The sequence below is a fragment of the Neoarius graeffei genome, chromosome 2 (assembly GCF_027579695.1).
Source record: "Neoarius graeffei isolate fNeoGra1 chromosome 2, fNeoGra1.pri, whole genome shotgun sequence".
Lineage (NCBI taxonomy): Eukaryota > Metazoa > Chordata > Actinopteri > Siluriformes > Ariidae > Neoarius > Neoarius graeffei.
The window spans coordinates 42,106,697-42,178,785 of NC_083570.1; the positions used below are offsets into that span (position 1 = coordinate 42,106,697).

At 44.2% G+C, this 72,089-nt stretch overlaps 1 pseudogene; it reads left to right on the top strand.

The window, feature by feature from the left end:
- The first annotated feature begins 19,806 nt into the window (after positions 1 to 19,806).
- Positions 19,807 to 45,143, top strand: LOC132881600 (death domain-containing protein CRADD-like; annotated as a pseudogene).
- Positions 45,144 to 72,089: the final 26,946 nt, after the last annotated feature.

The window sequence follows — 72,089 nt, forward strand, 5'->3', positions numbered from 1 at the left end:
TGCAGGTCATCAAAACTTCCCTGTACTGATCTCTGTCGATGCAGTAAGTGTACAAATCAGTCAGATATGTGTGTCCGATTCACACAGTGATTATACTGACATGGAATCATTTTTCCTCCTGGTATGGGATGCCAACGTTGTTGTTTCTCAGGCTATTTATATCAAAATTATTGTGAATTCTCAGGCAGTATATCAATATCATGATTAATTTGAAGAAAATATCTCAGGGGATGTTTGTGAAATATAAAATGTAATATGGTGACTTGTGTTATTCAATCTATTGTGCATGCATAATCCTGGCTATAGTATAATTTATATAACTAAAGTCCCAAAGATTTATGAAAAAAAAACTGTTTGAAATGCTTCTGTTTATTAATACTAAGGAACTTATATGAGATATCAGGTAATTCCCTAAAATAATGACTTTCAGTATCAGTATGGTGACCCTTGTATCAGATTTTTCATATTTTACAAATCATGTTTATTGGACAGTGTGGTGGTGTAGTGGTTAGTACTGTCGCCTCACAGCAAGAAGGTTCTGGGTTCGAGCCCAGCGGCCGACGGGGGCCTTTCTGTGTGGAGTCTGCATATTCTCCCTGTGTCTGCATGGGTTTCCTCTGGGCGATCCAGTTTCCCCCCACAGTTTAAAGACATGTGGCGGCCTTGGGCTGAAGTGCCTTGAAGGGCACCTATCCCCCAACTGCTCCTCAGGTGCTGTAGCATAGCTGCCCACTGCCCTATGTGTGTGTTCACTGCTTCAGATGGGTTAAATGCACAGGATGAATTTCACTGTGCATGTGACAAAGGCTTCTTTTTATTCTGTAACTATTCATTCAGATATTATAACTCAACTTTCATAGACTATATATCTGGAGACATTTCATTGGGGTGAATAAATATCAGTGTACGTCAATGTGACAGTTCGTAAGGGTGGGTGGAGCACAGAAGGACGGCAGGCCAGAACTGAGTTCACAAAACTCTTTTTTTTATTGTGACACTTTTCAGCGTACACTTCTCCCAGACACTCAGACACACGCACACACATTAGTCGTCTGGTTGGGGAGAGAGCTCCCTCTGCTCTTGCTCTCTCTCCTTAAATAGGGCGCGGTCACTGGGGAAGACACACAAGCACATTAGTTAATATCAGGTGCAATGATTCTGCCACTTACCTTCCCTGACTCCGCCCTCCGGTCACAGACCGATGCTTGACCACGCCCCCGCTGCCACATACCCCCACCGCCCGACTCAGGCCAGGCGGCTGTCCGGCCTGCAGCCGACTCCCCCCCCCCCCCCCCTTGACGGGAGAGGAAGTCTGCCACGACCATCTGCGCCCCCGGCCTGTGGATCACCTTGAAGTTAAAGGGTTGGAATGCCAGATACCAACGGGTGATCCGCACGTTGGCATCTTTCATGCAGTGGAGCCACTGGAGGGGCGCGTGGTCCGAACAAAGGGTGAAAGGGCATCCCAGCAGGTAGTAATGAAGGGCGAGGACCACCCAATTGATCGCCAGGCACTCTTTCTCAATGGTGCTGTAGCGCCCCTCACGCACCGACAGCTTCCTACTGATATACAGTACTGGGCGATCCTCCCCCTCCACCTCCTGGGACAAAACGGCCCCCAGCCCTCTGTCCGATACATCCGTCTGTAACAAAAAGGGGAGAGAAAAGTCAGGGGAGTGTAAAAGTGGCCCCCCACACAGTGCAGCCTTTACCTCAGAAAAAGCCCGCTGGCATTGCTCCGTCCACTGGACCAGATCTGGTGCCCCCGTTTTAGTCAGATCAGTTAGCGGGCTGGTGACGTCCGAATAATTAGGTATAAACCTACGATAATAGCCAGCCAGCCCCAGGAACTGTCTCACCCCATTTTTGGACTTGGGCCTCGGGCAGGCCGCAATTGCTGCTGTCTTGTTAATTTGGGGACGCACCTGCCCGTTGCCCAAGTGGAAGCACAGATACTGTACTTCCACCCGCCCAATCGCACACTTCTTCGGGTTGGCTGTGAGACCCACTCGCCTCAGTGACCTAAGGACGGCCCTCAGATGTTGGAGGTGTCTCGGCCAGTCATTACTATAGATAATGATGTCGTCGAGGTAGGTGGCCGCATAGGTGGCATGGGGGCGGAGGACCCTATCTATCAGCCGCTGAAATGTAGCGGGCGCCCCAAACAGCCCAAAAGGAAGTGTGACAAATTGGTGTAAGCCGAACGGTGTGGAAAAGGCTGTTTTTTCTCAGGATAATGGAGTCAAGGGAATCTGCCAATAACCCTTTGTTAAATCCAGTGTCGAGTAAAAACGAGCCGTGCCTAGCCGTTCGAGCAACTCATCAATACGAGGCATTGGGTACGCGTCGAATTTAGACACCGCGTTGACTTTTCTATAGTCCACACAGAACCGGACCAACCCGTCAGCCTTGGGTACCAAGACCACCGGGCTGCTCCAGTCACTGTGGGACTCCTCGATGATGCCCATTTCGAGCATGGCCTCGAGTTCTTCCTGAACCACTTTTTTCTTGTGCTCGGGTAACCTGTAAGGGCGGCTACGCACTACCACCCCCGGGGGCATCTCAATGTGGTGCTCTATGAGGTTGGTGCGGTCAGGCAGGGGCGAGAACACGTCCAAAAACTCGATCTGCAACTGGGCAACCTCCGCGAGTTGGGTCAGGGAGAGGTGGTCTCCACAGGGGACCGGAGAGGTACGTGATGACAATGTTCCCATTTGAACCTCTGGCCCCAGCTCCGCCTTCTCTGGAACCACCAACACCAACGCCACGGGGACCTCCTCGTTCCAGAGTTTGAGTAGATTGAGGTGGTAAATCTGTAGCACCCCACCCCTATCCGTTCGCCTCACCTCATAGTCAACGTCCCCGACTCGCCGTGTGACCTCAAAGGGTCCTTGCCACTTGGTGACCAATTTGGAGCTCAATGTGGGCAACAGTACGAGTACTTTATCTCCCGGTGCGAACTCCCTAAGGCGCGTACCCTTGTCGTACAGGCGGGTTTGTCGTTCTTGGGCCTGCCACAAATTCTCCTGAGTTAGGTGTGTGAGTGTGTGGAGTTTTGCGTGCAGATCAATAACGCATTGGATTTCATTTTTACTTGGTGAAGGTCCCTCCTCCCAATTTTCCCGCAGCACATCTAGAATGCCGTGTGGCTTACACCCGTATAACAATTCAAACGGGGAGAACCCCGTGGAGGCTTGGGGGACCTCTCGCACTGCAAATAGCAAGGATTCGAGCCATTTATCCCAATTACGTGCGTCCTCACTTATGAATTTTTTAATTATATTCTTGAGGGTGCGATTGAACCATTCAACTAAACCGTCTGTTTGTGGGTGATACACGCTGGTGTGGATCGGCTTAATACCCAACAACCCATACAGTTAGTTCAGTGTACGTGACATAAATGAGGTGCCTTGTTCAGTCAGAATCTCTTTCGGGATTCCAACTCGGGAGATAACGCGGAAGAGTGCTTCTGCAATACTGCGTGCTGAGATACTGCAAAGAGGCACTGCTTCCAGGTATCGCGTTGCATAGTCCACCAGACCTAATATAAAGTGGTACCCTCGTGCTGACCGATCTAATGGCCCGACGAGATCCATCCCAATTCTTTCGAACGGGGTCTCGATTAACGGTAGAGGGCGCAAAGGCGCTTTTGAAATGGCCGCTGGATTTACTGGATTTACACCACTTACGGACATCACTGCGAATCCCTGGCCAATAGAACCGGGCCATTATTCGGGCTAGTGTTTTATCCTGCCCTAAGTGTCCAGCCATGGGATTAAAGTGAGCCGCCTGGAATACCAATTCCCAGCGGCTCTTCGGAATCAAAAGCTGCATGACTCGCTCTTTAGTTTGAGTGTCCAGCGTCACTCGGTATAATCTATCCTTCATAATCGCGAAGTAGGGGAAGGACAGGGTGGCGTTTGTCTGGAGCGTTTGACCATCGATTACTCTCACTTGGTCAAACGCATGCCGCAGAGTCTCGTCTCGCGACTGCTCTAATGGAAAATCCGCGAGGGATTCCCCAATAGAGAGAGGAGGGGCTGGCGGTTCCTCACTCTGACGCGGAGATGACGTAGACGGCTCTGTGACAGCTGCTCCCGCCAAAGCGACACCGGGACCTCCCCCTGTTAAACTATGGCAGGACCCACTCTTCATTAGATGACTCATTAACTCCCCAAATCCTGGCCAATCAGTCCCCAAAATTATCGAGTGGGTAAGGCGAGGATTAACCGCCACCTTCACTATAAATTTTTCCCCTCGAAAAAGAATGTGGACCGACACTAGAGGGTAGATGTGAACATCCCCGTGCACACACAACACCTTCACCAATTGTGCTCCCCCCAATGCCTCGTCTTGCACCAGGCTTTGGTGGATTGAGGTCTGATTACAACCAGAATCCACCAACGCCTGATATGTATCCCCTTGGACACTCACCGGTATGCGATACACTCCGGCCTGATCGAGGGCAGCTCCTGGCGCGTCGGGGATCCGAACCACCGCGCCCACCTCCATCACTGAGCACTGCTGTTGGAGGTGGCCCGGCTCTGAGGTGCTCTGGGGCTGACTCACCTGAGGGGGGGGGGGGGGGGGGAGACAGACACAGAAAGGAGAAATGGGAGGGCACCGCGGGTGCGGTGGGCCGGCTGGGGTGGCGCCGGCACCCGCCTCCGTGGTAGGGGAATGGGGCAAGGAGGAGACACAGGAGGGGGAGAGAGAGAGAGGAGAGGAGAGAAGAGGTTGTCTGTTGTCCTGCCGTCGGGACAGCCGCCAAATGGTTCTCTGCCAGCTCGATTGCCTGATCCAGCGATGCCGGGTGGTGGCACTGGACCCACTCTGCGGTTCCTGCTGGTAAACGCGCGATGAACTGCTCCAGTACCACCTGGTCGATGATCCCCGCGGCATCGCGGTTGTCAGCCCTCAACCACTGCCAGCAGGCGTCCCGGAGTTGCTGCCCAAACGCGAACGGTTGGCCAACTTCCTCCAAGTGCAAAGCGCGGAAGCGCTGCCATTGTTACTCGGGGGTGCGCCCCACATGCTGGAGGACGGCCCGGTGAAGGTCCGCGTAGGCCAGCCGGCGGTCGGCAGGGAGCTGTAATGCGGCCAGCTGCGCCTCTCCCGTTAGCAGGGGGAGGAGGTGCGCCATGTGCTGTTCCACCGGCCACCCCGAGGTCTCTGCTACCTGCTCAAAGAGCGTGAGGAAGGCTTTGGGGTCGTCCTGCAGGCCCATCTTCGTTAGGGTGAGGGGGGAAGGGCCCGTGGCGGTGGAGTTGGTGGACCCTACCGACGCGAGGAGGTGCCGGAACGCCCGGTGATCTTCCTGTTGCGCCAGCACCAGGGCCTCGAACCATTGTTCTTGCTCCTTTTGGAGGGTGAGCAGCACCTGGTGCTGGCTCTGTTGGGCCGTGGTGAGGGCGTGGATCAGGTCTGCGAAGGGGGAGGACTCCATGGGGCTGTTCTCTTCTGTGCTCGTTCTGGGTCTCAGCACCACTGTGACAGTTCGTAAGGGTGGGTGGAGCACAGAAGGACAGCAGGCCAGAACTGAGTTCACAAAACTCTTTTTTATTGTGACACTTTTCAGCGTACACTTCTCCCAGACACTCAGACACATGCACACACATTAGTTGTCTGGTTGGGGAGAGAGCTCCCTCTGCTCTTGCTCTCTCTCCTTAAATAGGGCGCGGTCACTGGGGAAGACACACAAACACATTAATTAACATCAGGTGCAGTGATTCTGCCACTTACCTTCCCTGACTCCGCCCTCTGGTCACAGACCAACGCTTGACCACGCCCCCGCTGCCACAGTCAAGTATTCTTTTATATCTGGTCAAAGTAGTGCTCAGATGCTAAAACGTCCATTTTGAGCATTTTTGTCAACTTAAAAGTCGTATATCTCAAACTGCAGGAAGTTTTTTTGGATTTCAGTTATAGTGTTCTTTATAACTTTATGATACAATAAATAGTTTTGTGTGGGAGATATTGTTCCAAAATGTTGGAACGAAATCCATTGTAAAGCCCTCCCCTCTGTTTGAGCAGAAAGCCTACATGCATTTAACAAGCCATGTGGTTCTGCTTGGCGTTAGCCCAGATGGTGGTTTGTATTGCTTTAAAAAATAAATAAATAAATAAATAAATAAACTCACTGCACCCGCAACCCCTTTTCCATTTTTTTTTGTTGCCTTGTCCCAACTTTTTCTGAAACATTTTCCTAGCATTATAATTCAAAAATGTTTAAAATAAATGTATATATTTCTCCGCTTCAATATTTGATATGTTGCCTTTGTACCATTTTCAATGAAATATTTCCATGACTTGTAAAATCACAGTCTGTTTTTATTTGCATTTTACACAGCGTCCCAACTTTTTTTGGAAACGGGGTCTGTTTATATCTTTATACACACTTTTGGTCAGACCTTTACATACTAGTGCATCTCAAAAAAATTTGAATATTGTGAAAAAGTTCAATATTTTCCATCAGTTATTTAAGAAAGTGAAAATGTTGTATATTATTGACTCATTACACATAAACTAAAATGTTTCAAGCATTTTTCTATTTTAATTAGTATGGCATACAGTACAAAAACATAAAAAAAAATCTCAAAATATGAGAATATTTCATTTCGAGTTTGAGTAAAACAGTATGAACACAGTGTATCTCTCGGTCTAGTTCAGTACACACAACCACAATCATGGGGAAGACTGCTGACTTGACTGTTGTCCAGAAGATGATCACTGATGCCCTCCACAAGGAGGGTAAGCCACAAAAGGTCATTGCTGAAAAGGGTGGCTGGAAAAGGTGCACAAGCAACAGGGATGGCCGCAGTCTTGAGAGGACTGTCAAGAAGAAAAGTTGATTCAAGAACTTGCGAGAGCTTCAAAAGGAGTGGACTGAGGCTGGTGTCAGTGTATCAAGACCCATCACGAACAGACATCTTCAAGAAAGGGGATACAATTTTCGCATTCCTAATATCAAGCTACTCCTGAGCCAGAGACAATGTCAGAAGTGTCTTATCTGGGCTAAGGAGAGAAAGAAATGGACTGTTGCTCAGTGGTCCAAAGTCCTCTTTTCAGATGAAAGTACATTTTGCATTTAATTTGGAAATCACGTTTCGAGTCTGGAGGAAGAGTGGAGAGGCACAGAATCCAAGGTGTTTGAAGCCCAGTGTGAAGTTTCCACAGTCTGTGATGATTTGGGGTGCCATGTCATCTGCTGGTGTTGGTCCACTGTATTTTATCAAGTCCAAAGTCAACACAGCCATCTACCAGGAGATTTTAGAGCACTTCATGCTTCCATCTGCTGACGAGCTTTTTGGAGATGCCGATTTCCTTTTCCAGCAGGACTTAGCACCTACCCACAGTGCCAAAATTACTACCAAATGGTTTGCTGACCATGATATTACTGTGTTTGATTGGCCAGCCAACTTGCCTGACCTGAACCCCATAGAGAATCTATGGGGTATTGTCAAGAGGAAGATGAGAAACATCCGACCCAAAAATACAGATACGCTGAAGGCCACTATCAAAGCAACCTGGGCTTCAATAACACCTCAGCAGTGCCACAGACTGATCACCTCCATGCCACACCGCATTGATACAGTAATTAATGCTAAAGGAGCCCCAACCAAGTATTGAGTGCATAAATTAATATACTTTTCAGAAGTTGGACATTTCTGTATTGTAAATCCTTTTTTTTTATTGATCTTAGGGAATATTCTAATAATTTGAGATACTGGATTTCTGATTTTCATGAGCTATAAGCCATAATCATCAAAATTAAAACAAAAAAAGGCTTGAAATATTTCACTTTACATGTAATGAATATAGAATATATGAAAGTTTACCTTTTTGAATTAAATTATGAAAAAAAGGAACTTTTTCATGGTATTCAAATTTTTTGAGATGCACTAGTATACAGACATGAATGTCATGGCAATATTGGGCTTTCAATGATTTCTCTGAACTGTTCTTTTTCAGTGACTGTATGACTGATGTACAATCTTTAATAGAATTTTTTTTAAATATATATTTTGGCTTTTCTGAAAGAAACACATGGTCGGGGAAAAAAAAATGCAGCACATCTAATATTTGGTTAAATATCCCTTAGAAAGTTTGACCTTGACCAGATGCTTTTGGTCACCATCAGTAAGCTTCTGGCAGAATTCTGGTAGGATATTTGAAACAGGCCAAAACAATGGAAACAAAGACAAAGCAAATACTAATACTTCGTTTACACGTAGCCGGGTATTTATGAAAACGGGTATCTAATCCTCCCCGTACGAGAAAATAATTCCGTTTACACAATGCTCAAAAACAGCCAGGGAAGACTGTCAAAAACATGTCAAACAAATAGAAAGCCAACCAGAGATCTGAAAGCCAAGGAGGAGGGACCGTCAGATCACAATGCTAAAACTCCATTTTCCCCATAACATGGAGAAAGCATTAATTTTACAGCATGGATAGTGATAACGACAGTGTTCACAGCGAAAGCGAGTTTTACTACCCTGAGGAAGAAGAAATAAAAGAAAACATTTCAGGAGAAAGCTAAAAACCTCTAACTTGCTAACGCCGAGTAAAAGCATGGCTGAATCCTGAATGACTCCTATTTGTATAAATAGGGGACTACATAGGCAGCAAAATGTAGTTTTTTTCCTGCCATGGAAGTGCACTTGTATACCGAGGAGGAAGCAATTTGCATTACAGCCGTGAATGAAGATTCAAAATGGCGTCTCGGCTCGGTTTTCCCTTTCGGGTGCTCTCATTTTCTGTTAGAATTTGGTAAAGGAAAAAAATAAATATATTATTTACCAGCTTAAGGTCGGTCTGTATGGTGAAATACCGTGACCTCGGCCTTGAATACTGACCTCGGCCCAGAGGGCCTCGCTCAGTACTTTCAAAACCTCGGTCACGGTATTTCACCTTACGGACCTCCCAGCTGGTAAATAACATATATTTATTTATTACTATCAATTTAAACTCTCTAAATATAAAGATGTAAATAATTCGTGTTTCAAATGTTTTCATGCTTTCTGTCATAACAGTGAAACTCATTCACTTTTTTTAATTTTTTTTTTTAAACACAAGGATACATACAACGACAAACTCTTTACAATACATTTAACAAATTTATCAAAAACCAAAATCCCACCTCCTCTAATGAGTGGATTAAAGATATGTAAGACACAGAAAATAAATAAAAGAAAAAATATATAACAAGGGGTTAGTACAACTGATACGGCAATATACGTGAGCATAAGTTCTTAGCCTGGGCATTGTTAATTTTCTTGAGACATTTGTGAAATAAAGACAATTCCTGTTTAATTACAGACCATAATGGAGAGCACTTTCTAAATCGACATTTGTGTATGTAATATTTTGTAACTATAATAAGACTATTCACTAGAAACTCAATGCTCTTATTTTTCACAATCACACCCACCTGAATATTTTGTTAGGGAAAGAAATCTATACTTATGGATTTGGAAGATATCCAATTGTGAAGGGATTTCCATAAGTTCTGAACTGCATCACAAGCATAAAACAGGTGTTCTGTCGTTTCTATGTTTGTGGTACAAATATAGCAGTTTTCTACTTCGAATTGAAATCTTTTTTTATAAATTCATTGGAGGGATATCCATCCATCCATCCCTTATCTGTAGCCGCTTATCCTGTCCTACAGGGTCGCAGGCAAGCTGGAGCCTATCCCAGCTGACTATGGGCGAGAGGCGGGGTACACCCTGGACAAGTCGCCAGATCATCAGAGGGCTGACACAGAGACAAACAACCATTCACACTCACATTCACACCTACAGTCAATTTAGAGCCACCAATGCCGCTTTTCCACTACAAACGCGGCTGAGCCGTGCCGTGCTGAATTGGGCTGAGTCGAGCTGAGCGGGGCTGTTGGAGTTGCATTTCGACTACAACCGCGCTGAACCGTGCTGGCTGGAAGTGGGTGCACACATTGGGTGGAGTTAGCGAAAGTGGGTGGACGTCACGTGATGTCGTTAGGCGGCGCAAACAGTGACATCAGTGACCTTTTAAGTGGTAGTCTCACGACCCGAATAGTAAACAATAAACATGGAGGACATGGAGTCGTTAGTGTTGCTGGTCTTGGTTCTGTGGCTTGTTGTCACCGACAACGCCAACAGATACTGGCAAGAGCGTATAGATGAGGCGAGGCGCATAAGGCTTCAGAAATTCTCACAATTCGTAATTCTTCTTCTTCCGGGTTTACGGTGTTTACAGATCCCAGCGTGCTCGCGGGGCGTGTGTGGGCATGTGAGGACACTCCTCCTCACCAATCAGTGCACAGGGGAGTGTCTGCTCATGCCCCCAGCCTCACTCAGCTTGCTTTGGCTCGCTTCAGCCCCACTCCAAAACGGTGCGAGTTTTAGGGGCTAAGCAGGGCTGAGTCGTGCTGTTCTTTAGTAGTCGAAACGCGAGCCGTGTTGGGCTGAAGTGAGCTGAAGCGAGCTGAAAAAGGGTAGTGGAAAAGGGCCATAATTAACCTAACCTGCATGTCTCTGGACTGTTGGGGAAACTGGAACACCTGGAGGAAACCCATGAAGACACGGGGAGAACATGCAAACTCCACACAGAAAGGCCCTCGCTGGCCACAGGGCTTGATCCCAGAACTTCTTGCTGCGAGGCAACAGTGCTAACCACTACACCACCGTGCCGCCCCATTGGAGGGATATATATCGCTAATTGTTTTAAAATGTATTTCTTTATATTTGGGGGGATTGGAAATTTTAAGAAATTTGTTCTGATAGTTGAAATTTTAGATTTGTCATAATTTTGAAGACTAAATGTGCTCCTTGTTATACCTGGAAATAATGTTAACTAAATATTTTGTCAAAAACTTATTTGTTGCACTATTGTTGCACATCATCAATTTTAATATTGCGTAATCTCGGTGTCAGTATGTTTAATATATTATTTTTTATTGACTGAATAAGGGCTATTGGAATGTTCTGTGTCACTTTCTTATAAGTCTCGATGGAGCAATCCATATCATATTTAGTATTACATTCACTTAATTCAAGTGTATTGCCATTTCCATCCATAATGTATACAATAGACCATATCTGTTTTTCCCATCCATTCTTCCATAAATATAGATTTCCTCCGACTTAATATAGCTCTATTATTCCACAATGGGACATTATGAGGGCTGAAGTTCTGTTTAAAGATCAAGTGAAACTCATTCATGTGTGTGTTTATTTACAATAGGTCATTTGCAGGAATTGGTCACGTGTCAATTTTCCCCATAGCAACAAGCCCGTGGTGGGCAAGCTAACTTGACATTCCTTGACAACCATAAGAGTTTGACTGGCGATGTGAAGCAATCCATTTCTGTAATAGCTGTTTTTACCTTTTCTACTGTCTTTTTTTTTACCAAAATTTGTGTGTGTACTTGGAAAAAGTTTGTGGTTTTAACTTTGAAATTTCATAATCCTTTAGAATTTTCTATATTTCTGCATAAATATGACTTAAAACATCATCAGATTAATTCCAATAGCCCTTATTCAAAAACACGAGTTAAAGCGATCATTGGCCGTAAAAGAGAGTTTTTTTTTTTTAAATCTGCTTCTTATCGGCTAAAAACACATCTACAGATATATCTGTATTTATTTTCAAGAATCTTCACACAGTAAGCGAATTATAAAGGTAGAAAAGGAGAAATTATAAGTTATAAACATACCTGAGAAATCCGCCATTTCGCACGTGAATTTCTTTCGACGGCGACCAATTTGAGCCCAAAAAACACTCTTTTACAGCCAATGATTCACTTTAACTTACGACAGAAGTTAAAACCACAAACTTTTTTCCAAGTGTACACAAAAATATGTAATATTGGATCATTTTCCGCAATAAATAAATGACCAAGTATAATATTTTTGTCACATTTGTTTAACTGGGTTCTCTTTATCTACTTTTAGGACTTGTGCGAAAATCTGATGATGTTTTAAGTCATATTTATGCAGAAATATAGAAAATTCTAAAGGATTATGAAACTTTCAAGCACCACTGTATGTTCATGTGTGCTTCAAGTAAAATTAACTTGCTGAAAAGTGAAAGCAAGGAAATAAAATGCACCTTGAGTTGTCACAAGCCTGTTTCCCATTCCCTCATTTCCCCAGAACTGTGGAAATGTTACAACAGTATATTGGGAAAGGTGATTATGGAGTGGATAATGTCAATACATTCAAAATGCATGCACACCACAGTAACAGAGCAGAGGCTGAGAAAAGTGCAGAAAATGTCTTAGTTTCATTTGTTAATATGCATCTATTCCTTCATTTCAGGCCTGCAACGCATTCCAAAAAAAGTTTGGGCAGGGGCATTTAGGGCCAGTAATGAGATAAAATGATTAAATAATGATGTGGTTTGAAACAGGTGATGACAACAGGTGATGGTAATTATGATCTGGTACAAAATCAGTATCCAGGAAAGGCCTAGTTTTTGAGGAGTAAAGATGGGCTGAGGATCTCCAGTTTGTCAAAAAAAAAGCCAAAAAAAATTATTGAAATGTTCAAAAACAATGTTTCTCAAAGAAAGATACAAAAGGATTTGGATATTTCATCCTCTATGGTGCATGATATCATTAAACTTTTCAAGGAATCTGGAGGAATTTTGGTGCGTAAAGAGAAGGGGCATAAGCCTGAACATCCGTGATATCCGATCCCTCAGATGGCACTGCATCAAGAACCATCATTCATCAATAGCTGATATAACCATGGGCTTGGGATTACTTTGGCAAACCTTTGTCAAGCACAACAATATGGAGTTACATCTGCAAATGCCAGTTAAATCTTTACTCTGCAAAAAGTAAGCCTTATATTAACTGTGTCGAGAAGTGCTATCGACTTCTCTGGGCTCAGAGGCATCTGAGATGGACCATCACACAGTGGAAATGTGTATTGTGGTCAGACAAATCAGTATTCCAGGTCTTGTTTTGTAAGAAATTGACGCCATGTGCTCCAGAAAAAAATTAAAAGGACCATCCAGACTGTTACCAGCAACAAGTCCAAAAGCCAGGGTCTGTCATAGTATGGGGTTGTGTCAGTGTCTTTGGCAAAAATAACTTACACTTCTGTGATGACAGTATTAATGCAGAAAAGTACATCGAGATTTTAGAGCAGCATATACTGCCTTCAAGACAACATCTTTTCCAGGAATATTTAAACAAGATAATACAAAACCACATTTTGCAAACATTACAAACGTCTGTCCCTTCTGTCCCCAGTTGAGGATGTGTGGTGAATTTTGAAGCGAAAAAATAGGACAACGACAACCCTGTACTATTGCACACTTTAAGACCTGTTTGCAGGAAGAATGGGAAAAAAATTAACAACTGAAAAACTTCATCACTTGGTGTCTTCAGTCCCTAAACATTTTTAAAGTGTTCTGGGAAGGAATGGCAACATTATAAAGTGGTAAATGCTTTACCATCCAAACTTCTTTTGGAAATGTGTTGCAAGAATAACAAATGAAATAAGCATTTATTTAGAGAAAAAATCCATGAGGTAAAACAGCAAATAATGTGCTGTGGCATAATAATAATAATAATAATAATAATAATAATAATAATAATAATAATCCAGAAGCGTCAGTGTTTAAATAATAATTGGGAATACTACACAAAAGCAAAAGGATTTGGATGGAATATAAATCATATAGCAGAACAATATGGGATTAAAGAGTTAGAATTTAGGTCTGTGATAGCCCTGAGTAAAGTTCCTCCCTGACAGACGTGGACAGAGTACCCAACTTCATTAATTAAGTCAAAGTACAGATCCCACTGGTCAAATGTTACTCCAATACAAGTGAAAGTTGTACAGTCAATTTTTTACTTAAGTTAAAGTACTGAAGTACTTGCTTTTAAAAATACTTAAGTATTAAAAGCAGGGCTTTGAACCGGTTCAAGGAACGAAAACCGGGAACTTTTTCTATTTCACATGGAACAGAAACGAAACCAGAAACTTTATTATTTTTTATGTTCCGGAACAGAAACGCTTATTAAAAATAATGGTAACCGGTTAATACCGGTTTTTATTTCGTTCCTCAAAGTTTCTGTAGCCTACAAATAAAGTCATTCTTCTCCTGCGCAAGTTTCTATGACCCGCTGAGGTTCACTTCCTGTGTGACATTCGCTGATTGAATGGAGAGAGCAGGAAGGTGGACTACTATCATGTCTCCACGTGATAATAAGTGAGTAAGTGCATTACTGAGTGTCTGAGCAAAGGAGAGCCTGAACGTTGCAACCTCCCTATTGGCTGTTTGTAAAAATGTATCAATTGTTGCCCTTCCCACGGGGAATCATCGCGGGCTCGAGAGACGAGACCTGACGAGTTAGTTCGTTGGTAGCAGAACAAAATGTCTGGACACAAATCGGGTTTTCAGAAAAGGAAAGAAAATAAACGGAGGGTCGAAAATACAAAAAAGGAGGCAGAAAATGCAAAACGAGTTTTAAGGTAGGACAAATGGTTACTTTTTAAGGCAGCCCGCCGTGGCTGCAGGCTTTCAGTTGTGTCATTGAATGGTTACTTTTCTGAGGCAGCCCGCCGTGGCTGCCTGCAGCCTTATTATAGCCCATTTAGTTAAAATAGTTTATATAAAATGTTTATAGTTATGTGATGGTTGTCCTGATTTAGACTGGTTTTTTTTTTTTGGGGGGGGGGGGGGGGGGGTTTGCGTGATGTTGCACCCGGGTCCAGATTAGGGCAGAACCGGCCCTGGCTACATTTCAGGTGTAGTTTGTTTTATGTATGTATGTACTTGCATAGATGTGTATTTGGTCTTCCAATATGGCGCCTAACAATCTCGCAGCGCGGTGATGTCATGCGGTAGCCCTCTATAGGGCCTGACTAGCCTTTGGTAACACACTAAACGAATTATCTTTCATTTTTGGCACTTTTTCTGTTTGTGTAGATGAGAAGACATACTGAGAATCCAAATCGCCAACATTTGAAATAATAATTGTTTTGAATTATTTCTTGTCTTATTTAATGAAGGTTGTAATAGAATTAGCCTACATTTGGCTTAAGCTGGATGAGACAGAGACATAATTTTATAGCCATTTTGTTAAACAGCTGACAGGGAACGTAATTAACCGTTCCAGGAACGAAATTTTTTTGTTCTAACCGGTTCGGGAATGTCTATTTAATGGTGGAACCCAAAACCGGAAACGTTAAAATTCCGTTTCTGTTCGGAACGAACCAATAGGAAAAAAATTCTGGTTCAAAGCCCTGATTAAAAGTACATATTCTGTCAAGTGTAGTGGTTAGCGCTGTCGCCTCACAGCAAGAAGGTCCGAGTTCGAGCCCCGTGGCCGGTGAGGGCCTTTCTGTGCGGAGTTTGCATGTTCTCCCCATGTCCGCGTGGGTTTCCTCCGGGTGCTCCGGTTTCCCCCACAGTCCAAAGACATGCAGGTTAGGTTAACTGGTAACTCTAAATTGACCGTAGGTGTGAATGTGAGTGGTTGTCTGTGTCTATGTGTCAGCCCTGTGATGACCTGGCGACTTGTCCAGGGTGTACCCCGCCTTTCGCCCGTAGTCAGCTGGGATAGGCTCCAGCTTGCCTGCAACCCTGTAGAACAGGATAAAGCTGCTAGAGATAATGAGATGAGATGAGATGAGATGAGATGAGATGAGATGAGATGAGATGAGATATTCTGTCAACGCATCGTTGTATTATTGCCACAGTGCTTACAAAACCTAATGTTGTTACCAAAGACAGAAATGTGAATTCACAAATTGAACACATGCTGTGCCATCATGGTGGTTTAACGTTTAGCTAGCTAGTCAGTGATGCTCCACCTGACATGCTAGCAAACTCTTTTCAAACTCAAAATCATATTGGGTAGCTAACGCTACTAGAAAAGAAAGATTTCTACATTCTGTTTATTTGGCAAGATTATGCTAAAACATATTTCTGAAAGGACTTCAGATAAGTTAGCATTATTCATGTTAGCGTAACTCTGTTTTTACATGCTAACTAACAGTGTCCAAGTTAATTAGCTATGTGTAAATGTTAGCCGTGGACAAGGCTGTGGCAACTTGGCGGGCAAATCCATAGAAAGTAATTTGACTAACCAAACTGCATAGCTATTGCAACGTTATCGCTAGCTCTAAAATCACATAAAATTTCATTGCAAGCTTTCTCTGGGAACAAAACGTTTATATCCCTCAATATGCTTCCGCAGGTTAGATGGCGAGTTTTTGTAGGCTGTGATGTGGTTCGTTTTTGGCAAACAAAGCAAACATTTAGAACAAAACGCATCTTTAATCCTTTCAGAAAACTGAAACATGGATTCTAGGTAAAGCCACGAGTGCGTGCAATCTTCAGAAGAACCGCCTCCTTCCATTCTGCCATCAACTGATCATGTTCAAATAACGCTGCTGAGAAATCATTAAACTTGATTTTATACAGTCCATGGACATGACGTGACCCTAGTGATTACTGACAGGCTGTCTCAGTGTCACCTGCAAAAAAACCAATCACGTTTTAGAAAAGAAAAGAAAAAACATCCACTTTCAAAGCTGCTTCATAATAATGAGTAACGAGGACCTTGACAGAAATGTAGTGGAGTAAAAAGTATGATATTTGTCTTTCAAATGTAGTGAAGTTAAAGTCATAAGTTTAAAAAAACTACTCAAGGAAAGTACAGATACTCAAAAAGTGTCATTAAGTACAGTACTCAAGTAAATGTACTTCGTTACTGTCCACCTCTGCCGAGGTGCTCATTGACCGCTGGTATTTATTAGTTTGGTCCTGCGTTTCCTTTCCTTTGCAACATAATGCCTTTTCTTCTCACTTTCACGTTTCATTTGCATACTCACATTCTCCGTTTTCCTCTCATGTTTCAAATTTGTATCCCACAATGCCTTGCGTGAATGGGGAAAGCCCACCACGTCATGCATGACGTAGTATTTTGAATTGGATCATGATGAAGCAGGAAAAAAATAGCGGAGAATTTAGGGACACGTTCTAGTAATTGTTCTATTTAAGAAAAGGAATAAAATTGGAAGTCTGTGATTTGAATTCAGTAGCTTTTGGTCCACTAAACAAAGATAATGGGGTGTCAGGGAAAATTCTTTTTATGACCTACACTTGAAAAATCTGAAAGGCAGCATAGCTTTAAACATACTCTGTTGTCCTTCTCGGGCAGTGTAGTGGTTAGCACTGTTGCCTCACAGCAAGAAGGTTCGAGCCCAGTGGCTGGTGAAGGTCTTTCTGTGTGGAATTTGCATGTTCTCTCTTTGGGGGAAGACATGCAGTTTAGGTTAATTGGTAGCTCTAAATTGACCGTAGGTGTCTCTGTGTCAGCCCTGCGATGACCTGGCAACTTGTCCAGGGTGTACCCCACCTCTCACCCATAGTCAGCTGGGATAGGCTCCAGCTTGCCTGCGACCCTGTAGAACAGGATAAGCGGCTACAGATAATGGATGGATGGATGGATGTTGTCCTTCTCCACCTTCCTGTACAGTAGGTAGCAGTATGCACCAAACATTAGTTGCAATCTGCCAATAAAAGTAGTAGTAGAAGAAGAAGAAGAAGACTTCAGATATGCGCAGTGATGCGGAAACAGAGGGACTGAGTTCTCCAGACCTCCTGTTTAAATGAAATGATAATCAAACAGAAAAAACATAAATAGAAACAAAGGAGATAGTAAAATCTAGAGGCGTTTATCAGAATGTACAGCAGTGTTTAGAAATAATGTATGATGGTACAACACAGATATATAAGGATGCTTCAAAAGACGAAACTGGTAAAACAGGAGCAGCAGTACATATCCCCAGCTACAATGTTAATATCAAAAAAAGGACATCAGATCATCTGTCAATTTTCCCAGCAGAGATGATGGCTATCATACTGGCCCTGCAGTGGGTGGAGGAGGTGAAGCCTAGTAAAGCAGTTATCTGTTCAGATTCAATGTCTTCCTTAACCAGTATCCAAAGCTGAAAATCCACATGCTGACAAGACCTCTTAGATTAAATAAATCACCTCATATTTAATATAAATCAGCAAAAGCTACTTATTCAGTTCACATGGGTTCCAGCACATAAGGGGGTTGAGGGAAATGAAAGGGTGGACAGACTGGCTAAAGAAGCCACCAAGGCAAATGAGCTTGAACTTAAGGTTCCATTAAGTAAACCAGAAATTAAAGTAATAATTAAAGACAACATCAATAGAATATGTCAGGATAGACGGAGTACAGAGGAGAAAGGAAGACGTCTGTATAATTTACAAAAGGAGGTAATAACAAGAAGGAGTGGTGAACTGTGGGCGGCACAGTGGTGTAGTGGTTATCACGGTCACCTCACAGCAAGAAGGTTCTGGGTTTGAACCCAGCGGCCGGCAAGGGCCTTTCTGTGTGGAGTTTGCATCGTCTCTCCGGTTTCCCCCACAGTCCAAAGACATGCGGTTAGATTAATATGGGATGGCCTTGGGCTGAGGTGCCCTTGACTGAGGCTCCTGACTGTTCCCCAGTTAGCATGGCTGGCCACTGCTCTAGGTATGTGTGTGTGCTCATGTATGTATGTGTTCACTACTTCAGATGGGTTAAATGAAGAGAGGAAATTTCACAAGTGTGTGATGAATAAAGTTGTGCTTTCTTTCTTCTTTTTCTTTCTGAAACGGCAGGAGGAGGTATGGATGACTAGGCTGAGGACTGGGCACACAAGTCTAAATGGTAGGTTGTATCCCATAGGGGCCTGTGGGCACATGGAAAAAGTGGAGCATGTTCTTTTACACTGCAGACAGTCTCATCTCATCTCATTATCTCTAGCCGCTTTATCCTGTTCTACAGGGTCGCAGGCAAGCTGGAGCCCAGCCCAGCTGATGATGGGCAAAAGGCGGGATACACCCTGGACAAGTTGCCAGGTCATCACAGGGCTGACACATAGACACAGACAACCATTCACACTCACATTCACACCTACGGTCAATTTAGAGTCACCAGTTAACCTAACTTGCATGTTTTTGGACTGTGGGGGAAACCAGAGCACCCGGAGGAAACCCACGCGGACACGGGGAGAACATGCAAACTCCGCACAGAAAGGCCCTCGCCGGCCGCTGGGCTCGAACCCGGACCTTCTTGCTGTGAGGCGACAGCGCTAACCACTACACCACCACCCACTGCAGACAGTATTCTACTGAAAGAGAGAAGATGAGGAGGGCAATAAGGAAACCTGCAACTATGAATAATTTATTAAGTCAGCCTAATACACAACCAGAAATGACAGCTCTAATACAGTATTTAAGGGAAACACAATTAGCAAGAAGAATTTAGTGGTGTTGGTTTTTTTAATAACATATCTGTGATTGGCGGCACGGTGGTGTAGTGGTTAGCGCTGTCGCCTCACAGCAAGAAGGTCCGGGTTCGAGCCCTGTGGCCGGCGAGGGCCTTTCTGTGCGGAGTTTGCATGTTCTCCCCGTGTCCGCGTGGGTTTCCTCTGGGTGCTCCGGTTTCCCCCAAAGACATGCAGGTTAGGCTAACTGGTGACTCTAAATTGACTGTAGGTGTGAGTGTGAATGGTTGTCTGTGTCTATGTGTCAGCCCTGTGATGACCTGGCGACTTGTCCAGGGTGTACCCCGCCTTTCGCCCGTAGTCAGCTGGGATAGGCTCCAGCTTGCCTGCGACCCTGTAGAACAGGATAAAGCGGCTAGAGATAATGAATGAGAATAAGATGAGACATCTGTGATTTAATATCCCTTGGCTCACACCTCAGCCCAGTAGATGGCGGTAATACACACCGTTTGTAAACCGCCAATAAAAACCGACAGAAGAAGACTTCAGACATGCGCAGTGATGCGGAAACAGAGGGACTGAGTTCTCCAGACCACCTGTTTAAATAAAATAACAATCAAACAGAAAAAACATAAAGCTCTGCATGCCATATGTTAATTATAGTCAAACGCTTGTTTTGTCTGTAAGTTATTAGCTCCTTAGCATCACATAAGCCAAAATGACCTGCTTTGTAACCATTCATTTAACTCTATTAACTGTCTGTGTTATCATTTAAAAAGATGGAGCCAAAGCACAGAGAGCTCCTCCGAGCTCAGAGGCTCTATCTGTGTGAGCAGCTCATAGTGGATGATACGGTAGTCCAGTATTTGTATCAGGAGGACATTTTAACCGAGTGCCAAGTGGAGGAAATTCAGTCACAGAAGTCTAACAAAAACAAGACGTTAATGCTGCTTAGTGCTTTTAATGTGTTTGTAGAATCCCTCCAGCAGGACTTTCCCTGGATTAAAGAGAAGCTACTGCTTTTAGCTGAGAGTGATGATGATGGGGGAAGGGGAACAGAGCTGTCCAACACCACCGGTGAGTTTCACTCACACAGCAAACAGCACAGCAGGGACTTTAAAGTGCTGATGATACGAACATGACTCTATGCAATTTCTTAAATAAACTATACAACATGGCAAACATGTTAGATTTCTGTTATAATTACGTGAAAAGAAGCTGTTGTTACGCAAATATCCAACTTTTAATTGCACAGCGCAAGAAAACTGGGTCCGTGGCTCGCGGCCATGTTGTGACGTCAGCGGGAGAACACGCTGCGGTTCACTGGCTGTTCTACTCATAGTATTGGTGGGACATGGCGATTCATTTCCGCCAGTTCGTTCATGTCGGTCAGTTCAGCAAAGAAATTCGTTCGTTCAGTTCGTTCACTTGTTCATTTTGATGACGTCACACCAAAGCGGCACAACAATGGCTGTCGTCCGAAGTTTAGTTCATCTTGAGTGAACGAGAGGCGGCAGAGGTGCCATTCACAATAGATTTTCATACATTACAATGTGCTTGAGAAAAAGATGGAAGAAAAACATTATCCTAGCATTATCTGAAAAAGACTACATAAACAAAGCTCTGAAAGTTAATTAAATGTAGATGAGAATAAAGCTGTTTTTATATTTATTATATTTATTTTAGTAGAGCCATCGTCTGCCGGCTATGCAGTTGTTCTCTCAAACCCATTAAGCAAAAAAAAAAATTGCTTATTTAACAGCAACACTCATTTCAGAGAATAAACAACTTTACAAGTCATCGTATTCAGCGAACAGTAGCCTGCGATGTCTCTCTGCTGCATTCATGATCATTCATTGTTTGGCCTGGTCATGGACATGGAAACGGTTGTTATGCACGAACATTCGATTGACGTCACGTCTAGCGAGACCTTTTCCAGCTGTTCGAGCAAGAGACCGCCTTGCAGACTGTTTCATGCAGTTGTTCAAACCCATTAAGTAACACCCATTTTGCTCATATTCAACAGCAACGCTCATTACAAAGAACAAACCACTTTATTACAAATTGCATTAACATTAAAAAAACGAACACAGTATGCCGCGATCTCCAGAGCCACGTTCTTCATTGTTTATCACAGTCATGGAAACCGTTGCTATGCGCCCAGCCCAGTATGGCAGCAGGCAGGCTGGCTGCTGGCTGTTCGTTCGTTCGCGAACTGCTGAGCTCGTTCGCTGTGAACTGAAATGTATTGCTGAGTGAGAGCTCTAAATTGTAAACTAAAGACCTGGCATGTGTCAACGCTCTGATAATAGGGCTCAAATAGCCCTGAAAGAAGTAAAGTGGCGCTGCTCTGCACAGATCAAAATGCAAGTTGGACGCTCTTCTGCTACTGAACAGATCCTGCTGATTCGCCAACGACCGAGATTCAGCGACCGCCCTGCTGCCAGCGAGCAGAGACTGCTGATTCGCGAACGACCGAGAACGAGAGGCAGCGCGAACTAGTTCTAGTCGTTCACTTCGAAGACTCGTTCAAAAAGAACGGTTCGTTCGTGAATGACACACCACTAACTCATAGACATCGAACTACTCTGGTTCTACTCAATGGAAATGGCGCATGAAAACGCCGGTGAACTCTCTAGTGCTAGCTCTTCTTCTTCTGAGAGTCTAGAATTGTGCTGATCTCTTCCGAATAGAATCTATGATAGCCTACCCTCTTTACCCTTTGCCTCTCGTTGCTAGGCGGCAGTTACATGAAAGCCGCAAGCTTTCACAAGCAAATACATGACTGATATCACGCCGACTTTATGATTACATTTATGATTATCATGTAGAATCTATAGCTCTACGTACCTTTATCTTATGTCGTTTCACAACACATGTTCTGACAGGAGGACTGTCTTTGGATCCGGCATAGCTACTAGTAGACCCCCTCTGGGCACTGCTGATGGTAGTAACACACGTTTGTGCTGAACTGAACACCCAAGAGATTCTTTTAAGCTGGGAAGGGTGTCAAAACAATCCAAATCGAAGTGTTCAGAGCACAGGACGGATGTTGGTGAGGGCTCCCACTTGTCACGAGTGCGCCTGACTTGCTTCACCCACTTCGCATGCAGCTCGGGATCTCTGGGAAACTTGAATAAACTTACCCCATCCTTGTAAGTTTTGGAGCAAAAGCCAGCAACACAACGCAAAGGCATAATAACTTTTTTTTTTAATATATATATATATATAGAGAGAGAGAGAGCGCGCGGCACGGTGGTGTAATGGTTAGCGCTGTCGCCTCACAGCAAGAAGGTCCTGGGTTCGAGCCCCGGGGCCGGCAAGGGCCCTTCTGTGTGGAGTTTGCATGTTCTCCCCGTGTCCGCGTGGGTTTCCTCCGGGTGCTCCGGTTTCCCCCACAGTCCAAAGACATGCAGGTTAGGTTAACTGGTGACTCTAAATTGACCGTAGGTGTGAGTGTGAATGGTTGTCTGTCTATGTGTCAGCCCTGTGATGACCTGGCGACTTGTCCAGGGTGTACCCCGCCTTTCGCCCGTCATCAGCTGGGATAGGCTCCAGCTTGCCTGCGACCCTGTAGAAGGATAAAGCGGCTAGAGATAATTATATATATAATACTAATAATGACAAACTGAACACCTGTCGCATCAACAATAAACTGGTAAGTTAGGAGGAAGGTTCTTTCGCTGACGTCATATAGCTCCTCCTCCTCCTTCGTCTCCTGGGTGCTGCAGCCCCGTCAAATTTGCCCAAATAGCCGTGTTTTTTTATCATAACTTGTAAAATAGGCGCCTTCGTGAATTAATGTATGGATCATTGGGAATTACTTTTTATGTTATAAAACATCGCCAAAGATGTCAAAAACGTGTCATCAGCACTTTAATACTGAGATCTTCAAGAAAAGACCAAACAAAAAGGGATATTATAAATCATACCACTCAGCTGACTAAGGTGAACTTTAAATACTTACTAAAAATGGGCGAGATCTAAAATGTCCTGCACAATGCCTGTAAAATAAAGCTGGGAATCAGAATTACTTTATTAATCCCTAGAAGGAAATTCAAATTTGCTACCAATCTCCTAAATCAAAGAAGTAGTAAACATGTCTAAAAATAGAAGATAAAATTGTCTGAAAAAAGAATAAATAAAAATAAAATACATATGTTTATTTACCAGCTGGCAGGTCCGTATCGTAAAATACCATGATTGCACCATACGGTCAGACCTTAAGCTGGTAAATAATACATTTATTTTTTTCTTTACCAAATTCTAACAGAAAACGGGATCGCCCGAAAGGGAAAACCGAGCCGAGCCGCCATTTTGAATCCTCATTCACGGCTGTAATGCAAATGGCTTCCTCCTCGGTATACAAGTGCACTACCATGGCAGGAAAAAAAACTACATTTTGCCGCCCATGTACTGTAGTCCCCTATTTATACAAAATTGAGTCATTTAGGATTCAGCCATGATTTTACTCAGCGTTAGCAAGTTACTGGTTTTTAGCTTTCTCCTGAAATGTTTTCTTTTATTTCTTCTTCCTCAGGGTAGTAAAACTCGCTTTCGCTGTGAAGACTGTCGTTATCGCTATCCATGCTGTAAAGTTAATGCTATTCTCAAGTCAAGTCAACTTTATTGTCAAATATGCTATACATGCTCGATATACAGATGAAATTTCAGTCCTGTCTGACCCACGGTGCAAACAGGCAATGCAATAAATAAAAAATAGAATAATTGAAATAAACAATATAAACAGTATAAACACACTAGATAAGAAATAGACATAGACTAAACACTCATAGAAATATATAATAAATTGCAGCAAAAGGGCATAAAATAAACAGTCAAGGGCACTTGAGGTATAGCAGGTAAACATGAAATAACCAGTATAAACAATAAATTAATAGCTGTTAAGGTGAGATAGTGCAAATGAGTGAGGTAAAGTGAAATGTGCAGTCCCTGAGTTCAGTGTGTTCATGAATGTTGTGTGTGTGTGTGTGTGTGTGTGTGTTGGGGGGGGGACTGTGAGGGTGACATGATGTCAGATGCTGAAGGGGGGGCAGGGGCGTGTGCAGGCAGAATCTGTGGCAGAGGGGGGAGGAGGGGAAGAACAGGGAGGGAGTTGAGCCTTCTGACCACCTGGTGAAAGAAACTGTCCTTGAGCCTGCTGGTTTTGGCCCGGAGACTCCGCAGTCTCCTCCCCGACGGCAGCAGACTGAAGAGGCTGTGAGATGGGTGGGTGGGGTCACCTGCAATCCTGATGGCTTTGCGGGTGAGGCGGGCGTTATAGATTTCCATAAGAGAAGGGAGAGAGACACCAATGATCCTCTCAGCTGCTATCATGATGCTCTGCAGAGTCTTGCAGCAGGACACGGTGCAGGCGCCATACCACACGGTGATGCAGCTGGTCAGGATGTTCTCGATGGTGCCTCTGTAGAATGTGTGCATGATGGGGGCCGGGGCTCTTGCTCTCCTCGGTTTGCAGAGGAAGTACAGACGCTGTTGGGCTTTTTTGGCCAGTGATGCGGTGGTGTTGCTCCAAGACAGGTCTTCAGAGATGCGCACACCCAGAAACTTGGTGCTGCTCACCCTCTCCACTGCAGCACCGTTGATAGTTAGTGGAGTATGCTGGGTGTGCGCTCTCCTGAGAAATGCTGGCAAAAATTTATAAGATTTTTGATAATCTTATAAATAAATCTTATTAAAAAAAAGATAAATGTTGACCAAAAAATGCTACTATGTTTGTTGTTGTTGTGAACGAGCGAGTCGCCAGAGGTCCATAACCGGGGTCCGTATCATAGGATACGGACCCGCTCGCCAGCCAATCAGAGCGCAGGATTTGATGGAAACCAGACCGCGAAAAATAATAAATTTAAATAAGTTCAATAACTTAAATAAAAGCAAAGCCCCCATTTTCAGGAAAATGGGGGCTGCGATAGTGAGGTGAGAAAGAGAGTGCAGGCAGGGTGGAGCAGTTGGAGAAGGATTTTGGGAGTCATTTGTGATAGGAAAGTCCCAGCAAGAGTGAAAGGTAAGATGTACAGTATAAGACAGTAGTGAGACCAGCTGTGATGTATGGATTGGAGACCGTACCCTTAACGAAGAGACAGGAGGCAAAGTTGGAGGTGTCGGAGTTGAGGATGTTAAGGTTTGCGATGGGAGGTTGGACAGGATAAGGAACGAGCACATCAGAGGGACAGCACATGTGGAGAGCTTGGGAATTAAGTTAAGAGAGATGAGACTGAGATGGTATGGGCACATCCTGAGAAGAGATGCAGAGCATGTTGGAAGGAGAATGTTGAGGATGGAGCTGCCAGGCAAACGAAAAGGAGGAAGGCCAAAGAGGAGATACATGGATGTGGTGAGAGAGGACATGAAAGTGGCAGGTGTGGTAGAGAAGGATGCGGAAGACAGGGAGCAATGGAGACGAAAGATCCGCTGTGGCGACCCCTAATCGGGAGCAGCCAGAAGAAGAAGAAGAACTTAAGTAAAAGCAAAATGAAGTGATTTTATATACAATGATTCCTATCTACATATATTGCACCTGAGTTAAGGATACAGTATACATGGTAAGACAGTGTACCACAGTTGTACAGTAGCATTGTACAGCTTGACTGTAACCGGTAGGAATGATTTCCTGTCTCTCAGTTGTGCAGCGTGGAAGAATCAGCTGTTTACTGAATGTGCTCCTGTGGCTGATCAGCTCCTCATGTAGAGGGTGGGAAGGACTAAGATTTTGTTTTTATTTTGGACAGTGTCCTCTTCTCTAACACCACTGTCAGAGTCTCCAGTTCCACACCTACAACATGGCCGGCCTTCCTGATGATCTTTTTGAGTCTGTGTCCTTCACCTTCAAGCCGCTGCCCCAGCAGACAACAGCGTACAGGATGGCACTGGCCACCACAGACTCATAGAACATCAGCAGCATCATTCGGCAGATGTTGAAGGACCTCAGCTGTCTCAGAAAATAGAGATGGCTCTGGCCCTTTTTGTATACAGTGTCCACGTTTTTGGACCAGTCCAGTTTATTATCAAAGTACACCCCCAGGTACTTGTATTCCTCCACCACATCCACACTGACCCCTTGGATCTTAACAGGGTTCACCGGAGCCCTGATTCTCTTCAAATTGACCACCAGTTCTTTCATCTTCGTCACGTTGAGCTGTAGATGGTTCTTCCTGCTCCACGTGACAATGTTGTCCACCACCATCCTGTACTCGCTCTCATCACCACCGGTGATGCTGCCTAAAAGCTCTATGATCATACGGCTATGTTTCCTCTAAATTGCAGCTGTTTAAGGATGAAAGTATTTGCATTAACTGGCCTTTATGAAGAAGTTCAATGTGCATGTAAAGTTTTAGAGGAAACTAAATTCTGCAGTGTGGAACTGATTATACTACTGCATCTCAAAAAATTAGAATATTGTGAAAAAGTTCAATATTTTCCATCAGTTATTTAAGAAAGTGAAAATGTTATATATTATTGACTCATTACACATAAACTAAAATGTTTCAAGCATTTTTCTATTTTAATTTTAATCAGTATGGCATACAGTACAAAAACATAAAAAACCCATCTCAAAATATTAGAATATTTCATTTCGAGTTTGAGTAAAACAGTATGAACACCGTGTATCTCTTGGTCTAGTTCAGTACACACAACCACAATCATGGGGAAGACTGCTGACTTGACTGTTGTCCAGAAGATGATCACTGATGCCCTCCACAAGGAGGGTAAGCCACAAAAGGTCATTGCTGAAAAGGGTGGCTGGAAAAGGTGCACAAGCAACAGGGATGGCCGCAGTCTTGAGAGGATTGTCAAGAAAAGTTGATTCAGGAACTTAGGAGAGCTTCACAAGGAGTGGGCTGAGGCTGGTGTCAGTGTATCAAGACCCATCACGAACAGACATCTTCAAGAAAGGGGATACAACTTTCGCATTCCTAATATCAAGCTACTCCTGAGCCAGAGACAATGTCAGAAGTGTCTTATCTGGGCTAAGGAGAGAAAGAAATGGACTGTTGCTCAGTGGTCCAAAGTCCTCTTTTCAGATGAAAGTACATTTTGCATTTAATTTGGAAATCACGGTTCTAGAGTCTGGAGGAAGAGTGGAGAGGCACAGAATCCAAGGTGTTTGAAGCCCAGTGTGAAGTTTCCACAGTCTGTGATGATTTGGGGTGCCATGTCATCTGCTGGTGTTGGTCCACTGTATTTTATCAAGTCCAAAGTAAACACAGCCATCTACCAGGAGATTTTAGAGCACTTCATGCTTCCATCTGCTCTTTCTTTCGTGTATCATCATATGTCCAGCTTTGTGTCGTGTAGCCATGCCCTCGTCTCAGGTCCCACTCGGAAGAGGCCCTCCTCTGAAGGTGGTCTAATACAGGGGACAAGCGGTGATGATGTGGTTGGCAGTCTGCTCAGGCTCCCCGCACTCACATGCTGCACTGTCTGTTAGCCCCCACTTCTTCATAGAGGCTTTGAAGCAGCCAACCCCGGTGCGTAGGTGATTCAGAAGAGTCCATTGCCGGCGAGGTAGGGCTTCTCCTTCAGCGCCATCTCCAGGATCCTGGATGTAGTGGTGTATACATGTCTGACCTACCGACTCCCATTCCTGCTTCCATGTCGCCGCTAGCCAGGCTTTAGTTGACAGGTCCTCTGGGATAGAAGTGAGCATCTCTTGGGCCGCCAAGTTGTATGGGTGGTGGGACTTGAGTCTGCTTGGAGGTGTTGCCATAGTTGTGGTGTTATGGAGGAGGTGCCAATCATATTCCTGGGCTTTCCTTGCCAGGGCGAGGGTGGCAGTCTCTTGCCGTAGGCTGGCTGGCGCAATTCCTGCTAGGACTGGCAGGCAGGACACGGGGGTGGGTTTCAAGCACAGGGTTCTTCACGAGGGGTTTTAGAGGTGCGGGCCACCCCCCTTTCTGTGATTCCCGCCCCCGTTTAATTTCTGCCGCCCCTTTACAAAAGGAAGAGACGTCCCTTTGTTTTCTTTGTGACAGATAGCCTTTCTCTGTTGGAGTACCGACAACGTGACAACACCCAAGTGTGAAACTCATTTACCAGCAATTAGTTTAGTCAGTCTGACGATTAGGGCTGAACGATCTATTGTTTTCGACTGAAAATCGCGATCTCAGACAACACGATTTTGGGATTGTCAAAGCCGCGGTTTTTCTCAGCGCTCCTAAACTGACCCATGTTTTGTTTCGTCAATAAATTGTCCTCATTTTTTACACTACAGACAAAAAAATTACATCTATGTGTTCAGGAGAGCCTTGTGGCACTCGGTGTGAAAGAATTTTGTGAGTATCTCCTTCCGTTTTCGTGTAAATCCCCGTTGTTTGGAGGGAGCACTCTGAGAAAATCCTTCACTTTCTGTGTGACTCTCTGCTCGCAGCGCGCGGGTGGGGGAGGGGATGCTCTCACACACACACACACACACACACAGGAGGGAGGGGTTGCTCCCTCTCAGAGAGACACAGGCTTGTAGCCTCATGGCAAATCATACATTCACACAGTACAGCTCAGCTCCTGCAATTGTGACTGCTACGCGCACTGCATCACTCTCTCAATTTCCCACAGGGGAATTGTTGGCTCTAGTTATAATTTATAATGCTTATGTACATTCTTTTATAAAAGTGCAATATTTTGATGCTGCTGAGCCATTGATCAACCTTTTTTTTATGTCTGATATGTTGTAGATGGGAAAAGTAAAAGAAGCAAAAGTTTACTTAAGAAAGATGGCTCTCTTTTTATTTTAAGTTATTATAACTTGTTCCTCAGGCACTCAATGTTAATAAACAGGCCTACATTTGAAATCTGTTGACCTCAGTTTTCATTCTTGCATTAGCTTTATGGAATTCATTGTATTAATTAATTTGCACTGAAACTTGATTTAAAGAAAAAAAATCGTGGTTGAAATCGAAATCGCAATATCTGCCAGAAAAATCGCAATTAAATTTTTTCTTAAAATCGTTCAGCCCTACTGACGATTATAGTCTAAGAAAAGCGTTTCACACTTTGGCATTTTTGACACATTGTTCTTGCGCCGGGAGATAACACGCCTTTATAATAACGTGTGAATCGACACCAAGTTCGAGATAACTGATATTGTCGGCAGAGAAATAAAGGATAAAAACAAAAAGTTCAAAGTTGGTGCAGCAAGCGTGATATTGCCTATAAAACCATGAGGATATAACCTGGCAAATTTTATGCAAATGACATATGTAAATTTATGCAAATTTGTTTCAAGGTCATCCGATTGACCCCCACCCCCCTATATTTTCAATCCTTGGAGAACCCTGAAGCAGCCAGTTATGATCCTCAGGGCATTGTTAATGGCCACATCCACCATCTTGGTGTGTGGGCTTCTGCTCCAGGTTGGGGCACGGTACTCGGCAGCAGAAAAGACGAGGACTTGTGTGGAGATACGTAATACCTTTGCGGAGGCACCCCAGGTCGTACCAGCGAGGCGACGGATAAGTGAGACCCTTGAGGTTACTTTGGCCCTCACTTCCTCGAGATGTTGTTTATACAACAAAGTCCTGTCCAGGCATACGCCAAGGTACTTTGGGGCCTGTTGGAACTCCAGGGGTTTGCTGTTCACCAAAATCTCCAGCTCCCTTGTCGCTTCCTTGTTGCAGAGGTGGAATGCTGTGGACACCGTCTTCCCAATGCTGAGCTACAGGCGCCAACTGCGAAGGTAGGCAGCCAAGATGCCCATGTCCTGGTTTAGGCCCTCTTCCACCGCCTTCCATGTTGGTTGTTGCAGCATAATGGCTAGGTCGTCTGCATACCCGTACCTTCTGGATGTTGTTGCAGGTAGGTCAAGGATGTATATATTGAAGAGCATTGGTGAAAGAACAGACCCTTGTGGGACCCTGTTTCTCAGCCTCCTAAGCCTGCTACACTGGCAGTCACTGGTCTGGAGGATGAAGCTGCGGTTTGACAGCATCTCCATGATGAAATTTACCATATGACGGTCCGGGATGGTTCTCAGCAGCTTCAGGTGGAGTCCGCGGTGCCGCATGGTGTCATAGGCGGCGGTCAGGTCCAGTAGGACAACCCCTGCTTTTGCTTTGGCCTGGCAGCTGTCCTCAAGGTCTTGCGTGAGCAGGGTTACTTGGTCCACCGTTGACCTGCCCCGATGGAAACCAGCCTGTTCCCTCGGAAGCTGTGGGTTTACTACAGGTTCAATGTGGCTGTGAATCATCCTCTCCAAGATTTTAAAAGGAACACAGAGCAGCGAGATTGGCCTGTAGGCCTTGGGGTCATCCGGGGGTTTGTTGGGTTTCAACAGGGCTATGACATCCGCCAGTCTCCATGTCCTTGGGAGTTTGGACTTTTGGAGGCACGCCGAGAAGAATGCGCACAACCAGGCGGATGTTGTTTCGTTCTGGTGGATCACAAACTCTGGATGGATGTTGTCGGGGCCTGGTGCCTTGCCTTGTTTGAGTTTGGATATGGCATCCGTGAGCTTGGTTGATGTAAATTTCCCTGACAGGTTGGCATTAATACTGGCCGCCCTGGAGAGGGCGGATACCTCGCGAGATGTTAGGCGGGCAAAGTCTTTATCTGCACCTGGGAAGCGGCCATTTTTTAGGAGTTGGGCTGCGATGGCATTTGCTGTCACCGGGCACTTGGGGGATATTGTACTTCTACCTGAGAGCTGATTAATGGTCTGCCACGCCTTACGGCTGGAATTGGTGAAGTCAATCGACTCGACGACCTCCATCCATCTGGCCCTGCGGGTGACATCCAGCTTCTCAAGAAGTGCCGTTGCATCCACTTCAGCTCTTGATCCAGCCTGCTGGTGGGCTCGCAGGAGGTGGTTACACTCTTCGTCGCAACCTGGGATGTAGTTTTTGTTATAGCCTCGTGGGATAGATTTTTTTCGCTGCCCCATCAGCACTTCGCAGTAGGCCGCGTATGTGGCATCTACATCAGGAGTGTCTGGGTCTGGAAGACTGGTGGATGTTCTCTCAGTCTCTGCAGCAAATGCATGCCAGTTGGCCTTCTGGAAGTTCCACCTCCTGCCAGGTTTCCCCGAGACCGGCTGCACCAGTGATGGAATTCTGATGACAGACGGTCGGTGGTGTGATCGGGGGAACCTGTCAATGACCCTTCTCTCTGGCAACAGGTCATTACTGTGGAACCCAGCAAGGGCAAGGTCTGGGTTGGTGAGTGTGTTCCATCTGGAGGAGTAGAAGGTTGGTGGTTCTTTGGGGTCAAACAGGAGCCGGGCATTGGCGGTGGAGGCCCACTCACTCAGTGTCTCACCGTCTGGTGTTGTATGGGTGTAACCCCAATCGGTGTTCTGGCAGTTGAAATTCCCGGCGTAGATGGCAGGTGCCGGGGCAATCGGGAGGTCTGATGTGGACAGTACTGATGGTGGGGGCTTGTACACATTCACAACCTTTGTTGTCTGTATCCTCGTGGACATCCACTCGAGGCTGGAGCCTGGTGGGGATTGGCCTGTGGCTGTCCAGCTGAGGTCAGACCTAACAAAGGTGGCCATCCCATGCTGCCTACTGAGGATGGAGCTGGCGAGGTGGAACCCGGGCAACCTGAGGAAGTCTGCTTTTTCACAGTGCGTCTCCTGAAGGAGGACGGCTGCGACTTCGTGGGAGTCGGCAAGGTGGCGTATGATGTCCAGTTTGGCGATGGTGAGGCCCTCGACATTCAGCTGAAACACTGACAGATCCTGACGCTTGATGGTCGGGATGGCCGCCCGCCCTGACGTGAGCTTGCGTCCCCCCGACCTCTTGCGCCCTGGTCTGGCAGCGTGACGATTTGGTGGCGACATTAGTTTCATGAGCTGGTCTTTCACCATTTCTCATTACTTGCAGGAGAGGCCATGTGGAGGCTGTCGTCTTCTTTCCCCTTCCATCTGCTGACGAGCTTTTTGGAGATGCTGATTTCCTTTTCCAGCAGGACTTAGCACCTACCCACAGTGCCAAAACTACTACCAAATGGTTTGCTGACCATGATATTACTGTGTTTGATTGGCCAGCCAACTTGCCTGACCTGAACCCCATAGAGAATCTATGGGGTATTGTTAAGAGGAAGATGAGAAACACCCGACCCAGAAATACAGATACGCTGAAGGCCACTATCAAAGCAACCTGGGCTTCAATAACACCTCAGCAGTGCCACAGACTGATCACCTCCATGCCACACCGCATTGATACAGTAATTCATGGTAAAGGAGCCCCAACCAAGTATTGAGTGTATAAATGAATATACTTTTCAGAAGTTGGACATTTCTGTATTGTAAATCCTTTTTTTGATTGATCTTAGGGAATATTCTAATAATTTGAGATACTGGATTTCTGATTTTCATGAGCTATAAGCCATAATCATCAAAATTAAAACAAAAAAGGCTTTAAATATTTCACTTTACATGTAATGAATATACTGTAGAATTTATAATTTTTTTTTACCTTTTTGAATTAAATTATGAAAAAAAAGGAACTTTTTCATGGTATTCTAATTTTTTGAGATGCACTAGTATACAGCCGTGGTCAGAAATTTACATACAGGGACATGAATCCATCCATCCATTACCTGTAGGTGCTTATCCTGTTTGACAGGGTCGCAGGCAAGCTAGAGCCTATCCCAGCTGACTATGCATGAGAGACGGGGTACACCCTGGACAAGTCACCAGGTCATCACAGGGCTGACACATAGAGACAAACATTCATTCATTCACACTCACATTCACACATACGGTCAATTTAGAGCCACCTGGACTGTGGAGGAAACCCACGCAGACACGGGGAGAACATGCAAACTCCACACAGAAAGGTCCCCTTCGGTCACTGGGCTCAAACCCAGAACCTTCTTGCTGTGAGGCGACAGTGCTAACCACTACATCACCAGAAAAAAAAAGAGGGCGACCAGCTACATTTAACCTCATTTAATCAGAAATGTAAAAGTGGATAAAATGGGGAAAAAGAGCAAAAATAAAAACACTACTAAACTAAACTCTTGAACACCGGAGCCCATATACGACATTCAGGATGAATCGTTTGACTTCTGTGATAATAGATACACTTCCTTCCATTGTGTTGTGATATGATAGTGAGTGACATAAAGAAACAAAACAAACATACAAAAGCTACCGATAAAGTTCAGGGACTACTACTGAAGACTGAGGGACCGTTGGCCAAACTCCATGAATGTAGCCACCAACGGCGAAACACAACCGAGTGTGAACATGGCAGACACAAACGAAGGAGTCATGCCTGAAGCAGCAAAGCAAGTGTGGCCGAAGTAAGTGAAATTCAAAGCTTGATGCTGCACTAGAGTAGAAGATCAGCAACGCAGCCGTGCAATGAACAGCCACACATACAAGCAATGAAGCAGTACATCAAAACAGCAGAGCACATGCGGTCAATTTAGAGCCACCTGGACTGTGGGGGGGGGAAACTTGAGCACCCGGAGGAAACCCACGCACACACGGGGAGAACATGCAAACTCCACACAGAAAGGCCCTCGCCAGCCGCTGGGCTCGAACCCAGGACCTTCTTGCTGTGAGGTGACAGTACTAACCACTACACCACCGTGTTACCCCAGAGACATGAATGTCTTGGCAATATTTGGATTTCAAGTGTTCTCTTTGAACTATTCTTTTCTTGTGGCAGAATGATTGCACAACATACAGTTAGGTCCATAAATATTTGGACAGAGACATTTTTCTAATTTTGGTTCTGTACATTACCACAATGAATTTTGAACAAAACAATTCAGATGCAGTTGAAGGTCAGACTTTCAGCTTTAATTCAGTGGGTTGAACAAAATGATTGCATAAAAATGTGAGGAACTAAAGCATTTTTTTAAAAACAATCCCTTCATTTCAGGGGCTCAAAAGTAATTGGACAAATTAAATAATTGTAAATAAAATGTTCATTTCTAATACTTGGTTGAAATCCCTTTGTTAGCAATGACTGCCTGAAGTCTTGAACTCATGGACATCACCAGACGCTGTTTCCTCCTTTTTAATGCTCTGCCAGGCCTTTACTGCAGCGGTTTTCAGTTGCTGTTTGTTTGTGGGCCTTTCTGTCTGAAGTTTAGTCTTTAACAAGTGAAATGTATGCTCAATTGGGTTGAGATCAGGTGAGTGACTTGGCCATTCAAGAATATTCCACTTCTTTGCTTTAATAAACTCCTGGGTTGCTTTGGCTTTATGTTTTGGGTCATTGTCCATCTGTATTATGAAACACCAACCAATCAGTTTGGCTGGATTTGAGCACACAGTAGGGCTGAACGATCTATCATTTTCGACCGAAAATCGCGATCTCAGACAACACGATTTTGGGATCGTCAAAGCCGCGTTTTTTCTCAGTGCTCCTAAACTGACCCATGTTTTGTTTTGTCAATAAATTGTCCATTTTTTTACACTACAGACAAAAAAATTACATCACTGTGTTCAGGAAAGCCTTGTGGCACTCAGTGTGAAAGAATTTTGTGAATATCTCCTTCCGTTTTCGTGTAAATCCCCGTTGTTTGGAGGTATGGAATGCCATTTGAGACTCATTTATGCGCAAACAGAAAACCAACATTGAGCGCATGGCACCTATTTTGAGCGAACAGAAGACCGATGAGTCTCAAATGGCATTCCATAGGGCTGCTCCCTCTCAGAGCTCCTGCAACTGTGACTGCTACGCGCACTGCATCACTCTCACAATTTCCCACAGGGGAATTGTCTCTAGTTATAATTTATAATGCTTATGTACATTCTTTTACAAAAGTGCAATATTTTGATGCTGCTGAGCCATTGATCCTTTTTTTATGTATGATATGTTGTAGATGGGAAAAGTAAAAGAAGCAAAAGTTTACTTAAGAAAGATGGCTCTCTTTTTATTTTTATTTTAAGTTATTATAACTTGTTCCTCAGGCACTCAATGTTAATAAACAGGCCTACATTTGAAATCTGTTGACCTCAGTTTTCATTCTTGCATTAGCTTTATGGAATTCATTGTATTAATTAATTTGCACTGAAACTTGATTTAAAGAAAAAAAAATCGTGGTTGAAATCGATATCGCAATATCTGCCAGAAAAATCGCAATTCAATTTTTTCTTAAAATCGTTCAGCCCTAGCACACAGTATGTCTCTGAATACCTCAGAATTCCTCCGGCTGCTTCTGTCCTGTGTCACATCATCAATAAACACTAGTGACCCAGTGCCACCGGCAGCCATGCATGCCCAAGCCCACTGCCTCCGGCGTGTTTTACAGATGATGTGGTATGCTTTGGATCATGAGCTGTACCACGCCTTCGCCATACTTTTTTCTTTCCATCATTCTGGTAGAGGTTGATCTTGGTTTCATCTGTCCAAAGAATGTTCTTCCAGAACTGTGCTGGCTTTTTTAGATGTTTTTTAGCAAAGTCCAATCTAGCCTTTTTATTCTTGAGGCTTATGAGTGGCTTGCACCGTGCAGTGAACCCTCTGTATTTACTTTCATGCAGTCTTCTCTTTATGGTAGATTTGAATATTGATACGCCTACCTCCTGGAGAGTGTTGTTCACTTGGTTGGCTGTTGTGAAGGGGTTTCTCTTCACCATGGAAATTATTCTGCGATCATCCACCACTGTTGTCTTCTGTGAGTGACCATGTCTTTTTGCATTGATGAGTTCACCAGTGCCTTCTTTCTTTTTCAGGATGTACCAAACTGTAGATTTTGCCACTCCTAATATTGTAGCAATTTCTCGGATGGTTTTTTTCTGTTTTCGCAGCTTAAGGATGGCTTGTTTCACCTGCATGGAGAGCTCCTTTGACCGCATGTTTTCTTCACAGCAAAATCTTCCTAATGCAAGCACCACACCTCAAATCAACTCCAGGCCTTTTATCTGCTTAATTGAGAATGACATAACGAAGGAATTGCCCACACCTGCCCATGAAGTAGCCTTTGAGTCAATTGTCCAGTTACTTTTGGTCCCTTTAAAAACAGGGTGGCACATGTTAAGGAGCTGAAACTCCTAAACCCTTCATCCAATTTTAATGTGGATACCCTCAAATGAAAGCTGAAAGTCTGGACTTTATGTCCATGTCCATTATATAATTATAACTTGAATATGTTTCAGTAAACAGGTAAAAAAAACAAAATTTGTGTAAGTGTCCAAATATATATGGACCTAACTGTACATCTTTAATAGAATACAAAACAAGAATTTGGTGCCCAGGTTAATTTAAAAAAAATAAAAAAAATTCAGAAATGGCTCTCCTCCACAAGTGGAGGAGTTTAAGTATCTCGGGATCTTGCTCACGAGTGAGGGAAGGATGGAGCGTGAGATCGACAGGCGGATCGGTGCAGCCTCCGCAGTGATGCGGTCGCTTTACCGGTCCGTCGTGGTGAAGAAGGAGCTGAGCCAAAAGGCGAAGCTCTCAATTTACCGGTCGATCTACGTTCCGACTCTCACCTATGGTCATGAGCTTTGGGTAATGACAGAAAGAACAAGATCGCGGATACAAGCGGCTGAAATGAGTTTCCTTCGCAGGGTGGCTGGGCGCTCCCTTAGAGATAGGGTGAGAAGCACAGTCACTCGGGAGGAGCTCGGAGTAGAGCCGCTGCTCCTCCACATCGAGAGGAACCAGCTGAGGTGGCTCGGGCATCTTTTTTGGATGCCTCCTGGACGCCTCCCTGGGGAGGTGTTCCAGGCATGTCCCCCCGGGAGGAGGCCCCGGGGAAGACCCAGGACACGCTGGAGGGACTATGTCTCTTGGCTGGCCTGGGAACGCCTCGGTGTTCTTCCCGAGGAGCTGGCCGAGGTGTCTGGGGAAAGGGAAGTTTGGGCTTCCATGCTTAGACTGCTGCCTCCGCGACCCGGTCCCGGATAAGTGGAAGAAGACGAGAAGAGACGAGACAGAAATGGCTCAAAAATTACAGAAGCATATTGCTGCCACACCAGGACAAAAAAAAAAAATCAGTATCACCTAATAACTTGAAAAGTTTGTTGTAAAAATATATATTTTTCACGTTATTACGTGACATATAGGGCGGCACGGTGGTGTAGTGGTTGGCAGTGTCACCTCACAGCAAGAAGGTCCTGGGTTCGTGCCTAGCGGTCGACAAGGGCCTTTCTGTGTGGAGTTTGCATGTTCTATGTCCACGTGGGTTTCCTCCGGGTGCTCTGGTTTCCCTCACAGTCCAAAGACATGCAGGTTAGGCTAATTGGTGGCTCTAAATTGACCGTAGGTGTGAATGATTGTTTATGTGTCAGCCCTGTGATGACCTGGCGACTTGTCTGGGGTGTACCCATAGTCAACTGGGATAGGCTCCAGCTTGCCTGCGACCCTGTACAGGATAAGCGGCTACAGATAATGGCTGGATGGATACGTGAAATGTTTCATGTTATTACATGATAATTTGGTATAACATGATAACTTTAAACTCATGTTTGAACCTATGGTTTGAATGAGGTGCATAGAGAATAAACTGGGTAAAATGGCTCATTTACATGATTTCATCAAGTTGTATTTCATGCTTGGGTTGAACTGCGGTAAAGTTGGAAATATATTCACAGATTGAAACTTCCCGGATCAAAAACTCTTAGGTGAAACATTGTTAAAACACAATAGATGTCTTTTTCCTACTGTACTAAGGTAGACAACAAGCTACAGCCTAATTTTAATCAAAATGAGTTGCTCTCCAAGCTGGACAAATAACACTGGTCTCTGTGTACAGCCAGCTGTGAGACAAGTGCACAGGGATTGTCTAAAAAGTGCAAGACTGAAGAGACATGCTAAAAAAATATTCAATAACTTCACTCTTATTCACTGTAATGTCAGCAAAATCACTAACAGGAGACTGTTGATGTGTGCAGTGATTTTGGTGACATTACAGTGAATAAGCTATTCCACAAAATCGAGTCGTACATGAGCTGATAGCCAATGAGGTGCGTAGCACCGGGTTGGCTGTAAGCCATGTACAATGAGATTGAGCGGAAAAACTGTTTTATTCTATCCACAATCACTGGATTTTGAGAAATGGAACATTTTTATTTTTTGCAAATTCGATAAATAAAAACTTTATACAAAACATTCTGCACTCATTTCCGCTTGGAATGTAAACAAACTGGCAAAATGACAGTAGCAATTTGTGAAAAATGCTATAATAATTCTTGAAAAATAAAAAATGTTTTTACCATTAAATACTATTATTCCATAATTTGTTGTTTTTATGCCTGCACCACCGTAAGGTGCAGGAGGCATTATGTTTTCAGGTTGTCTGTGCGTCCGTCCGTCCATGCCACGGGCGATTGCTCTAAGACAACGAGGGAGGCTCAGCCTCCTCTAAAAATGACGAACATCGTGTAGGATGAATTGCGCTAGGCTTATGTTATAGCCGACCTTATAACATTGCTATTTCAGATCCACAATCATAGAAATATGTGCTCAACCCAACTACAGTGCGAAATCATTCCGTTATAACTTTCCCCAGTTCGCCTAATGTGTGTGTGAGTTTTTCCCCCTCGTGACAGCGCGATGCAGCCCAGCCTCAGTGGACTTCAATGGCATTTGGGAGCTATGTGCTTTTCAATATCAAAATGCAAGACGGTTATTCAACAAATACTGCGAAAACGCCCGCCCACGGACTCCCAGCCTCAGTGGACTTCAATGGCATTTGGGAGCTATGCGCTTTTCAATATCAAAATGCAAGACGGTTATTGGACAAATACTGCGAAAACGCCCGCCCCACGGACTCCCAGTCTCACAGTGGGAGGGACATGGCAAAGCTTTCCATGAGGAGACTGGTGATTGGTGAAAGCGGCCAGATATTTTCTTTGATTGACAGCTCGTTTCAAATATAGACAGGCAGCGGTGAATCTCAGTTCAGTCCCATGCAGATTCGCAAGTACTGTGGTGTATAGTAAGAGATCAGCTTACATTTCGATTTCATTCATTACATACGGTTTCTACCAACTTTTTTAGTTTGTATATATTTTCATTGTAAATAAAGTGTAAATATAGTGTTGTCAAGTTTCTATCTTAGTTCCAGAAGTTTCGTTTATTTGAGTGACTGAACTTGAACTTGAGGGGGCTAGTCAGCTAGCAAGAAAGCTGCGCACGGATGCCAAGCATTGCTGATTTAATTTTGGCGAAGTATTTGCCAGTCTTCCTTTCGAGGAAAAAATTAAAATTAAAGAGCAGGGTGGACCAACATCTCAAATTGACTAGGTGAAAAAGGTAGGGAATAATACTCGTTCCTTTCAGCTCTCCTGGTACGAGAAAGTGAATTGGCTAACAGCAAGTGACCCACATCAACAACAGTAAATAGGCTACTTTAGTAATATGTCATGGATGGACCAAAAATATAGAATCTATTTAAAATGTTTATGCTGAGTATATTATATTGGAATATATATTTTTCTGGATATGAATTAAACACAGCTACAATTTGGAAAACATTTTTAAACAAAAACACAGCCGAGAACATTTCACACTACAGACGTGGATAAAAAGTGAAGGGTTATCAAAATTGTCAATAAAACATTTTTCAGAATTACAGATACAGAATTGACTTTAAAGTATTGCTGCTGGTATACAAATCTCTAAATGGTACAGGGCCCAATTACCTCTCTGATATGTTGCAGCGGCCTAACCCAATCAGATCTACCAGATCAAAACAGAAAAATTTACTATTAAAACCAGTTGTTAAAACAAAGTGTGGTGAAGCAGCTTTTAGCTACTATGCAGTGCAGCTATGGAACCAACTCCCAGAGGACATTAAAAATGCTCCTGCTGTTGGCAGCTTCAAATCTAGGTTAAAGACCAAGCTGTTTTCAGATGCTTTCTGTTAAATAATTAATATTGTCTTCTTTACATTCTTTATAATCTTTACTTCTCTGCATGTTTTAAATTTACTTTAACTTTATCCTATTTTATTCTTTATTCTATTCTGCTGGGTTTTTTTTCTTCTTTCTTTCTCATCTTATTTGAACTACTTCATTTTATTATTTTATTTTTACTATTGTTTAATTCTTATTTTCTTTTAATTTCTTTTAATTCTTTTAATTAATTGTTTTAGAATTAAAATAAAATTATTTTATGTAATTTTATTTCTCTATTGTTTACTGTTTTTGTTTTTACTTCTGTAAAGCACATTGAACTGCCATTGTGTATGAAATGTGCTATATAAATAAACTTGCCTTGCCTCAGTCAAAATAAGTAAAATATAGGGAAAGTGTCATTGAATGAATGAAATGTGTGGCACCCAGCTCTATGTTTGGCTCCCCAAGGTCAGTGCTTGTGCCTATTCCAGAACACTCTGCTGGTACTGCTGAGGTTCCTGACAAAGAACTTCTTTCAATAATCAATTTTTAAACAACATGCCACAATTTTAAAATATAAAATGTTAAAATATACCCCCCCCAACACCACCATCATGTATATTGGACAGTAGGCTAATGGACCAAAAGAACCTGTTATTTCACAGTTTGTGACCCTGCCAACAATCAGCCAGATCAGAGGCAAGAGTATGGGCAAAATTGATGTGTTTTTTCTTTTTTCTTTTAAAATCTGGAAATAGCGTAACCGACCAGCCTCCCCTGTTTGAAAGACTACCAGCCGCCACTGGTCCATGCGTGCGTCCATCCCGAAACCTTGTGAACGCGATATCTCAAAGGCTAATGAAAGGAATTTCACCAAACTTTCACCATTTGTGCGCTTTGGGACAAACATGAACTGATTAGTTTTTGAGATGAAAAGGTCTAAGGTCAAGGTCACTGTGAGGTCAAATGTCTGTCCAAGAACCTTGTGAACACAATATCTCCAAGGCAAATCAAAGGAATTTCACCAAACTTTCACCATTTGTGCATTTGGGGACAAAGATAAACTGATTAGATTTTGAGATCAAAAGGTGTAAGGTCAAGGTCACTGTGAGGTCAAATGTCTGTCTGAAAACCTTGTGAGCACAATGTCTCCAAGGCTAATGCAAGTAATTTCACCAGGTCAAGATTATTGTGAGGTTAAATGTCCATCCCCAAATCACAACTTAATAAGGCGTGTAGTCTACCAGGCGGAGGCATCCCCATCGACACTGTTGGCGTCGAGTTCTATCTAGTTTTTTGTATTTTTTGGCGTTTTGTTTTTGAGTAGAGTTTTTATTTCATCCTTGGTTGGTTCAGCAACACACACTGCCATTTTGTTTTTCTCTACTTATGATATATGAGCTGATGGCCTAGTAGTAGAGTAGCCAATCAGAGCGTGCAATTGCTCATATCCAGTGAATGTGGATAGAATAAGAGTGAATATGCACTCTGGGGAATATATACTCTTTGGGTAAAGACATTTGGGGTTGAGATCAAGAGATGATGTAGCACTTTGGGAGCTTGTGTGGAATGAGGAAGTGGGAGACAGGCTTGAGAAAAGGTGCATTTTATTATTTTCTGCTTTACTTCACTTTTCAGTGACTTCTTTTGCTTTATGCAAGCGTGCACACACGGTGCTTGATTGCTCAACTCTCTCTCTAGTTACAGACCTTTCGCTGCAAGAGCACAAGAGACATATATAAATAAAATGCCAGTAATAAGACACAGGTGAGACTCGTCACATGTTATATGCTGGTTCTATCTGACTCTTCGTATTAGCGCCGGGGGGAATATAAACTCTGGTTATGAATGTGGAAGTGAATTGGCGTGGTAAATAAAACGGTCTACACCTAACAGTCACAAACTCCACTAGCAATGAGCAATAACCAAAGACTGGCACTGAATTCCTGCACCATTCTGTGTTGATGTAAATACACAAGCCACCTCCGCGAGTCTTACCGCATCTCTGTTGGCTCAGAACAAAGCTAGCCCATCCAGCTGAATGGCGGTGTCCGGAACTCGGTTGCTGAGCCAGATCTCCGTGAAAACAAGGACGCAGCAGTCTCTAACTCAGGCCAGGTAGTCTGTTGGAGCCAGATATAGTCTAGTTTATTTTCTAGGGAGCAGACATCGGAGAGTAGAATGGATGGGAAAGCCAGCTGGCTAGGGTTAGCTGTTAGCCTAGCACAGAGACACCCACGCTTGCTGTGTTTCCACCTCCTCGCACACCGCTTTCGATGACTCATCCCCGTGTCACCAGCTTCAGGCGAGGCCGAGGACTGGAGGCCTGTTCCTCGCAGCAGGCCGAGGTCGCTTAGCTTCTCCGGCAGATTATTTTTTATGACTTATGCGTGGTATCTGCATTGAAGGCGTGTCTGGCGATGGTGGATATGAACACCAGTTGATCTGATGTCCATGTGCTGTACAGGGTCGAGCAGAAGAACAAAACGACACACCAAAAAAAGCATCATTTTGGATCCGGAGAGGCTGCTGTGTGCTACTGCCGCGCTGCCATCTTGGAAACACTAAACTACATAACCCACTCCTTATGCACTGCAGTACTCTATAGAGCAGGGGTGTCAAACCTGATCCATAAAGGGCCTTGTGGCTGCAGGTTTTCATTCCAGCCATGCAGCAGCACACCTGACTTGGCTCATTCAATCAACTGAACTGTCTTCACACAGTCAAATACTTGCAGCCACACCCACCCTTGATTAAAGGGTGGGTGTGTCAGTTGATTGAATAAGCCAAATCAGGGTGCTGCTGCATGGCTGGAATGAAAACCTGCAGCCACACGGCCCTTTATGGATCAGGTTTGACACCCCTGCTATAGATCAACATCTAACATCCACCATCTAACCATAAACAGAAAGGAATGTATTCCATCGGCCATTGAAATGATGATAAATTCGTCTACCATAATATTGTGTCTGGTGTCTGTTTGTGTGAGGGTGTGTTCAGGAAGGTTATCTTGGTATTCTTATCAGGAGAATTAGGTAGCTACAGTTAAATGGTGATGCTAACTATATGGGGTAAGTTAATGTTGGTTGATAAACTGGTTGATTTGTCTAGAACATCACATCAGTAAAATTAGTTGGTGACTGACTGGCATAAACACAAGAAAACGTGTGATTTAAATACCATTGGTGGCTCATGTTATTTGGAGAACTGACCGAGAGAGGCTGAACATGTACGGCTAGCCAGCTATCCTCAGGATAACTTATAGCTATAGATGATTTGAGGTGAAGGCAGAAAATCTAAGAAAAAAAATCTGGCTACATTTTCTAGTTTTTTTTTTTTTTTGTCAAACTGTACATGTCCTGATAAAATGCTGGGATGTGACCATCGGGTTTGACTAAAATCTAAATGTAATAAACAACATTCATTTTAGATGTACTGAGGCAATAGGCTTATAAAACTGTTAGCTTACCAAATGTTATTTAATGTTAGCTAGTCTTGTTGAAATTGACATTTTCTAGTTAGTTAAAGATTTTCACTGAAGCAGTACTTTGTCTGGTTGTGGGTGTGCATGTGTGTGCACGCTTCATCTAGGTGTGCTCCTGCAGTGTATGTGCTCTGTGAAAATGTCTGTGATTTTTTTCCATTATCTTCTGAATATTTGACTATTGTTCCAAAAGAAGTTGTGCAATATTGTGTAGCTTGTCTTGTCTAGAATGTCATGAAACAATTTCATGCTTTCTGTATATTTTATTTTATTTTTTTTGTGTGTGTGTTGTGAATACTCAGTAAGAGTTGCTGCTCTTATTGGTCTTGTCTTTTTTTCCCTTTTTCTTGCCATGGTAATCTCTTCTTTTTCTCTAATACACACACACATTTCTGATAAATGACTTGCTCACCTTTGTCACCATCTTTTGATGGCTAGTAATTATAATTTTAGACTCTTCCTTTGCCCATCTCTTTCAGTTTCTCTCTGTGTTGCTCAGTGAAAACTTGCTGTTTTGCCTTTTTTTTTCTGGTTAGAGCAATTGTAGATTCATGTCATGGTGTTTAGGGTCCCAACGATAGTTCAAGCACAGGGTCCCTGATCACCCTAACTCTGCTCCTCGCTGTCCTTGCTTTTGTGGGGTGTTTGAAAAGTCTCTCAAAAGAAACTGGGCATGTGTACTAACTTTGTTTGAACAGCAGAAATTGAAGCAATCATGTCTAACTTGTTGCGAACAAAAAAAGATTAGATAATGTGGTAATGCTCAAATTGTAAATATGAAAATTCCAGTGGTAGTTAGAACTTTGCATAACTGTAAATTTGTATATCCTTTGTATTTGTGGTGTTGTTGAACTGGTTCGTTTTCTCTATTTGCTTGCTTTTTTTCTATATTCCTAAAAAGTTTGTAGTAGTATGGCCTCAGCTAAAATTATACTTCCTCGAATATTAGATTTTCAAAAATTAATTACATTAGATTTAAATGATAAATCGGATACAGTTTGGAGATGTGGTTAAAATGACCCTCTCTCTCTCTCTCTCTCTCTCTCCCCCCAGCTCAGTGGGCCATTCCTGAACATGTCCTCCAAATGGTTCCATCTGATCAGCAACTAAATAGGCTGGCGGCTCGGCTCGGCTCGGCTTGGAGTGGGAAATGGTGATGCTGGATTTGGGCTTGACATCGGTGGACATCTCCCGCTGCCGTGCAGATCATCCTCACAGCAGTCATAGTCAGGTGCTGGCAGCTCTGGTGATGTGGAAGCAGACTCAGGGTCGGAGAGCTACAGTCCAGCATCTACTCCAGAACCTACAGAATTCAGAAATTCATCCTTCTGTCCTCAAACAAATCTTTGTCTGAGGCTACTAAGATTAAAACTCTGTGCCCAAATGGAAAAATGAACACACACAGTAGCTGTATGTTTCATACAGAGAAGTGTTGAAGAAAGCCAGAAATTCTTAATTTTTTTTCTCGCTACTTTGTAATTTTCTTTCCATGATAGATGGCTGTGCTCTGTATTGCTGATATATAAAATGTATTCAATATGTACCAGGGTTCCCGCGGGTCCTTAAAAAGTCTTAAAGGAACAGTCCACCGTACTTCCATAATGAAATATATTCTTTTCTGAATGGAGACGAGCTGATCCGTACCTCTCCGAGCTTTGCGCGACCTCCCAGTCAGTCAGACGCGCTGTTACTCCTGTTAGCAATGTAGCTAGGCTCAGCTAGCTACACTCAGGAGTGACGGTATCAATGCGCTGTCGAAGCGCGCAGAAGGTGTTAGTACGCCTGTCATTATAGTGCGGACTTTCCATAGCATAGAAAATCGCCACGTTTCAATTTGTGTAACTGAACTTTGTTTCATGTCACTGGTCATATAAACCTATGTAAACAGGAAAAACGTGGAAGAGTTTGGTCGCATCTAACTACAGCCCCAAAAAATACTGTTGGCCATGCTGAGCCTAGCTACATTGCTAACAGGAGTAACAGCGCGTCTGACTGACTGGGAGGTCGCGCAAAGCTCGGACAGGTACGGAGCAGCTCGTCTCAATTCAGATAAGAACATATTTCATTATGGAAGTACGGTGGACTGTTCCTTTAAATACAACTTTCGGTTTTCAAGGCCTAAAAACATCTTAAATTGTTTTTGGAATGACTGGAATTTTCGAAAGGGAGGTATTAAATTTAATATTGGACCGAACAAGTGAAATGTCTCCATCTGGTTTGGGGTATTTTTTTATCCATAATTTTAAAAGTGACCAGCGTACCTTTTGGGGGCAGCATTGGTTCTGTGCGTTCTGTGCATTCCGTAGATCAAGAACTAATGTTAGGAGGCTACTGGAGGCGGTGTGGTGTGGTGTGGTGGTTGTGAAGCGTGAGAGACACGCAGGTAGCTTACGCGGGCACTAGAAAGCGTTGATAATTATAGGAAGATGTCTGTTTAACGACAAGTGGTTGGGGGATGACAAATACCTCCAAAATAAGGAGAAGAATCGTTTGCGATAAAAAGCGCTGGATCGCACAAATGTGTTTTAAAGACGGTAACGCAGCACTGGGGACACTGCGGACTGGGAAACTGGTTTTTCACAGACACGAGGCGCGCGCGCGTGTGTGTGTTAGAGGTCAAGCACTCCGGAGTGAAACACAGGGGGGTTCGCGCATGCGCACAAGAGTCAGGTGGAAAATGGGGCTTATAGGAAATAATAATAATGATTAGCATCATTTTTTTACATAATTAACATTGTTTATTGTACTGTTTAATATAAATATATAAACAACCTTTATTTCAAAACTCAATTAAAAAGAACTCCAGAAAATACAATAATTCTAAATATAGTACAGTATAAATTTGTACAAAAAGTTTGTTTTATTACTTATCGTCTACAAGTGTTTTTAATATAATAAGAATAATATTAACAACCACTAATAATAATTAGTAGTAATATTAATTATTATTGATTATTAATCATTACTACTTATGAATTAGTGATTAATAAGTACTAGGGATTATTAAATGTTATAAAATTGTTATTAAAAATTATTAAAAAGTAGTAATTGGTAGAATACAAACAAATACTCATGGATTATAGATAATTTTTTTAAATAGTGAACACTGATAAAATAACTGTACTACTACTAATAATAAACAATAATACTACTAGTAATACTTGTTAATGTTATTATCAGTTCAATTGTTATATCAATGTTCACTATTAAAAACAAATTATCTATAATCCATGAATAATTGTTTGTATTACTACTACTACTACTACTACTACTAATAATAATAATAATAATTTTTTAATAATAATTTTAACTAATCTTATAACTCAATTTTATAGCATTTTAATAATCACTACTTATTATTTATTAGTATAATTTAGTAGTTGATCATTACTACTTATTAAATTACATTTTGATAATCACTGTTTATTAAGTAGTAATTAATACTGAATTATAATTGCTACTCTATTAATTAATATAGCTTATAAGTAGTGATTATTAAAATGTTATAAAATTGAGGGTTTTTTTAATTATTATTAAAAAAGTAGTTATTATTATTATTAGTAGTAGTAGTAATACAAACAATTATTCATGGATTATAGATAATTAATGATTATTTTTGGATAATGAACATTGATATAACAATTGCACTGATGATAATTAGTTTAGTTATTACAATACATTGCTTAATATTGATAATGGTTATGAAAGGTGACAGTTGTTTTTCTGTTTAATGTAACGTTCTGATGACTGTATGACTGCATAAACAGGTTTATGCTGTTACCTGCTATAATGCAGAAGATACTTGAGAACTTCCTCAGCCAGCTGTATACTGTACGACACTCAGACTGATTTTGCTGTCGGACACAATCACACATCAAAGATAATCTTTGGGGATTGAAATAATGCCGGCTAAGGTTGTTCAGCTGGTTCTACTTGCCGTTTATTGTTTTCGTTTTTGAAATGATTCGTGGTGTTTTCTCCAGTAAACACCAGTCTTCTCCTTGCTGCTACAGTAGTTCTGCAGGCCCAAAACACACGACTTTGCTTCAGCTGTTTGCATGTCTAACAGTTGCCATTGATGCACCCTGTTGTTCACCAATTGTGTGCATTCTTTTTAAAGTTAGTAAAAAAAGCTATTGCAGAAAACAGTTTTAAGTTGTCGTATTTATCATTTTCTTTGCCATGGTACAGTCTTAATTTTTCCATTTAGAGGTCTTGAAAAGGTCTTAAAAGTCTTTAAATTTGTACTTGAAAAATGTGCAGATACCCTGTGTATGTAAGAGCAGAGTAAGCCAGCTTTGCAGAATTGTGTGCTTGTCAGAAATTCTATTGATTGTATGCTTGGGATATATAAACACACATCGATCTGATTCCTTTCATGTTTGGAATCACCAGTCGTAATGTGTTTAGTATCTATTATCATGTTCATGAAGCTAGTTTCAGACTACATTTGCTTTGTGACATGGTGTGTTATGTTGGAAGTAGCCGTTTGATGATGATGATGATGATGATGATAAATTGTGGCCATGGAGGGATGCACATGGCCAGCAACAATACTCAAATGGGTTATGGCACGCGAGATGATTGATAGGTATTAACGTACCCAAAATGTGGCAAGAAAACTTTCCCCACATCATTACACCACCTGCACTAGCCTTCATTGTTGACACAAGAACAGTTGGGTCCATGGATTCATGCTGTTGGTGCCAAATTCTAACTCTACCGTCTGTATGTATCAGCAGAAATCTAGATTCATCAGAAGAGGCTACATTTTCCCAATCTTCATCTGTCCAGTTTTGGGAAGTCTGTGCCCACTGCAGTCTCAACTTACTTTCTTGGCTGACAAAAGTGTAGCCTGACGTGATCTTTGCTGTTATAGCCTATCAAGCTCATGGTTTGACATTGTGCATTTTGATCACCACAATTGTACAAAGTGGTTATCTGAGTTACTGTAGCCTTTGTCTGCTTGAACCAGTCTGGTCATTCTCCTCTGGCCTCTCTCATAAACAAGGTATTTGCAAAAATATTGCTCACTGGATGTTTCTTCTTTATTGCACTATTCTGACTAAAGTCTAGAAACTGTTTTTTGTGAAAGTCCCAGGAGATCAGCAGTTCTAGAAATGCTCAAACCAGCCCATTTGGTACCAACAATCATGATGCAGTTAAAATCACTGACATCACGTTTTGTCCCCATTCTGATGCTTGGTGTGAACATTTACCTGCAGCTGCTGACCTGTATCTGCATGATTTTATTTTATGCATTGCAGCCACACAATTGGCGCATTAGATAATTGCATGAATGATAGGTGTCCAGGAGTTCCTACTAGTGTTCAGTGAGTGTACACACTGACAAAGTTATTTTATGTCCAGCACAGTAAAATTGGAGTTAAAATTAAATAATGAATATGACCTCAAAGTGCTTTCACATTCAAGTCAAGTCAACTTTATTGTCAAATATGCTATACATGCTCGACATACAGCACAGATGAAATTTCAGTCCTCTCTGACCCACGGTGCAAACATGCAATGCAATAAATAAAAATAGAATAACTGAAAAACAATATAAACAGTATAAACACTAGACAAGAAACAGACACAGACATAGACTAAACACTTTTATTTATATATATATACACACACAAATTGGAGCAAAATGGCATAAAATAAACCATCAAGGGCACTTGAGGTATAGCAGGTAAACATGAAATAAGCAGTATAAGCAATAAACTAATAGCTGTTAAGGTGAGGTAGTGCGGAATAGTGCAAATAAGCAAGGTAAAGTGAAATGTGCAGTCCCTGAGTTCAGTGTGTGAATAAGTGTTGGGAGTATGTATGTGTGTGTATGTATGTGTTGGAACTGTGAGGGTGACATGATGTCAGATGCTGAAGGGGGGGGCAGGGGTGTGAGCAGGCAGAATCTGTGGCAGGGGGCAGAGGGGGGAGGAGGGGCAGAACAGGGAGGGAGTTGAGCCTCCTGACCGCCTGGTGAAAGAAATTGACCTTGAGCCTGCTGGTTTTGGCCCAGAGACTCCACAGTCTCCTCCCCGACGGCAGCAGGCTGAAGAGGCTGTGAGATGGGTGGGTGGGGTCACCTGCAATCCTGATGGCTTTGCGGGTGAGGCGGGAGTTATAGATATCCATAAGAGAGGGGAGAGAGACACCAATGATCCTCTCAGCTGCTCTCACGATGCGCTGCAGAGTCTTGCAGCAGGACACGGTACAGGCGCCATACCACATGTTGATGCAGCTGGTCAGGATGGTCTCGATGGTGCCTCTGTAGAATGTGTGCATGTTGGGGGCCGGGGCTCTTGCTCTCCTCAGTTTGCAGAGGAAGTACAGACGCTGTTGGGCTTTTTTGGCCAGTGATGCGGTGTTGTTGCTCCAGGACAGGTCTTCAGAGATGTGCACACCCAGAAACTTGGTGCTGCTCACCCTCTCCACTGCAGCACCGTCGATAGTTAGTGGAGCATGCTGGGTGTGCGCTCTCCTGAAGTCCACAACAATCTCCTTTGTCTTCTCCACATTCAGGCGGAGATTGTTGTTCTTGCACCACATAGCCAAGTGGCTCACCTCACTCCTGTAGATTGTCTCATCACCATTGTTGATGAGACCCACCACAGTCATGTCATCCGCAAACTTAATGAAGAGATTGGAGCTGGATATTGGTGTGCAGTCATGGGTCAGCAGAGTGAAGAGGAGGGGGCTCGGCACACATCCTTGGGGGGGCCCCTGTGTTCAGTGTGATGGTGCTGGAGGAGTTGCTGCCGACCCGTACAGCCTGTGGTCTCCCCGTCAGGAAGTCCAGCAGCCAGTTGCACAGGGAGGTGTTGAGTCCCAGCTGGTCCAGTTTATGAATGAGCTGCTGAGGAATGATTGTATTGAATGCTGAGCTAAAGTCTATGAACAGCATTCTGACGTACGAGTCTTTTTTCTCCATGTGGGTGAGGGCTGAGTGGAGGGCAGTGGAGATGGCGTCATCGGTCGAACGGTTGGATTGATATGCAAACTGGAAAGGGTCCAGGGCGGGGGGGAGGGCAGACTTGATATGCCACATGACTAGCCGCTCGAAGCACTTCATGAGGATGGGAGTGAGTGCGACCAGGCAGTAGTCATTGAAGCAGGAGGGAGACGGCTTCTTCGGGACCGGGATGATGGTGGTGGCTTTGAGGCACATGGGGACAACAGCCTGGCTCAACGAGATGTTGAAGATGTCTGTAAAGACATCTGTGAGCTCCTCAGCACAGTCTCTCAGGACATGACCAGGAATGTTATCAGGACCCGGGGCTTTCCATGCATTTGTTATCCTGAGAGCTCTCCTCATGCTGTCTGGGGACAGCGTCAATACCTGGTCGCCAGGAGGTGGTGGGGTCTTCTGTGCTGTGGTGCTGTTGTCTGCCTCAAAGCGAGCGAAGAAGTCGTTCAACTGATTCAGCAGAGAGGTGGAATTATCACAGGTCTGCGGCGAGGGCTTGTAGTCTGTGATGGTCTGAATCCCCCGCCACAGGTTCCTGGTGTCTCTGCTATCATTGAAGTAGTTGGCAATGTTCCTGGAATACTGTCTCTTGGCCACCCTGATGCCTCGTGACAGGTTGGCCCTAGCTGTCCTCAGGCCCACCTCGTCCCCAGCTCTGAAGGCAGTGTTCCGAGCCCTCAGGAGCATGTGGACTTCTCCTGTCAGCCATGGTTTCTGATTTGCCCTAATGGAGATGGTTCTGGTGACTGTAACGTCATCCATGCACTTCCTCATGTAGACAGTGACGGTCTCCGTGTACTCCTGGAGATCTGTAGTGTTGTTGTAGGTGCCCGCCTGTCTGAACGTGCTCCAGTCAGTGGTGGAAAAACAGTCCTGGAGTGCCTCTGAGGACCCCTCTGGCCACACACGTACCTGCTTTGTAGCTGGTTTGGTGACTTTAACCAGTGGCCTGTATGCTGGCATTAGCATAACAGTGGAATGATCTGAGGCCTCAAGGTGGGGGAGGGGGAGGGCTTTGTAGGCGCCTTTATGCATGGTGTAAACATTGTCCAGAGTATTGTTTCCATGTGTGGGGAAAGTTGATTATGTCCATAGAGTTTGGGAAACACGCTCTTGGGGTTTGCATGATTTGAAATCCCCAGCCAGGATGAGGAAAGCATCTGGGTGGGCTGTCTGCTGCTCACTGGTGTGCTGATAGAGTTCATTCAGTGCTTCACTCCTGTTGTTATTGGAGCCGGGAGGGCTGTATATTGCTACCAGCAATATGGCTGTAAATTCCCTCGGCAGGTAGAATGGTCGGCACTTAATAATTATAAACTCCACCAGTGGTGAGCAGTGTTAGCAGACCACAACAGCATCACGGCACCAGGCATCACTGATGTAAACACAGAGTCCTCCGCTGCGAGTCCCCCCCCCCCCCGACTAGTGCTCTGTCTGACCGGTAGCATGTTAGCCAAGCTAGCTGAATGGCACAGTCCAGGATGCTGTTGTTAAGCCATGTTTCCACAAACACAAGGACACAGCACTCACTCACAGACTTAGAAGAAGAGCGGAGTAGGCGGACATAATCCAGCTTGTTGTCCAGCGAGCGTACGTTGGCCAGAGTGATGGTAGGGATAGCCGGCCAGTGAGGGCTAACCGCTAGCCTAGCCCGGATACCTCTGCGCTTGCCCCTCTTCTGCTTCCTCATGTTCTCCCTGTGGTGCCTCCACTGTGGGCTGGATGCAGGAGTGGGGTTCGGTGGTTGAGCAGGCCTCCAGAGCAAACCTTAATTGCATACTGTAGCACTTCAGCGTCCGCTGGATTTATATCCATGAATATAGTTCTGCGGATGTCAAGCAGAAACTCACGGGAGTATGTGTGCCTTAAGACTGACGGACGCGACAAAGACGAACAGATGCACGCTGTTTTAAAGCACAAAAAAACATGAAAACACCATTCTGTCGGGACAGAGAGGAGATGCTGCATGTGTACGCACCGCCATTTTTTTTTTTAATTCAGTATTAATTTGAGGATATTTGCATCCAAATCTGGTGAACCGTGTTGGAATTATAGCACTGTGTATAGTTTCATAATGGATAATCTAATATCATAAATTGAATTGTCATGCTATCCACATGGTTTGGAGGATCATAAACTTCCAGAGGTTTTGGAGATATAATACAGTGTCTTGCAAAAGTATTCATCCCCCTTCGTGTTTGTCCTGTTTTGTCACATTACAAACTGGAATTAAAATTGATTTTTGAGAGTCAGCACCATTTGATTTACACAACATGCCTATCACTTTAAAGGTGCAAATTGTTGTTTTATTGTGATACGAACAAAAATTAAAATGAAAAAACTGAAATCTGGCGTGTGCATAGGTATTCACTCCCTTTTGTATGAAACCCCTAAATAAGAGCTGGTCCAAACAGTTCACTTCATAAGTCACATAATAGGTTGATTAAGATCCACCTGTGTGCAATCAAAGTGTCACATGATCTGTCACATGATGTCTGTATAACTCAACCTGTTCTGGAAGGACCCTGACTCTGCAACACTATTAAGCAAGCAACATGAGAACCAAGGAGCACTCCAAACATGTCAGAGACAAAGTTGTGAAGAGGTATAGCTCAGGGTTTGGTTATAAAAAATATCCCAAACTTTGAATATCCCAAGGAGCACCATTAAATCCATTATAGCAAAATGGAAAGAATATGGCATCACTGCAAACCTGACAAAAGAAGGCCGCCCACCAAAACCCACAGACCAGGCAAGGAAGGCGTTAATCACAGATGCAACAAAAAGACCAAAGATAACACTGAAGGAGCTGCAAAGATCCACAGCGGAGATGGGAGTATTTGTCCATAGGACCACTTTAAGCTGTACACTTCATAGAGTGGGGCTTTATGAAAGAGTGGCCAGAAAAAAAAGCCATTACTTAAGAAAACATGTTTGGAGTTTGCCCAACAGCATCTGGTAGACTCCCCAAACACAGATGATTCTCTGGTCAAACGAGACTAAAACTGATCTTTTGGGCCATCATGAGAAATGCCATGTGTGGTGCAAACCCAACACCCTGAGAACACCATTCCTTCAGTGAAGCATGGTGGTGGCAGCATCATGCTGTGGGGATATTTTTCATCTGCAGGGACAGGAAAGCTGGTCAGGACTGAAGGAAAGATGGATGGCACAAAATACAGGGCAATTCTGGAGGAAAACCTGTTTGAGTCGTCCAGAGGTTTGAGACTAGGACGAAGGTTCATGTTCCAGCAGGACAATGACCCTAAACATTGCTAAAGCTACACTGGAGTGGTTTAAAGGGAAACGTTTAAATGTCTTGGAATGGCCTAATCAAAGCCCAGACCTCAATCCAATTGAGAATCTGTGGCATAACTTGAAGATTGCTGTACACCAATACAACCCATCTAACTTGAAGGAGTTGGAGCAGTTTTGCTTTGAGGAATGGGCAAAAATCCCAGTGGCTAGATGTGCTAAGCTAATAGAGACATACGCCAAGAGATTTGCAGCTGTAATTGCAGCAAAAGGTGGCTCTACAAAGTATTGAGTTTGCGGGGAGGGGATACCTATGCACACTTCAGATTTCTGTTTTTTTTTTCATCTTGATTATTGTTTGTGTCACAGATAAACAACAATTTGTACCTTTAAAGTGGTAGGCATGTTGTGTAAATCAAATGGTGCTAACCCCCCAAAAAATCCATTTTAATTCCAACTTGTAATGCAACAAAACAGGACAAACACTAAGGAGGATGAATACTTTTTCAAGACACTGTACATTTCAAAAGTAAGTATTTCAATGCTTTTATATGCTTTCGGTGTGTTGTAATTAAATGTCTGACAGCAGTTCCCCCATTTTCTTGCAGCATAACCTTAACTCTGACAACAGTGGTCTGTGATAGCTACTATAGCGGGTTATTTTTTTCATTCTAACTGGTTTCCATCTATAAGTTGGAACAATGGAAGGGGAATGAAATATATTGTCTTGCTTCAGAACAACCCAAAATGAAAAATAAATAAAATTGTTTGTGATCTCTGACAACAGCTATTAATTTTGCTGCATTTCACAGTATTCAATAAACTTATTTAAAGTTAGATAACTAAGAGCAATTGTCTTCTAGATTTTAATTAAACAATGTTCTTGGTTACAGTAACAAAGTAATAGACTGCCTGGACAGTGGTATTCCTGCTGTGGTCCCTTTCCATTGGATGAGACTGAAATTGTGCCAAGGAACTAAAGTCAGATTGCACAAATCCAAAATTTACTTGTATGGTGGATTTAACTGTGGAACTGTATCAGTATCGCTTCGTTTAACAGCTCCATGCTTGGATTACATTTTGCTTTATTTTTAGGTCATACTGGTTAAAATAACCAGCTACTTACAGTGGTGCTTGAAAGTTTGTGAACCCTTTAGAATTTTCTATGTTTCTGCATAAATATGACCTAAGACATCATCAGATTTTCACACAAGTCCTAAAAGTAGATAAAGATAACCCAGTTAAACAAATGAGACAAAAATATTATACTTGGTAATTTATTTATTGAGGAAAATAATCCAATATTACACATTTGTGAGTGGCAAAAGTATGTGAACCTTTGCTTTCAGTATCTGGTGTGACCCCCTTGTACAGCAATAACTGCAGCTAAACATTTCCGGTAACTGTTGATCAGTTCTGCACACCAGCTTGGAGGAATTTTAGCCCATTCCTCTGTACAGAACAGCTTCAACTCTGGGATGTTGGTGGGTTTCCTCACATGAATTGCTCGCTTCAGGTCCTTCCACAACATTTCGATTGGATTAAGGTCAGGACTTTGACTTGGCCATTCCAAAACATTAACTTTGTTCTTATTTAACCATTCTTTGGTAGAATTACTTGTGTGCTTAGGGTCGTTGACTTGCTGCATGACCCACCTTCTCTTGAGATTCAGTTCATGGACAGATGTCCTGACATTTTCCTTTAGAATTGGCTGGGATAATTCAGAATTTATTGTTCCATCAATGATGGCAAGCCGTCCTGGCCCAGATGCAGCAAAACAGGCCCAAACCATGATACTATCACCACCATGTTTCACAGATGGGATAAGGTTCTTATGCTGGAATGCAGTGCTTTCCTTTCTCCAAACATAACGCTTCTCATTTAAACCAAAAAGTTCTATTTTGGTCTCACCCGTCCATAAAACATTTTTCCAATAGCCTTCTGGCTTGTCCACATGATCTTTAGCAAACTGCAGATGAGCAACAACATTCTTTTTGGAGAGCAGTGGCTTTCTCCTTGCAACTCTGCCATGCACACCACTGTTGTTCAGTGTTTTCCTGATGGTGGACTCATGAACATTAACATTAGCCAATGTGAGAGAGGCCTTCAGTTGCTTAGAAGTTCTCCTGGGGTCCTTTGTGATCTCACCGACTATTACACACCTTGCTCTTGGAGTGATCTTTGTTGGTTGACCACTCCTGGGGAGGGTAACAATGGTCTTGAATTTCCTCCATTTGTACACAATCTGTCTGACTGTGGATTGGTGGAGTCCAAACTCTTTAGAGATGGTTTTGTAACTTTTTCCAGCCTGATGAGCATCAACAAAACTTTTTCTGAGATCCTCAGAAATCTCCATTGTTCGTGCCATAATACACTTCCACAAACATGTGTTGTGACGACCAGACTTTGATAGATCCCTGTTCTTTAAATAAAACAGGGTGCCCACTCACACCTGATTGTCATCCCATGGATTGAAAACACCTGACTCTCATTTCACCTGCAAATTAACTGCTAATCCTAGAGGTTCACATACTTTTGCCACTCACAGATATGTAATATTGGATCATTTTCCTCAATAAATAAATGACCAAGTATAATATTTTAGTCTCATTTGTTAAACTGGGTTCCCTTTATCTACTTTTAGGACTTGTGCGAAAACCTGATGTTGTTTTCGGTCATATTTATGCAGAAATATAGAAAATTCTAAAGGGTTCACAAACTTTCAAGCACCACTGTATGTGAATACACAGTCAACATATACTAGAAAGCATTGTTTTTTTCTGTTCAGGATATATGCTATTTGGTTCATGTAGCAAAATTCAAACAGATTTGAACAGCGAAGACATTCAGTCCCCCTCCGAAGAATCACCACCGTAAGGTGGTGGAGGGGTTTGGGTGATCCTGGGAGCTGTGTTATCGGGGGCAATAGCCCCTGGTAGGGTCTTTCAAGGCAAATTGGTTTCAGGGGAGGGGCCAGACTAAGAGCGATTCAAAACAACAATGAAATGGCAAAAAAGGAGCTACAGCACCTTGCCCTGGAGCGGGAAACCGGGGCCTCCTCCTGGAGCCAGACCAGAGAGGGGAGCTCACTGGCGAGTGTCTGGTGGCCGGGCCTTGGCCTATGGGACCCGGCTGGGCACAGCCCAAAGAAATTACTTAGAGCCGCCACCATGTGGGCTCACCACCTGCGAGGTCAGGTACTGGGGTCGGGTGCATTGTGAGCCGGGTGGCAAGCAAAGGTGGGAGCCCGGGCATGCTGATCCTCAGCAGTGCAGACTAGTGATTGGGACATGGAGCGTTACTGTAACAGTTCCCTGATGTGGGTGGAGTACCGATGCACAACAGGTGGGAGTTGATGTTCACACACACTTTATTTTATTTGTCTTTGTAGCTTTTCAGCTTTATGCACTCACACTCTCACAATTACACACACAACACACGTGTTCTGGTCGGGAGAGCCCCCTTCTCTCTGCTCTCTCCCTCCTTTTCTATCCTCTGTCAATGCAACACAGACACACAACATTAATTAGCCACAGGTGCATTGATTTTGCCACTCACCTTACCTGGCCCTGCCCTCCATTCACAAACTGATACTAGGCCATGCCCCCGCTGCTACATACCCCCACTGCCTGACTCAGGCCGGGGAGCCATCAGGCCTGCAGCGGACTCCTCCCCCCCCAAACCCTTACAGGACAGGAAGTCCGCCGCTACCATCTGCGCCCCCGGCCTGTGGACCACCTCAAATTTAAATGGCTGGAGGGGGAGATACCAACTGGTGATCCGCACACTGGCATCTTTCATGCGGTGGAGCCACTGGAGGGGTGTGTGGTCCAAACAGAGGGTGAAAGGGTGCCCCAGCAGGTAGTACTGGAGGGTGAGGACCACCCATTTGATGGCCAAGCACTCTTTCTCCATGGTGCCGTACTTACTCTCGTGCATTGAGAGCTTGCAGCTGAGGTACAGCATGGGGCGTTCCTTGCCCTCCACCTCCTAGGACAAAATGGCCCCCAGCCCTCTGTCCAATGCGTCCATCTGCAAAATAAAGGGGAGAGAGAAGTCAGGGGAGTGTAAGAGTGGCCCCCCACACAGTGCAGCTTTTACCCTGGTGAAAGCCTGTTGGCACTGCTCCGTCCACTGGACCGGATCTGGTGCTCCCTTTTTAGTGAGATCAGTCAGCGGGGTGGAGATGTCCGAATCATTAGGTCTGGACCTATGATAGTAGCCAGCCAGCTCCAGGAATTGTCTCACCCCCCTTTTGGCCTTAGGCCTTGGGCAGGCTGCAATTGCTGCTGTCTTGTCAATTTGGGGATGCACCTGCCCATAACCCAAGTGGAAACCCAGATACTGTACTTCCACCTGCCCAATTGCACACTTTTTCAGGTTGGCTGTGAGACCCACTCGCCTCAGTGACTCTAGGATGGCCCTAAGGTGTTCTATGTGCCGTGGCCAGTCACTGCTGTATATACGATTATATCATCCAAGTAGACTGCCACACACAGTGGTGCTTGAAAGTTTGTGAACCCTTTAGAATTTTCTATATTTCTGCATAAAAATGACCTAAAACATCATCAGATTTTCACACAAGTCCTAAAAGTAGGTAAAGATAACCCAGTTAAACAAATGAGACAAAACTATTATACTTGGTCATTTATTTATTGAGGAAAATGATCCAATATTACATATCTGTGAGTGGCAAAAGTATGTGAACCTTTGCTTTCAGTATCTGGTGTGACCCCCTTGTGCAGCAATAACTGCAACTAAATGTTTCCAGTAACTGTTGATCAGTCCTGCACACCGGTGTGGAGGAATTTTAGCCCATTCCTCCATACAGAACAGCTTCAACTCTGGGATGTTGGTGGGTTTCCTCACATGAACTACTCGCTTCAGGTCCTTCCACAACATTTCAATTGGATTAAGGTCATGGCTTTGACTTGGCCATTCCAAAACATTAACTTTATTCTTCTTTAACCATTTTTTGGTAGAACAACTTATGTGCTTAGGGTCGTTGTCTTGCTGCATGACCCATCTTCTCTTGAGATTTAGTTCATGGACAGATGTCCTGACATTTTCTTTTAGAATTTGCTGGTATTATTCAGAATTCATTGTTCTATCAGTGATGGCAAGCTGTCCTGGCCCAGACGCAGCAAAACAGGCCCAAACTATGATACTACCACCACCATGTTTCACAGATTGGATAAGGTTCTTATGCTGGAATGCAGTGTGTTCCCTTCTCCAAACATAACGCTTCTCATTTAAACCAAAAAGTTCTATTTTGGTCTCATTCATCCACAAAACATTTTTCCAATAGCCTTCTGGCTTGTCCACGTGATCTTTAGCAAACTACAGATGAGCAGCAATGTTCTTTTTGGACAGCAGTGGCTTTCTCCTTGCAACCCTGCCATGCACACCATTGTTGTTCAGTGTTCTCCTTATGGTAGACTCATGAACATTAGCATTAGCCAATGTGAGAGAGGCCTTCGGTTGCTTACAAGTTACCCTGGGGTCCTTTGCAACCTCGCCGACTATTACACACCTTGCTCTTGGAGTGGTCTTTGTTGGTCGACCACTCCTGGGGAGGGTAACAATGGTCTTGAATTTCCTCCATTTGTACACAATCTGACTGACTGTGGATTGGTGGAGTCCAAACTCTTTAGAGATGGTTTTGTAACCTTTTCCAGCCGGATGAGCATCAACAATGCTTTTTCTGAGGTCCTCAGAAATCTCCTTTGTTCATGCCATGATACACTTCCACAAACATGTGTTGTGACGACCAGACTTTGATAGATCCCTGTTCTTTAAATAAAACAGGGTGCCCACTCACACCTGATTGTCATCCCATTGATTGAAAACACCTGACTCTAATTTCACCTTCAAATTAACTGCTAATCCTAGAGGTTCACATACTTTTGCCACTCACAGATAAGTAATATCGGATCATTTTCCTCAATAAGTAAATGACCAATTATAATATTTTGTCTCATTTGTTTAACTGGGTTCTCTTCACCTACTTTTAGAACTTGTGTGAAAATCTGCTGTTGTTTTAGGTCATACTTCTGCAGAAATATCGAAAATTCTAAAGGGTTCACAAACTTTCAAGCACCACTGTAGGTGATGTTGGGGCGGAGGATCTTGTCCATGAGCTGCTGGAACATAGTGGGAGCCCCAAAGAGCCCAAAAGGAAGCATGACAAACTGGTGTAATCCAAATGGTGTGGAAAAAGCCATTTTCTCTCGGGATAGAGGAGTCAAGGGGATCTGCCAATATCCCTTCGTCAAATCCAGTGTCGAATAAACATAAGCCGCATCTAACCAATTGAGCAACTCATCAGTGTGAGGCATTGGGTACGCATTGAATTTAGACACCATCTTGACTTTTCTATAGTCCACACGGAACCGGACTGACCCGTTGGCCTTGGGTACCAGGACCATCAGGCTGCTCCAGTCACTGTGTGACTCCTCGATTATGCCCATGTCAAGCATGGCCTTGAGTTCGTCCCAAACCACCTTTTTTTTGTGTTCAGGTAAGTGGTATGGGTGGCTATGCACCACCGCCCCTGGGGGCGTTTCAATGTGGTGTTCTAATGAGGTTGGTGCAGCTGGGAAGGGGCGAGAACACATCAGAAAATTCCTCCTGCCACTTGGCTACCTCCGTGAGTTGGGCTGGTGAGAGGTGGTCTCCACAAGGAACCGGAGCGGTTTGGGTTGCGGTTTTGGTTGTTTTAACCTCTAGCTCCAGCTCAGCCTTCTCCAGAACTACCGATACCAACACCACAGGGACCCCCTCATTCCAACACTTAATAGGTTGAGGTGGTATATTTGTAGAGCCCCACCCCTATCCATTCGCCTCACCTTATAGTCAATGTCCCCGACTCGGCGTGTGACCTCGAAGGGCCCTCGCCACTTGTCAACTAATTTGGAATTCAACGTGGGCAATAATACGAGTATTTTATCTCCCGGAGTGGACTCTCTAAGGTGCGTGCCCCTGTTGTACAGCTGGGCTTGATGTTCTTGTGCCTGCTGCAAATTCTCCTGGGTTAAGTGCGCGAGGGTGTGGAGCTTTGCGCGTAGCTCGAGAACATATTGAATTTTGTTTTTACTAGGTGAAGGTTCCTCCTCCCAATTTTCCCACAGCATGTCCGAGATGCCACGTGGCTTTCACCCATATAATAATTCAAATGGGGAAAATCTCATGGAGGCTTGCGGGACCTCTCGTACTGCAAATAACAGGGGCTTGAGCCATCTGTCCCAATTATGTGCGTCTTCACTTACAAACTTCCGAATCGGAATTTTAAGTGTCTGACTGAATCTCTCTACCAAACCATCCATTTGTGGGTGATAAACACTGGTGCAGATAGATTTAATTCTCAACAACCCATACAGCTTGTGCAGTATGCGTGACATAAACTAAGTGCCTTGGTCTGTCAGAATTTCTTTCGGAATCCCGACCCAGGAGATAATATGGAAGAGCGCTTCTGCAATACTGCATGCTGAGATATTGCGGAGAGGCACCGCTTCCGGATGTCGCATTGCATAGTCCACCTGAACTAAAATAAAGTGATATCCTTGTGCTGACCGATCTAATGGCCCAACGAGATCTGTACCAATTCTTTCAAAGGGGATCTCAATTAGAGGGAGAGGGCGCAAAGGTGCTTTTGGAGTGGATTTACTAAATGGCATTCGTGGCACGCCGCACACCACCGACGAATGTCCCGGCAAATCTCTAGCCAATAGAACTGGGCCATTATTTGGGCTAGTGTTTTATCCTGCCCTCAGTGTCCGGCCATGGGATTAAAGTGAGCCATATGGAATATGAGTTCCCTACGGCTCTTAGGGATTAATAACTGGGTTATTTGTTCACTGGTTTGAGTGTCCTGTGTCACTCGATCCAGTCTATCTAATAATCATGAAGTACGGGAAGACAGGTGCCACATTTGGCTGGAGAGTTTGACCATCAATTACTCTCACTTGGTCAAACGCATGCTGCAGAGTCTTGTCTCATGACTGCTGTAAAAGAAAATCCTCGAGGGACTCCCCAAGAGCGGGAGGAGGGGAGGGCTGCTCCTCACTCCTCATACCATCCTGATGCAGTGATGACGTGGATGGCTCTGTGACAGCTTCTCCAGTCAATGTCACACTGAGATCTTCCCATGATGTTTTATGGCAGGACCCGCTCCATACTACATATTCTAATAAAGTTTGAAACCCTGGCCAATCAGTCCCCAAAATCAGCAAGTGGGTGAGACAAGGATTAACCGCCTCCGTAACTCTATGCTTTTGGCCCCGAAATAGAATATGGACAGACACTAGAGGATAATTGTGAACATTCCCATGCACACACAACACCTTCACCACTTGTGCTCTCCCCAACGCCTCACCTTGCACCAGGCTTTGGTGGATTGAGGTCTGATTACAACCGGAATCCACCAATGCGTGATATGTATCCCCTTGAATGCTTACCAGTATGCGATACATTCTGGCCTGATTGGGGGCGGTCTCTGGTGCATCAGTGATGCAGATCACAGCTTCCACCTCCGTTGTGGAGCCCTGGCTTGGGAGATGCTCCTGCTCCCCGCCACACCAGCACACCAGCCCAGGCTTTCCCTCTGCACCGGTGTTATGGGCATCACTCATCTGAGGGGGAGAAAACACAGACACGGAAGAGGGAGATGGGAGGACACTACAGGTGCGACAGGCCAGCTGAGGAGGAGCCAGACGCTGCCTCTGCGGTGGGGGAAGGGGTTGGGGAAGAGAGGGAGAGAGGGGGAATAGGAGAGAGAGAAAGAAAACGAGGAGAGGTACCATCCGCCTGCCTTCTGAACTGCCTCCAGATGGTCCTCCGCCAACTCGATGGCTCATTCTAGCGACGCCGGGCGATGGCACTGGATCCATTCCGCTGTTCCTTCCGGAAATCAAGAGGTAAACTGTTCCAGTGCCACCAGATCGATGAGCCCCATCAGCCTGGCGGTCTTCCGCCTTCAACCACCACTGGCAGGCGTCCCAGAGTTGCTGGCTGAATGCGAACGGACGGCTGACCTCCTCCAACATCAGCGTCCAGAAGTGCTGGCAATGTTGTTCCAGGGAGCAGCCGACACGCTGCAGAATGGCTTTCTTCAGGTTGGCATACTTGAGCTGGTTGTCCACAGGGAGCTGCAGCACTGTGAGCTGTGCCTTGCCAGTCAGAAATGGGAGGAGGCACACTGTGCGCTGCTTGAGCGGCCACCCCCGTGTTTCGGCCGCTTGTTTGAAGAGAGCGAGGAAAGCTTCCAGATCATTCTGCAGGCCCATCTTCGTGAGGGTGACGTGAGGAGGGTCTGCCGTGGTGATGGTTGAAGCCCCTGCCAACGTGAGTAGATGCCAGAATGCCTGGCAATCTTCCTGCTGGGCCAGCATCAAGGCTTCAAAGTGTTGCTCTTGCTCCTTCCGGAGGGGGGTCAGCGCTTGAAGCTGGTTCTGCTGGGTGGTAGCGAGGGCTTGGATGAGCTCTTTGAATGGGGAGGACTCCATGTGGTAGTTCCCTTCTGTATCTCCCGGGTTTTGGCACCACTGTAACAGTTCCCTTATGTGGATGGAGTACAGAAGCACAGCAGGCGGGAGTTGATGTTCACACACACACTTTATTTTATTTGTCTTCAGAGCTTTTCAGCTTTATGCACTCACACTCTCACAGTCACACACGCAACACACACACGTGTTCTGGTCGGGAGAGCCCCCTTCTCTCTGCTCTCTCCCTCCTTTTCTATCCTCTATCAATGCAACACAGACACACAACGTTAATTAGCCACAGGTGCATTGACTTTGCTACTCACCTTCCCTGACCCCGCCCTCCATTCACAAACCAACGCTAGGCCATGCCCCACTGCCACAGTTACCTCTCTGGCAGAGAAGGAACCGGAGCTGGTGCGGGAGGCAGAGCGGTAGCAACTAGATATAGTTGGGCTCGCCTCCAAGCACAGCACCAGTTCTGGAAACAAACTCCTGGAGAGGGGGTGGACTCTCTCCTTTTCTGGTGTTGCCCAGGGTGAGAGGTGCTGGGCAGGTGTGGGGATACTCACGAACCCCCAGCTGAGTGCCACTGTGTTGGAGTTCTCCCCGGAGAACGAGAGGGTTGCCTCTATGCAACTGCAAGATGCTGAGAGGAAAACTGTGACTGTCGTTGGTGCTTATGCACCAAACAGCAGTGCAGAGTATTCAGCCTTCTTGGAGTTGCTGGGTGGTGTCCTGGAAGGGGTTCTCCTGGGGAACTTCAATGCTCATGTGGGCAATGATGGAGAAACCTGGAGGGGCTGATTGGGAGGAACGTCCTGCTTGATCTAAACCCGAGTGGTGTTTTGTTGTTGGACTTCTGTCCTCATCATGGATTGGCCATAACAAACACCATGTTCGAGCATAAGGTAGTGCATAAACGTACCTGGTACCAGAACACCTTAGGCCAAAGATCGATGATCGACTTTGTGGTCATATTATCATGTCTGCAGACGTATGTCTTGGACACTCGGGTGAAGAGAGGAGCAGAGTTTTCTACTGATCACCACCTGGTGGTGAGTTGGATCAGATGGTGGGGGAGGCTGCCGGACAGTACTAGCAAACCCCAGTGTGTAGTGAGGGTGAACTGTGAACATCTGGCAGGGTCATCTGTTCACGAGGACTTCAATTCCCACCTCCGGAAGAACTTTTCATGCATCCCGGGGGAGGTTAGGGACATGGAATCCAAATGGACCATGTTCAAAGCCTCCACCGTAGAGGCAGCTGGTAGGAGTTGTGGCCGAAAGGTCGTCGGTGCCTGTTGTGGTGGTAACCTAAGAACCCACTAGTGGACACCGGCAGTGAAGGAAGCCGTCAAGCTGAAGAAAGAGGCCTTTCAGGCTTGGTTGGCCCAGGGGTCCCTTGAGGCAGCAGGAAGGTACCAGGAGGCCAGAAGGGCTGCAGCTTCGGCAGTTGCTGAAGCAAAAACCCGGGTGTGGGAGGAGTTTGGGGAGGCCATGGAGTGCAATAAGTGCATAAACAAGCTCCAGTTAGTTCAAAATGCAGCAGCAAGAGTCCTTACTAGAACTAGAAAATATGACCATGTCACCCCTGTCTTATCCACACTGTATTGGCTCCCAATCAAATTTTATATTGATTATAAAGTACTACTATTAACCTTTAAAGCACTGAATGGTCTCGCACCACAGTACCTGAGTGAACTTCTGCTCCTCTATGACCCGCCATGCCTACTTAGATCAAAAGGTGCAGGCTATCTGCTGGTACCTCGTATAGTGAAGGCTACATCAGGGGGCAGAGCCTTTTCTTACAAAGCCCCACAGTTATGGAACAGCCTTCCAAGTAGTGTTCGGGAATCAGACACAGTCTCAGTGTTTAAGTCTCGGCTGAAAACATATTTGTTTAGTCAAGCCTTTTGTTAATGGTGTTTATGAGGTAAAGGTGTAGATCTGGAGGGTCCTCAGACATAGAGTGTTTTGGTAAACTGGGATGTATGGATGCTGTCAGTCCCCACTCGCTTGCTCACTCGAGTTTGTTCATGGTGTAGTGGCTGCTGCTTTATGTCCTGGGGCTCCCTCATGCCTGTGTTACCTTCTGGCTCTCCCCTTTTAGCTATGCTGTTATAGTTAGTTGCTGGAGTCCCTGCTTGTACTCAGTGCAATATGTATACTGTTCCTACTTATTCAGGTGACATTAGGCATACCTAACAACCTGTGTTTTCTCTCTCTTCTCCCCCCCCCCCCCAATCTGTCCCTCTGAGTTACATGTTGGTCCTGAGATTGAGATGCTGACCTCTTCTGCTCCTTGGACCTGCCTGATCCATCTTGGTGCCCTGTGTCTGGTTGGAGTCTCATCGCATTCCTCCTGTGGAGGGTGGCCCCATGTGGACAGTTGGGGGTCGTGCCTGGAGGACACTCTGGACTCTTGCAGTGGTGCTTTTGTGGCTGGGGACTGCAGTTGACTTGCTGACTTTAGGACTGAAGTTGACTCGCTGCCTTTAGGACTGCAGTTGACTTGCTGACTTTGGGACTACGGTTGTTGTGAACAGTTTTGCGCTTGGGTTTCCGTCGGTGGGGGTTTATAGCATCAACAAAGCTGACTTTATGTTAGGACTGTTAATGTTATAGTCATGTTGTCTGTTGTTGCCTGGATGGGGATGGGTTCCCTTTTGAGTCTGGTTCCTCTCGAGGTTTCTTCCTCATGTCGTCTGAGGGAGTTTTTCCTTGCCACTGTCGCCACAGACATGCTCGTTGAGGATAGATTAGGGATAAAATTAGCTCATATTTTAAGTTGTTCAAATTCTGCAAAGCTGCTTTGCAGCAATGTTTATTGTTAAAAGCACTATACAAATAAACTTGACTTGACTTGACTTGATGGAGAAGGACTTTCAGTTTGCCTCAAGGAAGTTCTGGCAAATTGTTCAGCGACTCAGGAAAGGGAAGCAGGGCTTGCCTCAGGCTGTGCGCAGCCGGGGAGAACTGCTGACCCAAACTGGGGATATTGTCAGGCAGTGGAAGGAGCACTTTGAGGAACTTCTGAAGCCATCCTACACATCCTCCATGGAGAAGGTGGAGCCTGAGGACTCTGGGGAAGCTTCACCCATATCTCTGACAGAGGTCACTGAGGTAGTCAAGAAGCTCATCTGTGGCAAGGTGCCAGGGGTGGATGAGATTCTCCCTGAGATGCTGAAGGACATTGTTGGCCTGTCTTGGCTGACGCGCCTCTTCAGTGTCACGTGGAGGTTGGGTACAGTGCCTGTGGAGTGGCAGACCAGGGTGGTGGTTGCTCTTTTCAAAAAGGGGGACTGGAGAGTGTGTTCCAATTCTAGGGATATCACACTGCTCAACCTCCCCGAGAAAGTTTATTCCAGGGTGCTGGAAAGGAGGCTCTGACCAATTGTCAAATCTCAGATCCAGGAGGAGCATTGCAGATTCCATCCTGGCCATGGAATGAAGGACCAGCTCTTTACCCTGGCAGGATTGTTGGGGGGGTTCATGGGAGTATGACCAGCCAGTCTACATGTGTTTTGTAGATTTGGAAAAGGCTTATGACCGTGTTCCCCAGGGGCTCTTGTGGGGGGCACTGTGGGAGTATGGGGTATCAGGGCCATTGCTATGAGCCATCTAGTCCTTGTACAACCAAAGTGTGAGCTGTGTCTAAATTCTCAACACAAAGTCAAACACGTTCCCAGTGGGTGTTGGACTTGGCCAAGGCTGCCTCTTGTCGCCGATCCTATTTGTGATATTCATGGATGGGATCTCAAGACACAGCCGGGGTGAGGAGGGTGTCCGGTTTGGGAACCTCAGAATTGCATCTCTGCTTTTTGCAGATGATATGGCTTCTTCAGAGTGTAACCTTCAGCAAGCACTGGGGTGGTTTGCAGCTGAAAGTGAAGCAGCTGGGATGAGAGTCAGCACCTCCAAGTCTGAGGCCATGGCTCTCTGCCAGAAAACGGTGGAGTGCTCCCTCCGGGTTGGGAGTGAGTTACTGCCCCAAGTAAAGGAGTTTAAGTATCTCAGGGTCTTGTTCATGAGTGATGGTAAAATGGAGTGTGAGATGGACAGGCAGATTGGGGCGGGGTTAGCAGTAATGCAGGCATTGTACCGATCTGTCATGGTGAAGCCAGCTGACCCAGAAGGCAAAGCTCTTGATTTACCAGTCAATCTCTGTTCCAATCCTCTCCTATGGTCATGAGCTTTGGGTAGTGACCGAAAGGATTTGATCATGGATATACAGTTAGGGCCATAAATATTTGGACAGAGGCAACATTTTTCTAATTTTGGTTCTGTACATTACCACAATAAATTGTGAACAAAACAATTCAGATGCAGTTGAAGTTCAGACTTTCAGCTTTAATTCAGTGGGTTGAACAAAATGATTGCATAAAAATGTGAGGAACTAAAGCATTTTTTAAACACAATCCCTTCATTTCAGGGGCTCAAAAGTAATTGGACAAATTAAATAATTGTAAATAAAATGTTCATTTCTAATACTTGGTTGAAAACCCTTTATTGGCAATGACTGCCTGAAGTCTTGAACTCATGGACATCACCAAACACTGTGTTTCCTCCTTTTTAATGCTCTGCCAGGCCTTTACTGCAGCGGTTTTCAGTTGCTGTTTGTTTGTGGGCCTTTCTGTCTGAAGTTTAGTCTTTAACAAGTGAAATGCATACTCAATTGGATTGAGATCAGGTCATAAGCCTTTTCCAAATCTACAAAACACATGTAGACTGGCTGGTCATACTCCCATGAACCCCCCCAACAATCCTGCCAGGGTAAAGAGCTGGTCCTTCATTCCATGGCCAGGATGGAATCTGCAATGCTCCTCCTGGATCTGAGATTTGACAATTGGTCAGAGCCTCCTTTCCAGCACCCTGGAATAAACTTTCTCGGGGAGGTTGAGCAGTGTGATATCCCTAGAATTGGAACACACTCTCCAGTCCCCCTTTTTGAAAAGAGCAACCACCACCCTGGTCTGCCACTCCACAGGCACTGTACCCAACCTCCACGTGGCACTGTACCCAACCTCCACGTGACACTGAAGAGGCGCGTCAGCCAAGACAGGCCAACAATGTCCTTCAGCATCTCAGGGAGAATCTCATCCACCCCTGGCACCTTGCCACAGATGAGCTTCAACAAAATGATTGCATAAAAATGTGAGGAACTAAAGCATTTTTTAAACACAATCCCTTCATTTCAGGGGCTCAAAAGTAATTGGACAAATTAAATAATTGTAAATAAAATGTTCATTTCTAATACTTGGCCATTCAAGAATATTCCACTTCTTTGCTTTAATAAACTCCTGGGTTGCTTTGGCTTTATGTTTTGGGTCATTGTCCATCTGTATTATGAAACGCCGACCAATCAGTTTGGCTGCATTTGAGCACAGAGTATGTCTCTGAATACCTCAGAATTCATCCGGCTGCTTCTGTCCTGTGTCACATCATCAATAAACACTAGTGACCCAGTGCCACTGGCAGCCATGCATGCCCAAGCCATCACACTGCCTCCGCCGTGTTTTACAGATGATGTGGTATGCTTTGGATCATGAGCTGTACCACGCCTTCACCATACTTTTTTCTTTCCATCATTCTGGTAGAGGTTGATCTTGGTTTCATCTGTCCAAAGAATGTTCTTCCAGAACTGTGCTGGCTTTTTTAGATGTTTTTTAGCAAAGTCCAATCTAGCCTTTTTATTCTTGAGGCTTATGAGTGGCTTGCACCATGCAGTGAACCCTCTGTATTTACTTTCATGCAGTCTTCTCTTTATGGTAGATTTGGATATTGATACGCCTACCTCCTGGAGAGTGTTGTTCACTTGGTTGGCTGTTGTGAAGGGGTTTCTCTTCACCATGGAAATTATTCTGCGATCATCCACTACTGTTGTCTTCTGTGAGTGTCCAGGTCTTTTTGCATTGATGAGTTCATCAGTGCTTTCTTTTTTTCTCAGAATGTGCCAAACTGTAGATTTTGCCACTCCTAATATTGTAGCAATTTCTCAGATGGTTTTTTTCTGTTTTCGCAGCTTAAGGATGGCTTGTTTCACCTGCATGGAGAGCTACTTTGACGGCATGTTTTCTTCACAGCAAAATCTTCCAAATGCAAGCACCACACTTCAAATCAACTCCAGGACTTTTATCTGCTTAATTGAGAATGACACAACGAAGGAATTTCCCACACCTGCCCATGAAATAGCCTTTGAGTCAATTGCCCAATTACTTTTGGTCCCTTTAAAAACAGGGTGGCACATGTTAAGGAGTTGAAACTCCTAAACCCTTCATGCAATTTAATGTGGATACCCTCAAATGAAAGCTGAAAGTCTGGACTTTATGTCCATGTCCATTATATAACTATAACTTGAATATGTTTCAGTAAACAGGTAAAAAAAAAACCCAAAATTTGTGTCAGTGTCCAAATATATATGGACCTAACTGTAAGTGGCTGAAATGAGCTTTCTCCATAGGGTGGCTGTGCTCTCCCTTAGGGTGAGGAGCTCAGACATCCAGAGGGATCTTGGAGTAGAGCTGCTGCTCATTCATGTTGAAAGGAGTCAGCTGAGGTGGTTCAGGCATCTGATAAGGATGCCTCCTGGGCTCCTTCCTTTGGAGGTTTTCCAGGCATGTCCAACCAAGAGGAGACCTTGAGGTACAGTGGTGCTTGAAAGTTTGTGAACCCTTTAGAATTTTCTATATTTCTTCATAAATATGACCTAAAACAGCATCAGATTTTCACACAAGTCTTAAAAGTAGATAAAGAGAACCCAGTTAAACAAATGAGACAAAAATATTATACTTGGTCATTCATTTATTGAGGAAAATGATCCAATATTACATATCTTTGAGTGGCAAAAGTATGTGAACCTCTAGGATTAGCAGTTAATTTGAAGGTGAAATTAGAATCAGGTGTTTTCAATCAATGGGATGACAATCAGGTGTGAGTGGGCACCCTGTTTTATTTAAAGAACAGGAATCTATCAAAGTCTGATCTTCACAACACATGTTTGTGGAAGTATATCATGGCACGAACAAAGGAGATTTCTGAGGACCTCAGAAAAAGCATTGTTGATGCTCATCAGGCTGGAAAAGGTTACAAAACCATCTCTAAAGAGTTTGGACTCCACCAATCCACAGTCAGATGGACTGTGTACAAATGGAGGAAATTCAAGAGCCTTGTTACCCTCCCCAGGAGTGATCGACCAACAAAGATCACTCCAAGAGCAAGGCGTGTAATAGTCGACGAGGTCACAAAGGACCCCAGAGTAACTTCTAAGCAACTGAAGGCCTCTCTCACATTGGCTAATGTTAATGTTCATGAGTCCACCATCAGGAGAACACTGAACACCAATGGTGTGCATGGCAGGGTTGCAAGAAGAAAGCCACTGCTCTCCAAAAAGAACATTGCCGCTCATCTGTAGTTTGCTAAAGATCACGTGGACAAGCCAGAAGGCTATTGGAAAAATTTTTTGTGGATGGATGAGACCAACATAGAACTTTTTGGTTTAAATAAGAAGCGTTATGTTTGGAGAAAGGAAAACACTGCATTCTAGCATAAGAACCTCATCCCATCTGTGAAATATGGTAGTGGTAGTATCATGGTTTGGGCCTGTTTTGCTGCATCTGGGCCAGGATGGCTTGCCATCATTGGTGGAACAATGAATTCTGAATTATACCAGTGGATGCTAATTTAGATAATTACCATCCAATTTCAAAATTGTCTGTTCTTGCTAAGATCCTGGAGTCCCTAGTAAACACCCAGGTTAAGGAATTTATGTTACAGCATGAGATCCTTCGTCCGGCACAGTCGGGTTTCAGGACCCAGCATAGTACCATCACTGCAGCATCACAGGTTTTAAATGACATTATAAAGGCACTGGACAGGAAGATGAGCTGTGCTGCCTTGTTCATTGACCTGTCCAAGGCCTTTGACACAGTCAATCACACTATCCTGCTAAATAGGCTGCTTAACATTGGCATGAGCTCAAAGGCTGTTGGCTGGTTTAAGGACTATCTATTCAACAGAACTCAAACTGTTGTTGCTGACGGTGTCAGTTTTCTGCCCATAGAGGTCATGAATGGGGTCCCCCAAGGCTCAATATTGGGTCCAGTCCTTTTCACCATATACACCAACACCATTGCCTCTGTTGTTGGAAATGCTAAGATCCATCTGTATGCAGATGATACAGTTTTAAATTGTGATGCCTCTACCCTGTTTCAAGCGAACCAATTGTTACAGCAGTCCTTTAACTCATTACAGAGTACTTTTGCTGACCTAAGATTGATTTTAAATGCTAAAAAGACTAAGGTCATGCAATTCACTAAATCACGATTAGCTTCCACTCCCCTAATAATGACCACCCTAGATGGCCAATGTATAGAGAAAGTCTCAGTATACAAATACTTAGGTTTGTGGATTGATGATAAGATCACTTTTAAAGTTCACATAGAGAAACTGGCCCAGAAACTGAAACTTAAGCTTGGATTTTATTTTAGAAACAAAGCATGTTTTACTCTTCAAGCTAGAAAGAAACTGATAAATGCCACCTTTCTTCCTGTACTGGACTATGGCAACATCTTATACATGAATGCTGCCTCTACCACCCTACACGTCCTCGATACAGTTTACCATGGTGCACTACGTTTTATTGCAAATGCCAAACCACGCACTCATCATTGCACTCTCTCTGAGTTGACTGGTTTCAGCTCTCTCTCACTGCGCAGATGGATCCATTGGCATATTTTTATCTATAAAAGTATTATTGGCAAATTGCCTTCATATCTTTCTAATCTACTGTCTCAAATACACACATCTTATAGTTTGAGTTCAAATAATATTATACTCTTAGACACACCATGAACACAGACTGAGTTAGGTAAGACAGCTTT